At 44.8% G+C, this 60,948-nt stretch overlaps 3 protein-coding genes and 2 pseudogenes across 3 annotated transcripts in view; all 5 read right to left on the bottom strand.

The window, feature by feature from the left end:
* Positions 1–322: 322 nt before the first annotated feature.
* On the bottom strand, positions 323–15,505 carry LOC139262593 (ferritin heavy chain B-like; annotated as a pseudogene).
* A 7,695-nt stretch (positions 15,506–23,200) lies between these two features.
* On the bottom strand, positions 23,201–25,788 carry LOC139262591 (ferritin heavy chain B-like; annotated as a pseudogene).
* A 5,079-nt stretch (positions 25,789–30,867) lies between these two features.
* LOC139262216 (ferritin heavy chain-like) lies at positions 30,868–39,666 on the bottom strand. The gene is made up of 4 exons (XM_070877361.1): positions 39,565–39,666; positions 36,637–36,783; positions 31,333–31,458; positions 30,868–31,023 (listed from the first exon to the last, which is right to left on the bottom strand). Exons 1-4 carry the CDS (start codon positions 39,664–39,666, stop codon positions 30,868–30,870), a joined length of 531 nt encoding a protein of 176 aa, XP_070733462.1.
* Positions 39,667–47,431: 7,765 nt separating this feature from the next.
* Positions 47,432–53,611, bottom strand: LOC139262590 (ferritin, higher subunit-like). Its single transcript, XM_070877751.1, has 4 exons — positions 53,510–53,611; positions 49,639–49,785; positions 49,278–49,403; positions 47,432–47,587 (listed from the first exon to the last, which is right to left on the bottom strand). Exons 1-4 carry the CDS (start codon positions 53,609–53,611, stop codon positions 47,432–47,434), a joined length of 531 nt encoding a protein of 176 aa, XP_070733852.1.
* Positions 53,612–53,843: 232 nt separating this feature from the next.
* The window catches only part of LOC139262589 (ferritin heavy chain, oocyte isoform-like), a 15,591-nt gene continuing 8,486 nt past the window's right edge, over positions 53,844–60,948 (bottom strand). Inside the window, exon 6 of the mRNA XM_070877750.1 lies at positions 53,844–53,984. Coding sequence (XP_070733851.1) covers positions 53,844–53,984 — 141 coding nt within the window. The remainder of the gene's footprint in view (positions 53,985–60,948) is intronic.

Below are 60,948 nucleotides of genomic sequence, written 5' to 3'. Positions count from 1 at the left end.
GGGCTACAGGGAAAATGCAAGGGAGTAGGACGAGCTGAAGTGCTCTTGGAGAGCCAGCAGAGGCTCAACAGGCTGAGTGGTTACAGCACAGGAGGCCAATGTATGATTGTTGCATAACCGAGTGCAATACTTGTGCTGCAAGTTATGGTAAATGGAAAATAAGCAACCAGTAACTTGCAAAGAGATAAAACCCAGCTCAATATTGAACATTTTATTTACAGTTGATTACATTTCACATCAAGAGCCCAGGTCTCAGCCTGTACAAAGCCACCATTCTATGTAGGACAGAGTATCACACACATTGTATAAACACGAGTACTGATCAGAAGCTTAAATCACTCTCCCCTAGGGTGTGCTTGTCAAACAAGTACTCTCCCAGGCCATTCTCAGGGGCTCCCAGTCTCTTCAGGTTGGTGATGTGATCTCCAAGCTTCTTGATCATCTTCACTTGTTCATCCAAGTAGTGGGTCTCCAGGAAGTCACACAACTGAAGGAGAAACAGAAAGGAGTTATGGCCAGTAGCAGATATCAAGGAGCATTGGAGCTTACTGCTTGAGTTTGAATTTTAGTCCTCTTGGACTCGAGGATAGTTAAGTGGTGCAATTACTGCATCATTTAGATGAAAACTTGCTTTACAAAAATGTTCTGGGATCAGACACATTTACAATATCTACCCCAAAATATAGACCAACACAAAGCTATTGGGCAGAGAGATCTTTTTAAATTAAGTTCAAGGACAGCAACTTACCCAAAAGCCCACATTGAAGAATTAGGAACTTACATGAGGGTCAGTGCTCCCAGTGGAGAGTTTGTGCAAATCCAACAGACTCTGGTTCACATTCATCTCCATCTGCAGAGCTCTCTGCATGGCCTCCAGGCCATTGCTCCACTCATCCTGCTCTGCTTTCTGAAGAGGAAAGTCAGATTAAACAAACAAGTATTTTTTGTCTTTAGATGCTCTGATAATGACTCCACGAGGCAATGTATTGTACTTTAACTGTAGTGACCATAGTCTATTTTATGTGTCATGTATCTTACATTATATATAACTATCCTAACATGCTATACATGAATAATAAGATATGACCTGTAACCACCAGCATACCTTAGCACCAGGGGTGCACTTGCAAGAGACAGGTATACAAGGACAGGTCTCAGGCAAGTGCAGCATTCCAGAGCTGTGAAATAAAGGTCCAGGTCCAGAGTGACCTGGACTTCACAACATGCCTTGTGTGAGTCTGTACTGAGGGGACAGGACTTTAGTGGTGATAAGTTACAGGATTACAGAATCCACAGAATGGCAAACAGATCAGATGAAAAGTACAATGCTGGAGACAATTGGGAGGAATTTACAGAAAGGGTCCAGCAATGCCTTGTAACCAAAGACTGGTTAGGAGATGACAAACCAGAAAAGAGCCCATCTCTTGACCAGCTGTGGCTCGAAAACATACGCTTTTATGAAGGATCTGCTAGCACCCGTGAAAGCAGCAAGTCATTTGAAGAATTGAGCACACTGGTAAGAGACCACCTGAAGCCAGCGAGCAGCCTACACATGGCCGGACACAGGTTCTACAACTACAGATGCTATGTGGGCCAGAGCATACCCGACTTCATGGTGGAACTTCAGAGGTTGGCTCATTTATGTGAGTTCTCAGATGAACTGAGGAGAGAAATGCTGAGAGAGAGACTTTCATTGAAGGAATAGGCCATGCAGGCATACTCTGAAAGCTCAGAGACCAAGAACCTGACCTTAGAGGCAGCAGCACTGGTTGCAGACATTCTTGGTAGGGGCAAGAAACGAGGTTGATTTAAAATGCAGGTACGACAACTAACAAAATATCGGAAGGTGGTGGTCACAGCAGTAAACAAGCTGCTACCCCCACACAGACAAAACCGGGAGAACAGGCTCTCGACAGCAGGCAGCGGCGCCAGAAACCATCAAGGGCCACAGGAACAGCCATTCACACCTCATCAACCCACAATGCAAGCAATCAACTACAAACTGAGGAGAAGTTCAAGAGATCAGCCAGACAGCTCATTCTTTGGGAACAATGGAAGCGGTCTGTGCTGGAGGGGAGCACTCGTCAAGGGGTTGTCGATTTCAGCAGGCTGTTTGCAGGAACTGTGAATATATAGGGCATTTGGCCAGCATGTGCAAAAAAAACACCAGCTTGGCCGATATACGAATCGTATGGGTCGGAAAGCGGACCAGAAGAAGGAGGGACAGTACCTGGGACACCGATGTGCAGCGGGTCAACGCGATCAATGGCTGCTGCTCCTACAACAGGATGCCTCCTATAATGATGAGGGTCCTACTCAACAGAATACCTGTCAACATGGAGCTGGATACAGGAGCGAATCAATCTCACGTGTGCTCAACAATTTCAACAACTGTGGCCGCTTAAAAAAAGAGACAGACCAAAACTCAAGGTTTGACACCAAACTAAGGACCTACACCAAAGAAATCATACCAGTCCTTGGCAGCAGCATGCTCTGTCACACACAAAGACAGTGAACAAACTTCCCCTGTGGATTGTCCCCAGAGACTCCCCTGCAATGCTGGGGAGAAGCTGGCTGGCAAAACTAAACTGGAAATGGGATGATGTCCATGCCATATCATTAGAGGGACGGACCTCCTGCTCAACAGTTATAAAGTGATTTGAATATCTTTCAGCCAGGTGTGGGCACTTTCAAAGGGGCCAAAGTCAAAATTTACATTACACAGGATGCTAGACCTGTCCATCACAAGGCCAGAGCTGTACCCTATGTGATGAGGGAAAAGATGGAACACGAACTCGACAGGCTTCTGCAGGAAGGCATTATATCACCTGTGGAATTTAGTGACTGGGCAAGTCCCATTGTCCCAGTCATGAAGCCTGATGGATCCATACGAATCTGTGGGGACTACAAGTCGACCATGAACAGAGTCTCCCAACAGGACCAGTACCTGCTGCCCAGAGCAGAGGACTTATTTGCCACATTGGCTGGAGGTAAACTTCTCAAAACTAGACCTCATCTGCGTATGACAAGAATTGACCGAGGAATCCAAGCTACTCACCACCATCAACACAGAGGCCTTTTCATGTACAATCGATGCCCATTTGGCATCAGGTCAGCAGCTGCCATATTCCAACGCAACAGGGAGAGTCTGCTCAAGTCCATCCCAAGGACGGTTGTATTTCAAGACATACTTATCACTGGCAGGGACACCGACTCCCATCTCCGTAATTTGGAGGAAGTACTAAAGCGGTTGGATCGGGTAGGCAGACGAGTCAAGAAATCAAAGTGCCTGTTTCTCACCCGAGGTTGAATTTTTGGGCAGAAGGATTAGGCCGCTGCTGGAATCCGCCCAACACAGAGTCCAATACAGAAGCAATTCGCCTGGCACCCAGGCCCTGGAATGTCTCAGAACTGCACGCCTTTCTCTGGCTACTCAATTATTTTGGGAACTTTATGCAGAACTTGAGCATGCTGCTGGAGCCTCTCCACATGCTATTCAGGAAGGGGTGCGATAAGTTTTGGGGGGATGCCCAGGAACTTGCCTTCAATAAGGCACACAACCTTCTGTGTTCCAACAGTGTTTTGACTTTCTCTGACGCAAGTAAAAAGTTAGTTCTCACATGCGATGCATCAGCTATTGGGGTTGGGTGCGTTTTGCAACAGGTCAATAGTGCAGGCAAATTACAACCCATAGCTTATGTCTCCAGGTCACTTTTGCGGGTGGAGCACGGGTACGGAATGGTAGAGAAGGAGGTGCTCGCGTGCATGTACGGTGTCAAAAAGATAGACCAATACCTTTTCGGGGCCAAGTTCGCGTTAGGAACCGACCACAAGCCCCTCACGTCCCTCCTATCCAAGAGCAAGGCAATAAACGCCAACACCTCAGCACGAATTCAACAGTGGCCACTCATACTGGCGTCCTACGACTATACCATAAGGCACAGACAACTGTGCCGACGTGCTCAGCAGGCTACCCCTGGTGACCACAGAAGGCTCTCTCGAACAGGACTGAGAGATTGTCAAGGCAATCAATGCCTTTGAGTCCACAGGTTCGCCCATGACAGCTTTCCAAATCAGAGCCTCGACGGACAGCGACCCCACATTATCCTTAGTAAAAAGATATGTCCTAACCGGTGACTGGGCAGAGGCTCGCAATGCCTGCTCCGAGGAATTAAAACCCTTTCACAGGTGCATGCATGAGCTATCACTACAAGCAGACTGCCTGATGTGAGGCAGCTGAGTAGTCATGCCTCTGCGAGGCAGAGAGGCATTTGTCCGGGAGCTCCACCGCGAGCACCCAGGGATCGTTATGAAGGCCACAGCCAGATCCCACGTCTGGTGGGCTGGTATTGATGCAGACTTGGAGCTCTGCATCCGAAGGTGCACCATTTGTTCCCAACTCAGCAATGCCCCCAGGGAGGCTCCCCTGAGCCCCTGGCCTACCAAACCATGGTCACAGGTGTACGTAGACTATGCGGGCCCATTCATGGGCAAAATGTTCCTTGTAGTTGTAGATGCATTTTCAAAGTGGATTGAATGCACCATTTTAAACTCGAGCACAACCTCCACCACTGGAGAGCCTCGCAACCATGTTTGCAATGCACGGAATCCCTGACATATTGGTCAGTGACAATGGTCCGTGCTTCACCAGCGCAGAATTCCAAGGTTTTATAATTGACCACGGCATAAATCACGTCAAGACAGCACCGTTCAAGCCAGCCTCCAAAGGCCAGGTGGAGAGAGCAATGCAAATCATTAAACAAGGCATGCTTAATATCCAAGGTCCCACACTGCAGGGTAGCCTGTTGCGACATCTGCTGCTGGCATACAGATCTTGTCCGCACTCACTGACTGGGATCCCCCATGCAACTGTTGATGAAATGGACTTTTAAAAACAAGGCTCTCATTAATCCTCCCAGACATCACGAAATCCTTGAGGCAAAGCGCTGTAAGCTGACCGAGTACCATGACAGAAATTCGAGGGGGAGATGGAATGAGATAGGGGACAAAGTGATTGTACTAAACTATGGCAGGGGTCCCAAATGGCTTGCAGGGACAGTAATGGGCAAGGAAGGAAACAGGCTACTGGTAGTACAAGTGGACAATGGCAAAACCTGCCAGATGCATGTAGACCAAGTAAAAAGCAGATTTACCAACAACACTGCAGAACCAGAGGCAGACTACAATGTGGAACTTGCATCACATCTGGTGGACAGAGAGGGAACAACCTGAGGAAAGCACAATTGCAACAGACAGCCCTGGTGAAGTACCAGCAACCACACCCAAAGATACAGACACCAAGGCAAACAACTGAACCACAACTCAAACGCTCCACATGAGACTGAACCTATAAAGAAAATAAGACCTTGGGGGAGGGTGATGTCATGTATCTTACATTATATATAACTATCCGAACATACTATACATGACTAAGATATGACCTGTAAGAACCAGCATACCTGACCACCAGGGGTGCACTTGCGAGAGACAGGTTATACAAGGACAGGTCTCAGACAAGTGCAGCATTCCAGAGCTGTGAAATAAAGGTGCAGGTCCAGAGTGACCTTGACTTCACTACTTGCCTTGTGAGAAGCTGTACTGAGGGGACAGGATTTTACATAATGGAACTCCATGGTGAGGATCACACCTGTTGGCCTGCCTTTTATACTGGGCCTGGCACACCTGTACAGGTCAGCTGCAAGTCTGACTGCAGTGCCCTCTGGTGGCACATATGTAATAGTACAAGCAATAACAGGTTTGGAAATAGGACAGTATTGAAGGAAATTAGGGATGGAAAAATTGCAATCAGAAGTCTAGGTTACCATGAACCAATGTGTTAGAATATTGAATTACTGCATTAAGTCAACTACCGGTGTCAAATTTATGAGGTGAATAGCATAAATGTATTTGAGGGGAAACTAAATAAGTACATGAGGGAAAAAGGAATAGAACGATATGTTGCTGGATAAAGCAAGGTGGGAGGACGACATCTGAAGCTGATCACCAGCATGGACCAGTTTGTCCAAATGGCTGCTTCCTGTGCTGTAAATTGGAACCTACTGCTTTACAATGTATTGTGAACAATCAATCTAAGGGGAACCAAACAGAAGGGCCCTCGTTTATGGAGCCAAACCTTGATGTCTGCCTAGATGATTCGGCCTCCACGCCGATTCTGGAATTCCATCAGTTTCTCAGCATGCTCACGTTCCTCATGTGACTGCTCCTTGAAGAACTCAGCAAAGTGACGCAGGGCAACATCATCCCGGTCAAAGTAGAAGGACTGCGAAGGGGTCAGAAGAGAAGTTGATTATTCCATGGCACACCCATCATCATGGGCACTGTACATGAAGTCAAACTCATTTTTCTTGCTTTAAGGGCTCAGTCTCACTGAACTTGAATGTATAGTTATGGAAACTAGCACCTACTCAACTAACCTGGTAAAGACATTGGATAATTTCAGCTCCAGCCATAGGGAAACTTATGAGAAATATGAACAGGAGTAGATCACACAGCTCAGAGCCTGTTCCACCATTTAATATTATGGATGATCTGATCATGGACTTATCCCCTCATAATCCCTTAGCATTTAAGAAACTGTATTACAGTCTTAAATTTATTCAATGTCTCAGCTTTCCACAGCTCAGCAAATTCCACAGATTGACAACCCTTAAGAACTTTCTCAGTTCTATATGGGCAGCCCCTTATTCTAAGATCATGCCTCTAGTTGTAGTCTCCCCCATCAGCGGGAACATCCTCTCTGTATCCACGCAGTCAAGCCCCCTCAATCTTATACATTTCAATAACTCCACTCCACTCCGCTGTACTGTGGCACTTTGCAATCTTGCTTCATTTAAAATAAAAATTTGCTCTGATTTTTTTTTCTGCTAAAGTGCATGACCTCACTTTCCAACAGTCAAATTTTTGCCCACTCACTTAGCCTGCCTATGTCCTTTTGCAGATGTGTGTTCTCACACATTACTGACAAAGTTGGGAGGAACAAACTAGGCTACGTTACAGACTTGGATGGAGGGACAGAGTGTAATATATATATATAGATTGTAAATAGTTGTGGTCCCAGCACTGATCCCTGCAGCACTCTACTAGATACTGGTTGCCAACCAAAGAATGAACCATTTTTCCCGACTCTGTTCTTTAGCCAATCCTCTATCCATGCTAGTATATTACCCCCAAAGCCTGTGAACTTTCATCTTGTGCAGTAATTTTGTGGCACCTTGTCAAATGCATTCTGGAAGTCCAAATACACCACAGCCACTGGTTCACCATCAACCCGTTCGTTACATCCTCAAAGAATGCCAGCAAATATATCAAACACGACTTCCCCTTCATAAATCCATGCAGACTCTACCTGATCAAATTTTGCTTTTCCAAATGTCCCTGCTGCTATGTTAATAATGGACGCCAACATTTTTCCAATCAGATATTAGGCAAACTGGTCTATAGTTTCCGACTTTTCAAAATAAAAAAAATAGGGGCATTACATTTGCATCTTTCCAATCTGCTGGGACCTCCCCAGAATCCAGGGAATTGTGGTAAATTACAACCAATGCATCCACAATCCCTGCCGCTACTTCTCAAGACCCTAGGATGCAAGCCTTCAGGACCATTTATCTGCCTTTAGCCCAATTATCTTAGTGAGTCCTACCTCATCAGGTGATTGTTACTGCATTAAGTACCTCCCCTCTATAGCCCCTTGACTATCCACCATTGGAATGTTGTTCCTGTCCTCTACTGTCAAAACAGATACAAGATATTTGTTCAGATTTTCTGCCATCTCTATGTTGCCCATTACTAATTCCCCAGTCTCATCCTCTTGCGTGATTTAGAAAAATTTGCAGGCTATGGAAACAGTTGTTTCGCTCCACCCAACATTCAGCAAGGCACAATGGGCTGAATGGCCTCCTGTGCTGCATCACTCCATAATCACCAATTCAGCTTTGATTGAACATGCTTAAAACTGGAATCTTAATCTTGGCACCCTATATTCATTTTGGCTCTGGAAATTAGTGAAGGAGTTGCCACAAAATTTATACCCTGGTCACCAGTAGCATGCTCTAATAATACTACTTTATTAACCCAAATACATTTTGTATAGGCTAATTGAGAGGCAGTATTGGCAGTCAAAGCAACTTCCTAAACTAGAGATCGAGTCACAGTGCAGAATTCATATTGTATATATAAAAAAAGAGAAAAGCTAGCTGAGTTTTACTGTGTTGTAGGCATTAGGGACCTGCTGAATATATCCAAACTCATATGGTTAAAGTGGCCACACATAAAATGGCTGCCCAGGCATGATGGGTACTCAATTAGTCAAGTAATGAACTGGGGCTGACCGAGCAATGACCTAGTGAGGCCCACTACCAGGAATGCCTTGGAAACAAGATAATTATAACAAACCATTATAGTACACTGGTATAATCAGTGACTTCACACAGCCGAGCCACGAGGAACAGAGATAAGGAGAGATCCTGCCTCACATAACGAGGTCATTAATCAGCCCGAGCTGACAAAACCAAACATACAGCCCCTGAGGTATATGGGGAATTCTATTGGGTTAAAGAAACCTATATGTAATCTATAATCGTTATGATTGGATTGTGACCAGCCAAAGTGGGCTAACTGTAAAGCACTATTGTAAAACATATAAATATCGATGAGTTTCTTTATTCGTCGGAGAGAAATGCCTGGATCCAGTCGTGAGGCTTCCTCCCAACATGCAAAATAAAGGCCACATTGGCGTTGGAACCGACTCAGTGTTGTGATTCTTGGGAGAACACATTCACGCTAACAGTGGCGCTCTTGGAGAAACCGGGTGTGTATACCTTAAACAAAATTTTATAACTGGTGCGGAAGGTGGATGCTGGAAGATAAACATGAGGAGACAGTCCAATATCTCAAACACCTAGCCTGAGCCTGAATTAAGAGGACTTTAGTCCCACGTGGCAGCCAGGAACTAAGTAGGTGCCGGGAACACACTTGGACCGTGGGATCATGATACTGAAAGACATCTTCCAGACCCATTAGTGTAATTTGAAATATACCCCGGAGTAGAACCAAGCGGTGTACAGCAGCTAACGGAATCCAAACCTGTGAACAGGGTCTGACCAACGGGCAGAGCGGTGGTAGGTAGTCGTTAAGGATACGTAGAGCACTGCGGGAATTGCTTAAACGCGTTTTAAGAATTGAATAAGTTTGTGCAACAGCAGAACTTGTGACCTGAGAGTAGCCAGGAGACGGTCTACTACAAGTTACGCTAGGTAGAAAGCGGACCTCCGAGAGTAGATTCCTAATGGTTCTAGTCCTACCCAGGTATGGCCAATAAAACAAATAACCGAGTGGGGACCAGAAGGGTCCCTTACCCACCACCTGGCGGAAAAACAAAATCGAGAAAATGATTCGAGTAGGGTGGGATCCTCAGGACCTGCCAGCAGACCAGCGGAATGGTGGGAGAAGGAAAAGAAAGACAAAAATGAAAAGGCTGTAGTTTTGATACTGCGAGCCCACGTAAAACAAACAGGAAGTAAATCAACATGTAAGAAATAATCACTATCAGGTTTTTTTTTTTTTTTTTTATTAATCTTAAGTGAAGTATGGATCCAAGAATAGAGCTGGCCAAAAAAAAAAATTAAGCTTGTTGAATGGAGAGACTTGTGAATGTATGTTGTTGCGTCCTTGTGATTTCTTGACTGCCGAATGAATTTTTTTATGTTTTCATGTTTCCAAAAGCCTGGTTGGAAGAGGAATGCAAGTGTCTGTTTATTTTAGCTCCACCCACTTTTCTAAACAGAGTGAAAGTTTTTTTTAAACCCTTTGTAGTGTTATCCTGTATGTGGGAAGTTTTAAGACATTTTAAGTTAGAAACACAGGTGTGGATTTATTTGGATGATAAGTTACAGAGCTAGGAAATGTACAAAGGATAGGTTTGTTGAGCAAAAGATAAAAAATACATGGTCCCGGTGGTTTAAAAAAAAGAATTTATTTGACACGCTCACTTACTTGTCAAAAGAAAACATGCAATGATTGATTACATTGGGTTGAAAGACATAAATTTAGTCTAGGAAGGAGATAAAGAATGCCTTTTAAAAAAAAAATTCTAGCTCAAAAAAGGTTTTAAATAAAGATTTACATTAGGATTTTGAGATATTCAGAGAAGGCACAGCAAAATACTGAGGTGGATTAAAAAAAAAAAAATTGTATTAAATCTGATCTCTTAAAGGAAAAAATGAGATATAAAATTAAAAGGTTTGGAAACAATATAGAAATACCTTCAGGGATCAGGTCAAACTCCTGGGCGAGTGGCGAACTATCTGCGAAGGTGTAAAAGGGACTTTTGAAAAATGTTGAAAACAGCAAGCTTTAGCAGTTTAGAAGAGACATTTTAACGACTTTGAAATTGGAGCATTTTGAGATCACAAAAAGCAGCCCTCGAAACCTAATTGCTGGACTCCATTCTAGTCATGGAGCAAAGAAAAAGATAAAGACGACACTTTGAAAGTAAACAAATGATTTTAAATTAACAAATTTGTGGAGTCACGAGCCCTCCGTGTAGAATACAAAACCTAAATTTGAAGAAAGGAGATCTGAAAAAAAAAGATGTAACGTGCTAAATAAGTGCTGAAAAAAAAAATGTTTGTGATGGAAAAAGACTAAACTTACTAAATGCTGGTTGATGTTTGCTGTGAAAAAGATAATGGTTTAATTAGAAAAAGAAAAAACTGGAAGAGGTAAAAGACACTCTACATCGATAAAGATTTTAAATTATGAGAAAGTTTCAATGCACTTTGAAAAGATTTCCAAAATGGACAGTGTTTATCAAGAAAAGTCCCGAACAGTCTAAACAAGCAGGAGGGTTTTGAAGAGAACGAGGAGAAAAGACCCAAGCTATGCGAACTCAGCACAGAAAGAAAAAAACTGGGAATTAGAGAATCTTACTGAAATTTTAAATTCTTAGAAAATGGAACTGGCACAGATGTTTACATTTTGTGCTGAGAGAAATAAAAAAAATAAAAAAATGAATTTCAGTAAACAAAATAGCTATTAAAAATGTGTGGTCTCGTCTTAAATCAATTTAAAAAAAATTATTTGGCAAGTACTTGAATTAGAAGTTAAGAAAAAATTGGAGTTTAATCTAAAATGCTGTCTTTCCCAATGAGAAGATTTTTTATGATGACCACGTTACTAATGATTTATGCTGTTTAACAGATTCCTAATTTCTAAGCAAGTTTAAGGCACAAAGACTTGAAAAAAAAATTTTTTCGGATGATTACATGAAGTCACGTAATGACATCAGGCTTTCTTACAAACCTGTAAAGCAGTTAACCCTTTCCATTGACAGCTGTTTTATACTGGACATTATTAATTTGGATTTCTTAATAAAATAAAGAAGACTCACCTGACAGAGGAAATGGTGGAATATTCAGAATTAAAATAAAACAGAACTAGCTGGTCAAGAGTTAAAAGCTAAGATAAACAGGCTGGAAGAGATGTTTTAAAAACAGGACTAGATGGATAGTGCAGTGCACAGCCATAGCACCATCACCTATGGCAATAGAGCCAATGTACCCCACGGTGGGTAGGTGTAGTCCACAAACCCAACCCAACGGTAAAGCAGACAGCGATGTTTGGAGGAATAATGGTAGCATTGGTGTTGATTGGAGTTTGGATAATATTTAGATGGGTCATCGCGCAGGCTCGAGCACAGCAGGCTCATACGCAAAACCGACAGCAGCCCAGACAGGGACATGAAGTGATAGAGATGGTACGACTATAAAGAATATGGTTAACCTAATCCTTACCTCCGATTCCAGAGTGACAATGACACAAGTAGACCAGAACCTAACACCTGGTGACAACCATGCTACCGGTTTAAAATTTTCAGATAAAACACTCAAGATGGGACCACAGTGGTGACTTCGACTCTGGGGACTCGTGATACTGGGAACCTCAAGACCCACGCAAACACTGGATGATACCAACAGATTGCAGCGCACTCAGGAAATAAACTACATGAACTATGGAGTCGTTTAATTTAACGGATGGAATGTGCATCCCAGCAGCCAAGGACTGGAGCAAGGACAGGACTTATTTTAATGCATGGTTACAAGTGAATCCTAATAAGAACCGGGTATGTGTACAGTGCTCCACGGGTATAAGGAGCAGCTGCATTAAACGGAGGGATATCAAAGGGCCCGATGAATGTACTTTCGGCATAATTTGCACACCTCCGGGACAGTCCCAGCAATCAGGCATCTGCAAAAAGAGAGTGGGGCTGTGTGGGTACTACGAGGAGGTGGAGTCAGCTGCAATATCATTGTATGTATGCTTCTCAGCCACTCCGACACTGCGCCCCATAAGAACCATTACATTGCCCGAGGAACTGCCTTGTCCCATAACTACTAAGGGATCAGAAAATGGGATTGTAATGTACAACAAAGGGGAATTATTGTATGATAATGTTAAACATGAAATTGTGCCTGTCCTGATCAATATTTCAGGCATACAGATGCCAGAATACTATACAGAAGAGTCAAGGAAAATGTACAATGTACAACCTAGGAAAGGAGGGTGCCAAAATCCAGTTGGATGGCATCTGAGTCCTGGAAGCTCACGCCAAAACCATCAATCACCTCATTGATAGAGAAAAAGAAGATACAGGAAAGCAAAGACTGGGGCAACTCTGTCACGCTTATGGTCTGTGGATGGTGGGACAGATCCGCCACAATCTCAACCAGATCCAACGCGGGGAAGTACCCGATTGGATAGACAGTTCACATTTAGCTCAGTTGACTAAGCAGATGGGGACAAAGGATAATTGTACTCTGAAGGGACTGACCAGAGTACACCCAGCAATTCCAGATTGCCAGATGGGTAGCAATACTGGGATAGGGATAGTTCTGATGATCCCTATCGCCACGCCGGACTCAGGGCCGTTCCCCCTGTACCAACTAGAGAATATCGGAGTAATACGGAAAAATGTCTCCATACGTTACTATCTGACCAGCACATCCGCCGTTCGTCGAAACGACATGCGACATACATAATTCAGCTTAGATACTGGGAGGCTGTTTCCCCTCCGGACTGGGGAGTCTAGAACCAGGAGTCACAGTCTCAGGGTAAGGGGTCGGCCATTTGGGACTGAGATGAGGAGAAACCGGGATCTCCCTAACAGAATGCAAGCAAAGGGGGAGATCGCAGTATGCCCTCACCCGGTCGGCCGAGGTGAGCTAGACGAGTACGGGTTTAACCGAACCGATGGGTGTGTACTAGAAATAGTGCCCGCACACAGGCACTTCGCGAGGGTAGGCTACAGAGGGAAGGGAAGATACTGCGTCTCTACCACAGAGCGTTCATACCGGTATAATGACCTGCAGTGCCCGATACCACAGCCGAACATTTGCTTTGCGCCGCTACAACCTGTCACAATCGGGCAAGCGCATATCACCCAGGTTAGGCACCGGAAGCCTGAAGTTATTGATGTAACCGATCAGCTCCACGATCATTTGCAGGATTATGACGAGCCAGAGCAGGTCCCGATCCCACATCTAACCGAAGTATTACGAGAATTGAGGCTCAGGGTGGGTCAATCCGTAAAGCTCTACCACTAACTGCAAACTAAAATCAAAGTACTGAAAGATGATATCGAAGTAGACTTACAAAGTCAGAGTTGGTGGAGAAAGGTCTGGGAGTGGGGAATAAATGTGAACATCCATCCTTGGATTCGAATAATGTCATATACTGGTCGGGATACAATTGATCTTAGAATTAACATGGGGCAGAATGGCCTGCCAGGCATGCAGGCACCAAGCACGACGAAGAGGGACCCATGTCCGGTCCCCAAATACTAAACAAGCCTGTCTAATAAAGGGGCAGGAGGATTTGGCCTTTGTTAATTTGATTTAAGCAACCGGGACTCCTGAAACCACATGACTCGCCAGCACATTGAGGCAGGGAGTACCAGGCCGTGCACAAAATCTAAAAGTAGGACGGTCAGTTAAGGGGGGGGGGGGGGGGGGGGGGGGGGCGGAGGGAATTGTTGTCGGCATTAGGCACCTGCTGAATATATCTAAACTCAAGTTTAAAGTGGCCACACATAAAATGGCTGCCCAGGCATGATGGGTACTCAATTAGTCAAGTAATGAACTGGGGCTGACCAAGCAATGACCTAGTGAGGCCCACTACCAGGAATGCCTTGGATACAAGATAATTATAATGAACCATTATAGTACACTGGTATAATCAGTGAATTCACACAGCCGAGCCACGAGGAACAGAGATAATGGGAGAACCTGCCTCACAACGAGATCATTAATCAGCCAGAGCTGACAAACCGAACATACAGCCCCTAAGGTATATGGGGAATTCTATTGGGTTAAAGAAACCTATATGTAATCTATAATCGTTATGATTGGATTGTGACCAGCCGAAGTGGGCTGAGTAACTAAAGAACTATTGTAAAACATAAATATCAATGAGTTTCTTTGTTCGTCGGAGAGAAGTGCCTGGATCCAGTTCTGAGGCTTCCTCCCCGCATGCCAAAATAAAGGCCGCATTGGCATTGGAACCGACTGAGTGTTGAGTGATTCTTCTGAGAAAACATTTATGCTAACATACTGGCTACAATCATGCCAAGGAACTAAAACTACCACAAGCAGCATTAATTTGGCACAGTAGCAGAGAAGCAGAGACCACAGAAAAAAAGTGTTATGAAAACCCCTCAGAATTTGAGGTGCTTGGTGAAGATCACAGGGGTTAAGGAAGAGTCCATTGTAGACAAGTGATGAACTTTTTGCTTTATTGGTGCTAAAAGTTAGAGGAAAGAAAGGATACAATCTGGTACTTAAAATTAAGAGGTTAGAAACACTAGGAACAGGAGGAAAGCAGAAACATTTGTAACACTTTCCTCCCATCCTCCCCCTGTGGAGGTGAGGGATGGCTGGGAAAGAAAGTGTTTCAGATTTTCACCACACTGGCAGGAAAGAATACTTCCTGACTTCCCTCCTAAATGGCCTAGATTTATTTTTATGACACCACCCATTGAACCAGCAAGGTAAGGACAATCCATACAGTGATTTAGAATGAGGATACTAATTCTGAACTCCTTGCATTGTGTGCAGAATGTATTCCAAATAAACTTAATCAAGCTCAAGATTCCAGGAAAAAGAAAGAATCAAGATAATCAGATGATACAAGGAACAGAGAGAATTTGTTAACAAATAAAGATAAAGATAAATTGTATCATATTATAGCTTTAAAAGTGAATTCACAGCATAGATTCAGGGCGGGGTGGACAGAAAGAGAGCAAGAGGTGAGCTGTGTCCAGCACAGGATTTCATAAATTCACATTGCATAGTCTCCATTGTAAAGTGGCAAAAAACACAAAACTCACCATAGAGAGATAAACATAGGAGAAAGAAAGCTCCATGTCGATCTGCTTGTTGACAGCATCCTCACAGTCCTGGTGGTAATTCTGACGCACTTGAGAAGCCATCTTAATATTTTATTTTTCCAAAGTAAAAACTTTGTAGAAGTGCAAAGGTAACATTTTGTCAAGCTCAAACACCTATATTTATACTGAGGGATAATCCAGGGTGTGGCATTCTTGATGATGAGTGACAGTCATCAATACCCAATCAGAAGTTGCATCTTCTCAGAGCACCAATCAAGTAAAGGAAGGAGGGAGATGGACTCCCAGAGCCAGTCAGATCTTTGAAGAATGAGCATCATTGGCTGACAACTCAATGAGGGTCTCAATTGTCCTAACTTTCCTCAAACACAGTTCAAATATCCAGAGTCACAGGTTTAATTGGATTCTCTATTCTTTGGGCTAATTAATTGGAATGTTGAATTCAGCTATCGGAAACACTTAAACCATAACTGCTCCCTTTATAAGGGGGAATAAACTAACATAAAAACTTAAAAAAATTTACAATATTTCCCTGTATCCACACTGCGCTCCCCTCCCTCTGGTGCCCTCCGATGACGGAAAGCCTCAAGCATACCGGCAGACACCGCGTGCTCCCAATCCAGGGATACCCGGGCACGGATATAGCTGCAGAAGAGAGGCAGGCAGACGGAGAGAACACCCCATCGACCGTGCTCTGCCTGGACCAGTTAATGGCCACCTTGAATGATTCATTGAATGCTCTGTTGTTTGCGAGTCAGTGTCTTTTAAATAGTTCTGAATTGTTCAGTGGGTTGATCATTTGCAGGTATCTGCGGGTTTGAAGCAACATCCAAACAACTCATTGGATATTTGTCTGATAGACTGAGACGATAGACAGAGAAGTCGAGAAAGGGAAGTGAAGTGACAGAAATGGACCATGTGAAGGTGAGTGAAGGGTGGAAATTGGGAACATAGTGAATTAAATGTTCCAGTTTATTGTGAGAGCAGGAAACAGCACCGATATTATCAATGTGCTGTGAAAAGAGGTGAGGGAAGGGCCATGGTGGGATTTTAATACAAGGATAAGAATCTTGAATTTGAGGCACTGTCAGACCGGGAGCCAATGATGGTCCACAAGCACAGGGGTCATGGGTGAGTGGGACTAGGTGTGTGTTAGGATACGGGCAGCAGAGTTTTGGATAAGCTTAAGTTTATGGAGCATGTAAGGCCAGCAGGAGAGCATTGAAATAGTAAATTCTAGAGATAAAAAGGCACAGATGAGTGTTAACCATTGGCGCAGTTCTGAGCTCAGTGCGAGGAATACCTGCAGCTGAACCCATCATCATAGGCAGTCACTCAGCATCGAGGAAGACTTGCTTTCACTCCTAAAGTGAGTTCGTTGGCGGCTGAACAGTCCAACATGAAAGCCACAGACCCTGTCACAGATGGGACAGATATTCGTCGGAGGAAGGCGGTGGGTGTCACTGATATACCACACCTTCCTTCCACTGCCTGACCTCTTCACGCTCGCAGGGTTGAGATTCGAAGAGCTCAACGCCCTCCCGGATAGACTTTTTCCAACTAGGATGGACTTCGGCCAGGGTCTCCCAGGCATCAGTGGTGCTGTCGCACTTCATCAGAGAGGTTTTGAGGGTGTCCTTGTAACGTTTCCGCTGCTTAACTTTGGCTCGTTTGCCATAAAGGAGTTCCACATAGAGCAGTTGCTTAGAGAGTCTCATGTCTGGCATGTGGACTAAGTGGCCTGTCCAGCAAAGCTGATCGCATGTGGTTAGTGCTTCAATGCTGGGGATGTTAGCCTGCGCGAGGACACTGATGTTGGTGCATCTGTCCTCCCAGGGAATTTACAGGATCTTACGGAGGCATCTTTGGTGATATATCTCCAGCGACGAGATGTGCCTTCTGTAAGTCGTCCATGCCTCTGATCCATACAGTAGGGTGGGTATTACTACAGTCCTGTAGAGCGTGAGCTTGGTGGTAGGTTTGAGGGCCTGGTCTTCGAACACTCCTTTCCTCAGGCAGCCGAAGGCTGCACTGGCGCACTGGAGGCGATATTGAATCTCCGCATCGATGTCTGCCTTTGTTGACAGGAGGCTCCCACGGTATAGGAAGTGGTCCACATTGTCGAGAGCCACGCCGTGAATCTTGATGTCTGGGGGGCCGTGCTGTGCGGCGAAGACAGGCTGATGGAGGCACTTTCCCTTATGGATGTTAAGTGCAAGGCCCATGATTTCATATGCCTCAGTGACTACATCGACTAAATCCAGGAGTTCAGCCTCAGAATGTGCGCAGACGCAGGCGTCGTCCGCATAGTGCAGTTCAACGACAGAGGTTTGGGTGGTCTTGGACCTGGTCTGGAGAGGGCATAGGTTAAACTGCTTCCCACTAATTCTGTAGTTTAGTTCCACTCCAGCAGGAAGCTTGTTGACAGTAAGGTGGAGTTGGCAGCGAGGAAGATTGAGAAAAGCGTTGGAGCGATGAAGCAGCCCTGTTTGACCCCGCATGTCGACGTGGAGCAGGCGAAGGATGTTGATAAACCTTTGGGGGTATCCAAAATGGAGGGAGGACGCTCCATAAGCCCTCACGGTCGACAGTCTCAAAGGCCTTTATAAGATCAAAAAATGCCATGTATAAATGCTCAGCTCCCTGCATTTTTCCTGCAATTGGCGTGCTGCAAAGATCATGTCCGTTGTTACCCGTAGGGGACGAAATACACACTGTGACTCCGGACGGAGCTCCTCGGCCACAGGGAGAACACAGTTGAGGTGAACTGAACCACATCCCTGTGCAGCATGTTAAGTTTATATAGAACCTTGGCTAGACAACACTTGGAGTATGGTGCAAAGTTCTGATCTCCATAGAATTATATAGAAAGTTAGAATCAATAATCTAAGAGAGACTTCAAAGAAACTTCTTTACTCAGAGAGTGTTCAGAATGTTTAACTCGCTATCAAAAGGAATAGTTGAGACAAAAAGCATAGACGCGTTTAAGGTGAAGCTGGATAAACACATGAGGGAGGAAGGATTGGCAGGATATGCTGATAGGGTTAAATGAAGTTGGGAGGAGGCTTAGTGTGTGAAGTCAAGTCCTCTCAGTACTTCGCTCTCCATGCTCATGATTGAAAGACTATTAAATCGATCTTGTCTCATTCGTTTCCTCACCTCATTCTTGATACATTTTACGTTCAAGAAGGACCGCTCACCATTGCAATTTGCCAGGCTGAATGGCCTTTTTCTGTGCTGTAAATTCTATGTAATTCTTAAAACAAGGACATCTGTAAAGTTTTTCACATCGAGTGAGCTGAAAAATTTGTTTTATCTGAAACATGAAGCCATGAAACTCATCAGCACGCAAAACCCAACATGACTTGTAGAATTGTGACTCATCAATGTATGAATTGTGGTGACATCTATACTCCAAAAGTGCCATTGAGAGATGCAAAGAGTGCGGTAACATCGTGGTTATGTTACTGGACGAGTAATTCAGAGGCCTGGACTAATGATCCAAAGTCCCACCACGGCATTTGGGGAATTGAAATTCAGTTAATTAAATTAAAATCTGGAATAAAAAGCTAGTATCAGTAATGTTGCCCAGGGAGCTATTGAATTGTCATAAAAACCAATCTGCTTCAGTAATGTCCTTCAGGAAGGAAATGTGGCTGATATGACTCCAAACCCAAAGCAATGTGGTTGAGTCTTAACTGCCCTCTGAAATGGCCTAGCAAGCCGATCAGTTATAACAAACCGTTCCGAGAAACATTAATTAGAATAAAAGAGGATGGACAACCCGGCATTGACCTCGGTACCGGCTTCTGACATGACAATGGTACACCCAGCCCAGTCGACCCTGCAAAGTCCTCCTCACTAACATCTGGTATCTTGTGCCTAAATGGGGAGAGCTGTCCCACAGGTTAGTCAAGCAACAGCTGACATAGTCATAATCACAGAATCATACCTTTCAGCCAATGTCCCAGATTCCTCCTTCACCATCCCTGCGTATGTCCTGTCCCACCAGAAGGGCAGACACACCAGAAGTGGCGGCTCAGTGGTATACAGTCGGGAGGGAGTAGCGGTAGGAGTCCTGAACATTTAATCTGGACCCTATCAAGTCTCATGGGTTTAGGTCAAGCTTGGACATGGAAACTCCTGCTGATTACCACCTACCACCCGCGCTCAGCTGATGAATCAGTACACCTCCATGTTGAAGGCCACTTGAAAGAAGCACTGATATAGCAATCGGCTTCAATGTCCATCACCAAGAGGGGCTCGGTAGCACTGAGCAAGCGGGCTGAGTCCGGAAGGACATAGCATCCAGATTGGGCTTCCGACAGATGGTGAGAGAATCAACACAAGGGAAAAACCTACTGATCTTGTCCACAGCAATCTACCTGTCACAGATTCATCTGTCCATGATAGCATTGGTAGCAGTGACCACCATACAGTCCTTGTGGAGACAAAGTCTTGTCTTCACACTGAGGACACCCTCCTTTGTGGTGAGTGGTTTGACCAGTGTTAAATGGAATAGATTCAAAACAGATCTCGCAGCTCAAAACTGGGCATCCATGAGGCACTGTGTCATCAGCAACTGCAGAATTGTATTGCACCACAATCTGTAAATTCATGGCCACACCTCGAGCCAAGCTGTTCCAGTACAGAGACACTGGCATCTACCCAACAATGTGAAAAACTGCTCTGGTACGTCCTGTCCAGAAAAAGCAGGACAAATCCATTTAGGCCAATTACCACCCCATCAGTCTACACTCAATCATCAGCAAAGTGAGGGAAGATTTTGTCGACAATAATCTGCTCACCGATGCCCAGTTTGGGTTGTGCCAGGACCACTCAGCTCCTGATCTCGTTGCAGCCTTGGTCCAAACATGTACAAAGGAGCTGAATTACAGGTGAGGTGAGAGTGACTACCTTTCACAGCAAGGCAGCACCTGATGGAGTGCGGCATCAAGTAACCCTTGCAAAATTGAAGTCGATGTGAATATAGAAAACACTCGATGAGCTGGACTCATATCTAGCACTGAGGAAGTGGTTGTTGGAGGTCAATCATCTCAGTCCCAGGACATCTCTGCAGGAATACCTCAGGACAGTGTCCTTGGCCCAGCTATCTTAAGCTGCTTCATCAATGAACTTCCCTCCATCATAAAGGCCAGAAGTGGGAATGTTTGCTGATGATTACACAGTGTTCTGTTCCATTTGCAAGACATCAGAAAATGAAGCAGTCCATGCCCACATGCAGCAAGACCTGGATGACATTCAGTGTGGGGCTGATAATGGGCAAGTAACAATGGCATCACACAAGTGCCAGGCAATGACTATCTGCAAAAAACGAGAGTCTAACCACCTGCCCTTAACATTCACTGCCGCTGAATTCCCCAGCATTCACCCCTGGGGGTCATCGCTGATCAGAAACTGAACTAGCCCGGCTGCATAAATACTGTGGTAATAAGAGCAGGCCAGAGGCTGGGTATTTTGCGGTGAGTGTCTCACCTCCTGACACCTAACGTCTTTCCAGCATCGACAAGGCACAAGTCAGGTGTGTGGTGGAATACTCTCCACTTGACTGGCTGAGTGCAGCTTCAGCAATCATCAAGAAGCTCGACACCATCCAGGACAAAGCAGGCCACTTGATTGGCATCCCATCCACCACCTTCCACATTCACTGCTTCCACCACCGGTGCACCATGGCTGCAGTGTGTACCATCGACAAGATGCACTGCAGCAACTCGCCAAGGCTTTTTCAGCAGCACAAGCCATCCCACGAGCTCTAGCAATTAGAAGGACAAGGGCAGCAGAAGTTTGGGAATACTAATGCCTGCAAGTTCACCTCCACGTTACACACCAACCTGACTTGGAAATATATCACCATTCCTTTTTCGTCACTGCGGCAAAATCCAGGAACTTCCTCCCGAAAAGCACTGTTGGAGTACCTTCACCACAAGACTGCAGCGGTTCCAGAAGATGGCTGACCAGCACCTTCTCAGAGGCAATTAGTGACAGACAATAAATGCTGTCCTTGAGTTCAAACATTGCGGATCTTTATAGCTGTTACTCACTTCTTTACCCACACAGCTTAACAGAAAATCCACAGCAACAGCGCTGCGTTTACTGAGCTACCCGCAGTAATAACTCTGAATGCAAAGAGCATAGATGCATTTAAGGGAAAGCTAGATAAACACAAGGAGAAAGGAATAGAAGGATATGCTAATAGGTCTAGATGAAGTGGGGTGGGACAAGTTTCACATGGAACATAAACCACAGCATGGCCCAGTTGGCCCAAATGGTCTTTTTCCTGTGCTGTAAATTGTAAGTAATTCTTAAAACACAAGCACCTGTAAAGTTTCACATCGAGTGAGCTGGAGATTTGTTGATACATGAAGCTATCAAACCCATCAGCACGCAAACCCAGGCCGACTCGTGGAACTGTGGCTCATCAATATATGACATTTTGTAACATCGATAGCCAAAAGGCGCTTGAGTGTTGCCAAGACATTAACCTGCAACGTCTGTACATGGCTATTTAATTGCACTCAACACAGTTAAATTACTAAAAATAACTAGTAAATACTGGATTATTGGATCTGCAGCAATACCATTTGTATCCACTCATAGCCACGGAGGAGAGAAATGGAGATTGAATCCAGGGTGATAGTACCACTGTGAATTTCATTACTAACAAAAAAAAAAAAATTGATGGGCTTATAAATTGAGTACTTCTGCATTGTGGCCAGAAATGGGTTTAACATCTTGTTCCTTTTGCTTTGTGGAATTAAATACATTTACACCTTCCCCAAGTATTAAATGTTGTTGGAGTATCGTTAGTCTTGCAATACCTTATTCATGTTTGAATGGAGGTTGTGTTGGCAAGTTATTCAACCATTAGGGGAGCAGACGGAAGAGAAGCTGTCCAAGAACGACTAGGGTATCCACACGAAGCACTGAAGCTATGACAGCAAGCTGATGACAGCTGTTGCTTTCCCTCCTCATCCAATTGTAGTGCCCAGAGTTCAGTGTGCTGAGATATTGCTTTTCTGCCGACAAAGCTTAACAGCAAGCCTAAAGCAGCAGTGGTGAGTCCCATTACTGAACGACCTGCATAACTGAAGAGGATCTGTTGAAGCTATTGAATACAAACTGCTGTTCGTTCACAAGGCAGATAGACTAAATAGGAAGCTAATCCAGGACTTTTTCTTCATTGAACTGAAATGGTGCAACAATGAATTACTTGCAAATTGGCCCTGAGGTTAGCAGATGTTACATCTTGTTGGATTGAATTGTCATTTGTACAAAGACAGATCATTGGATACAGCTTATCAGTCCCAAGCTCGAGACATGCCTTCCTAAACATCTCTGTACCTTCTCAATACATACCTCTGACCAGACTTTTGGTCACTGGGCCAATATCCCATGGGACTGTCAGTTGTCCAAACACACCATTGAACATTTTAGATCTTATAACAGGTGCCTGAATGGCCCAGTCAATATATAGACATTACACAAGGGGAAAACACATTTCATAGGACTGAATCCCATATAAATGTTGCACAGGTCAGTGTAATTCTTGTTTGATGGAAATAAAGTTATGTTAAATGAAAAATAAGTAACCACTCAAATTTACAAGGTGACAAAACACAGCCCAATGTTGAACAGTTTATTTACTGTTGTGGGTTTCAGCTCTTTTTGCACAAAGTCACAAGCCTTCATTCCCTACAGTATATGGGCCTGATTATATAAATGCAAGTACTAAACACAATAAGCTTGATCCCAGTCAGTTTAGTCACTCTCCCCCAGAGTGTGCTTGTCAAAAAGGTACACTCCCATGCCATTCTCAGGGGCTCCCAGTCTCTTCAGGTTGGTGATGTGATCTCCAAGCTTCTTGATCATCTTCACTTGTTCATCCAAGTAGTGGGTCTCCAGGAAGTCACACAACTGAAAGAGAAGAGGGAAATGAGTTATGGCCAGTAGCAGATATCAAGGATCAGAGCATCCCCCCCCCCCCAAAGTTAGGATTTTAATTCTCAGAGTGGAGAAGGATCAGGTAGGGCAATTGAAATTGATGTACATTTGCTCTAATGATCCAGTAGCTACTGTACAATGTGAGCTTAGATCCTGGAAACATTGGGACCCATTTATGTCTCAATGTCCACAGCAGGCCAACTTCATGGTCCTCTCCCCCACCCCCTGAAGAACCCAAGAGAGACCACCCCCCCCCCTTAAAAACAAAGCTATTGGGCATGGAGCACTTTTGAAACAGCTCAAGGATAGCAATGTTCCACCATCTCCAAGTTGCCCAGAAACCCACATGAGGAACTTACATGAGGGTCAGTGCTCCCAGTGGAGAGTTTGTGCAGATCCAGCAGACTCTGGTTCACATTCTTCTCCATCTGCAGAGCTCTCTGCATTGCATCCAGACCATTGCTCCACTCATCCTGCTCTGGTTTCTGAAGAGGAAAATCATAGGCAGTTCACTTACAATGGAACAAACAAAATACAAAAGACAATACAAAGGAAAATAGTATTTAAAAAAAGCAACCAGAAGTCCATTTTACCATAAACAATGTCACAGGAATATAGAATTACTGAATTCCACTACCACAACCATGAAATCAATTGCTTTAGGAGGTATTTGAATCAATCAGGTCGAAGGGTATCCAGACAGAAGGCCACTAGATAATTGAACCAAACCTTGATGTCAGACAAGATGATCCGTCCTCCACGGCGATTCTGGAATTGGATCAGTTTCTCAGCATGCTCACGTTCCTCATGTGACTACTCCTTGAAGAACTCAGCAAAGTGACACAGGGCAACATCATCCCGGTCAAAGTAGAATGACTGCAGAGAGAAATTAAGACAGCCTATTTAGACCTTGATCTTCATATACAATGCAAGAGTTATTTTTCCCCCCCGAGTGAATGAATTCTAAAGATAAACACCATTTGCAAACTAGCAAAATGCCATTGACTTCATCAATTGGAGTTGAGCCTCAGCTCCCCATTAGTATGATGAAAGTTTTTCCGTTGCTGGTTGAACATATAAAACTAAAGTTCAGGATTATATTTAATGTCCAGTCAAACTAAATTCTACTCCTGGATAAGCAATACCTCCTCTACTTTGTCATTCACACAAGAGTGTGTCAGTCATCAGGTGCATGTGAAAGATCAAGGAGAGATTGAGCAGACTGAGCCTCTATTCTCAAGGTTCGATGGATGAGAGGTGAGGTCATTAGGAATGTACAAAATTCTTACAGGACTTGAAGGATTGGATGCAGGGAGGATGGTTCCCCTTGCTGGACAGTCGAGAACCAGGGGTCATTGAGGACTGAGATGAGGAGGAATTTCTAAACTCAATGTGATGACTCTTTGAGCCTCCACAACTCCTGGGCTAGAGAATTCCAGTCAGAGTATATTCAAGAGCAATAGACTTTTGGATAGCAAAGGATATGGGGACAGTGCAGGAGGTGGAGTTGAGGTACAAGATTAGCAATGATCTGAGTGAATGACAGGAGTCAGCCATTGGTTCCTCAAGCCTTCACCATGTTCTAAATACTACTGCAGGGAGCTCTCTGCAGTGTCCTGGCTAATATTTATCCCTCAACCAACACCACAAAAACAGATGATCTGATCATTATCTCATTTCAGTTTGTGGGAGCATCCTGTGCACTAATTGGCTGCTGCATTTCCCACATAACAGGTAACTACACTTAACTCCTTCATTGGCTACAAAGCACTTTGGATATTCCAAGGTAGTGAAAGGCATTATAGAAATGATTCTTCTTCCATTCGAATCAAAGTTTGGACATGGAGTGAGAAAAATCCTCCACTCCAGTAGTTTACACAGCAATAGTGCAAGAGATCTCAGCAGTGAGCAGGGCTCCAACAGCAGGATTCTCAGTACATCACCTCCAATTAATGAGAGCACAAGTGAGAACCTACCCACATTTCACTCACTGCAGTCCCCCACCTGAAACTGAACATTGTTTCAGGGCAACAGGCCCCTGACCAGGTTTGTGCTCTTCTGTCACACACTCAGGCAGCAGCTGATCTGGTTTCCGATATTAAACCTCAATAGAGGGCAGCTGCTGTCAGGAGCAGTCCATGAACTCAACAAGAACCCCTGTATTACACACCTGAAGTTCTCACTGCCCAAAGATTCTGCTCCCCCAGGGAAGGAAGTCCAGAGAAATACAACATAAAGCCAATTCATTGAACTGGAGAATTAACAACTTTTCAGAATGCAGCAACAAGGAATACACAACTCACCATGGAGAGATAAACATAGGAGGAACAGAGCTCCATGTTGATCTGCTTGTTGACAGCAGCCTCACAGTCCTTGTGGTAGTTCTGACACACTTGGGAGGCCATCTTCACTATCTATATTTCACTATCCTCTGCACAGTTCTAAAACTCACACTGTCTTGTGCAAGCTCCTGTATTTATACTATTGGAACAGCTGCATTCAAACAGGGTATGACATCACCAATGATGATTGACAATCCCTCAGAGCCAATCAGGAATCTTCCCTGAATTGAGGCACCAATTAACAAAGGAGAGGGGATTTGTAGGAGGGGTCTGGGGGAGATCAGTCTTGGTGATGTCACTGCCTTTGGGTTCCTTGAACGTCTTCAAATCTAAAAGTGTGCCGTTGTTTAACGCTCTCACTTGAATGAAATTATAATTTTCTACTTTCGCCAAAGGGGTTTTTCATAATCTGGCGAAGTTTGTTACTTGCAAGTTTCTGTGGCACTGAGACAATATTCAAAGCAATCAAGTCGTCTTGGTGCATTTACAAACCAAGCATTGGCCAGTGGAATGGGAATTCCATCTTGTGGGTGGTGTGAACTGCCCCCAGTTCGAATACAGAGAATGGGCATGTGTCTGAGGATTGGCTACATGGGGGCATCAACAATCTTTCATTTTTATTCTCATGGAATGATGTCTGGTAAAATTCAATATATTGAGCGAGAATGAGAGGGAGTGAACATTACTGCACACATTGTCACCCACATCTCCATTTGATAGAGGGATTCAAAATCATGAGGTGTCTGGACAGAATCGATAGACAGGAACTGTTCCCGTTGGCAGAAGGGTCGAGAACCAGAGGACACAGATTTAAAGTGACTGGCAAAAGAACCAAATCAACATGTTTCCACAGCGAATGGTTGGGATCTGGAATGCAATGCCCGAGAGGGTGGTGGAGGTAGACTCAATCGTGGCTTTCAAAAGGGAATTGGATAAGTACCTGAAGGAAAAATTAATAGCAGGGTTGCAGGGGAAGGGCGGGGGAGTGGGACTAGCTGAAGTGCTCTCGACTAGAGCCGGCACGGGCTCGACAGGCCGAATGGCCTCCCTCTGTGCTGTACCCATTCTATCATTCTATTATTTGCTCCGGCATGTTTTGGGGCAGGCTTGATGGACCAGCTGGTCTTTTCCTGCCCCTCAATTTGATGTGTTAGACGAGTCCTTTTACAGTCGGTTTTCAGTGACTCGAAAGAATATTTAAATCTGATTGAAATGATGAATATTTAAATCTGATTGAAATGATGAGGCTCAGATATGCTCTAACTGTCTGGCTCATCATAGATTCTATCAGCACAGAAAGAGGCCATTCGGCCCATCGTGCCTGTGCAGGCACTTTGTAAGAGCGATCCAATTCGTCCCACTCGTCAGCTACTTCCCCATAGCCCTGCAACTTTTGTCAAGTGTATATGCAATTCCCTCTTCAAAGTTGCTGTTGAATCTGATTCCACCGCCCTTTCAGGCAGTGCGTTCCGGATCACAACAACTCGCTGCGTTAAAATAATCGTCCTCATCTCTCCCCTCTGGTCATTGACCTTTCATGCTGGTGTATCCCAGAGATCCAAAGCCGTGACGTCTGATTTCAGTGCAGAAGTGGTTCAGTCCTCGATGAGCTGATGAGAGGTGTTCCCTTGGATTAAAACTCTGCTTTAGATGGGGCAGAGAGTGCGGCAGTGATTCAGATCCAGAGCCACCAATCACACCACAGGCACTACCCTTTCGGGGGAGATGCCACCAATGAGCACAGTTGACCAACCTGAATCAAACATGAGTCTGTACAACAATCCCCCAGTACTGCCCTTCAGACAGTGTGGCAATCCCTTAGTGCTGCTCCTCCGACAGTGACGAATCCTGTGAGTATTGTCCCTCTGACAGTGCGGCGCTCCCTCAGTCCTGCCCCTCTGACAGTGCGGCGCTCCCTCAGTCCTGCCCTTCTGACAGTGCGGCACTCCCTCAGTACTGCCCCTCTGACAGTGCGGCACTCCCTCAGTACTGCCCCTCTGACAGTGCGGCATTCACTCAGTACTGTGTGTGTCTGTGTGTGTGTGCGCATGTGTGGAGGCAGCGTCATTGAATACATTTAAGGTGGAGATAGATAGATTTTTGAACAATAGCGGAGTCAAGGGTTATGGGGAACAGGCAGGAAAGTATTGAGACCAAGATCAGACCAGCCATGATTTTACTGAATGGCGGAACAGGCTCGAGGTGCCAAATGGCATAGCATGTTATTATGTAAACCTCTCTGCCTCCTTTAAGACACTAAAATGTACCTGTGGTCTCACTGCCTTATGTGGCTGAACAAACGTGAACATTTTCACTTGTTGTATTACAGCGTTGCAACGCTAGATTGAAATGCATGAATAGAATTTGCAAAATATACTCTTATGTCTTAATGCTTGGGAGTCACAAGATACCAGAGGGCGCCGCGGTTGGAGATCATCGGGCTGGACACACGTGGCATGTGTGCTTGATCACCTGTATATAAGCTGGATGTCTTTGTCACACTGGCACTCTTGGGCTGGAATAAAGATGGATGATGTTGCACCTGAGTGAGTTTACAGGAACCAGATTTTTGAGTCGTTACATATACGTACAATTGAAATTAGATCTTCAACATGTCTGAATACCTATCGTAGATTGGGTATTGTACAATGAGAAGGGGTTAATTAATAGTCTTTTTGTGCGGGGTCCTTTCGGGAAGAATGATCATAACATAATTGAATTCTTTATGAAGATTGAAAGTGAAGTTGTCCAATCCACAACTAGGTCCTAAATCTAAACAGAGGAAACTATGAATGTATGAGGAATGGCTATGATAGATTGGGAAGAGTCATTAAAAGGCATGATGGTGGATAGTCAATGGCTAACATTTAAGTAACGAATACATGAATTGCAACAATTATACATTCCTTTCTGCTGCAAAAACACAAAAGGAAAAGTGGCCCAACCATGGTTTGCACAAGAATATAAGGATAGTATTAGATCCAAAGAGGAGTCATACAAAGTTGCCAGAACAAGTAGCACTCCTGAGGATTGGGAGCAATTTAGTATTCAGCAAAAAAGGACCAAGAGATTGTTTAAGAGGAGGAAAATAGTGTGAGACTAAACTTGCAAGGATCATAAAAACCGACTGTAAAAGTTTCTCCCAGTCTGTAAAAAGAAAAAGATTAGTGAAGACAAATGTAGCTCCTTTTCAGTCACAAATGGGATAATTTATAATGGGGAACAAGGAAATGGCAGAACAATTAAATACTTTGGTTCTGTCTTTACAGAAGAGGACACAAATAACATCACAGAAATGCTAGGGAACTAAGGATCTCGTGAGCAAGAGAAATTAAAGGTAATGATTATTAGTCAGAAAATAGTGCTGGAGAAACTAATGGGACTGAAAGCTGATAAATCCCCAGGGCCTGATAATCTGCATCCCAGAGGAATAAAAGTGGTAGCCATGGAAATAGTGGTTGCATTGGTTATCATCGTCCAAATTTCTACAGATTATGGAACAGTTGCCGCAGAATGGAGGGTGGCAAATGTAACCCCACTATTTTAAAAAGGAAGGAGAAAGAAAACAGGTAACTGCAGCCCGGTTAGCCTAACATTAGTAGAATGTGATAAAGGGACACTTAGAAACTATCAACGGGATTAGACAAAGTCAATATGGATTTATGAAAAGAAAATTGTGTTTGACAAACCTACTGGAGTTTTTTTCGAGGATGTAACTGAGATTAGATAAGGGAGAACCAGTGGATGTCGTGTATTTGGATTTTCAGAAGGCCTTTGATAAAGTCCCACAAGAGGTTAGTGCGCAAAATTAAAGCACATGGGATTGGGGGTAATATACTGTGGATTGAAAATTGGTTAATTGATAGAAAACACAGTCGGAATAAACAGGTCTTTTCCTGGGTGGTGAGTCGTGACTAGTGGGATACCACAGGGATCGGTGCTTGGGCCCCAACTAATCACATTTCTAAATAGATTTGGAGGAGGAAACCAAATTTAATATTGACAATTTTTCCACAGTACAGGAGCAAGAATGTCTTACTACAATTATACATGGCCTTGGTGAAACTACACCTGGTGTATTGTGCACAGGTTTGGGTCTCCTTAAGAGCGCAGCGAAGTTCCACCAGACTGATTCCTTGGATGGAAAGATTGTCGTATGACGAGAGAATAGCTTGACCAGGCCTGTATTCACCAGAAGAGTGAAAGGGGATCTTATTAAATCATAAAATTCAGACTGGTTTGGAGAGATTGGATGTGGGGAGGAAGTAGCCCTTTGCTGGGAAGTTGAGAATAAAAAGTCACAGGCTCAGAATATGCTGTAGGAAATTTAGCACAAAGATAATAAATGTTTTCACTCAGGATGGGGAAACTGGGGAAGTATTGACTGCAGAAGGCAGTGGAGCCCAATTGCTGAATATATTTAAGGATGTGAGATATCTTGATACAAAAGGCATCAAGGGCGATGGGGTAAAAGCATGAACATGGTGGTGGTAAAGGATTAGTTATGATCATATTTAATGGTGGTGCAGTCTTTACAGAACCAAAATGGACAACAACTGCTCTTATTTATGTTTTTATGAATATAACTGTCAATAGATTGAAATTACCCCAGCAACGAGCAAAATTATAGGACTATTAACACTGGTAGAAGGGACGAGAACCAGCAGACACAAATTTAAGACAATTGGCAGAAGAACCACAGCTGACACGAGGATAAACTTTTATGCAATGAGTGGTTAATATCTGGATTGCACTGTCCGAGAGGGTGGTGAAGACATTTTCAATCATAGGATTTAACAAGTACATGAAGGAAAAACATTGCAGGGCAACAGGGAAAATGCAAGGGAGTAGGACGAGCTGAAGTGCTCTTGGAGAGCCAGCTGAGTGGTTACAGCACAGGAGGCCAATGTATGATTGTTGCATAGCCTAGTGCAATACTTGTGCTGCAAACAAGTTACAGTAAATGGAAAATAAGCAACCACTAATTGCAAGGAGACAAAACCCAGTCCAATATTGAACAGTTTATTTACAGTTGATTACATTTCACATCAAGAGCCCAGGTCTCAGCCTGTACAAATCCATCATTTTATGTAGGACAGAGTCTCACACATATTGTATAAACAAGAGTACTGATCAGAAGCATCAGTCACTCTCCCCCAAGGTGTGCTTATCAAACAGGTACTCTCCCAGGCCATTCTCAGGGGCTCCCAGTCTCTTCAGGTTGGTGATGTGATCTCCAAGCTTCTTGATCATCTTCACTTGTTCATCCAAGTAGTGGGTCTCCAGGAAGTCACACAACTGAAGGAGAAACAGAAAGGAGTTATGGCCAGTAGCAGATATCAAGGAACATTGGAGCTTACTGCTTGAGAGTTGGGATTTTAGTCCTCTTGGACTCAAGGATAGTTAAGTGGTGCAATTGAAATTGATGGAATTACTGCATCATTTAGATGAAAACTTGCTTTACAAAAATGTTCTGGGATCAGACACTTACAAAATCTTCCCTGAAATAGACCCAACACAAAGCTATTGGGCACAGAGATCTTTTTAAATTAAGTTCAAGGACAGCAACTTAACCAAAAGCCCACATTGAAGCATTGGGAAACTTACATGAGGGTCAGTGCTCCCAGTGGAGTGTTTGTGCAGATCCAGCAGACTCTGGTTCACATTCTTCTCCATCTGCAGAGCTCTCTGCATGGCCTCCAGACCATTGCTCCACTCATCCTGCTCTGGTTTCTGAAGAGGAAAGTCAGATTAAACTAAGTTTTTTTTTGTCTTTAGATGCTCTGATAATGACTCCACGAGGCAATGTATTGTACTTTAACTGTAGTGACCTTAGTTCATTTAATGTGTCATATATCTTACATTATTATATATAACTGTATCCTAACATACTATACATGACTGATAAGATATGACCTGTAACCACCAGCATACCTTACCACCAGGTGTGCACTTGCAAGAGACAGGTATACAAGGACAGGTCTCAGGCAAGTGCAGCATTCCAGAGCTGTGAAATAAAAAGGTACAGGTCCAGAGTGACCTTGACTTCACTACATGCTTTGTGAGAATCTGTACTGAGGGGACAGGACTTTACAGTGGCGACAAGTTACGGGATTACAGAATGGCAAACAACGGATTAGATGAAAAGTACAATGCTGGAGACAATTGGGAGGGATTTATAGAAAGGCTCCAGCAAAGCTTTGTAACAAAAGACTGGTTAGGAGACGACAAAGCAGACAAGAGAAGAGCTCATCTCTTGACCAGCTGTGGCTTGAAAACATACGCTTTAATGAAGGATCTGCTGGCACCCAAGTCATTTGAAGAATTGAGCACACTGGTAAGAGACGACCTGAAGCTGGCAAGCAGCCGACACATGGCCAAACACAAGTTCTACAACTACAGACGCTGTGTGGGCCAGAGCATACCCAACTTTGTGGCAGAACTTGAGGTTGGCTAGTCTGGGAGTTCTCCGATGAACTGAGGAGAGAAATGCTGAGAGACTTTTCATTGAAGGAATAGGCCAAGCAGGCATATTCCAAAAGCTCAGAGACCAAGAACTTGACCTTAGAGGCAGCAGCACTGGTTGCAGACATTCTTGGTGGGAGAAGAAGAAACAAGGTTGATTTACAATGCAGGTACGACAACTAACAAAATATCAGAACAAGTAGTTCACAGCATTAAACAAGCTGCTCCCCCACAGACCAAACTGTGAGAACAGGCTCTCGACAGCAGGCAGTGGTACAAGAAGCCATCAAGGGCCACAGAAAAGGACATTCACACATCAACCCACAATGCGAGCAATCAACTACAAACTGAGAGAAGCTCAAGAGATCAGCCAGACACAGCTCATTCTTTGGGAACAATGGAAGCGGTCTGTGCTGGAGGTGTGGGGGTGGGCACTCAAGGGGGTGTCAATTTCTGCAGGCTGTTTGCAGGAACTGTGAATATACAGGGCATTTCGCCCACTTATGCAAAAAACAGCTCGGCTGGTATACAAATCGGATGGGTCGGAAAGCGGACCAGAAGACGGTGGGGACAGTATCCGGGACACCGATGTACAGCGGGTCAACATGATCAATGGCCGCTGCTCCTACAACAGGACGCCACCTATAAATGATGAGGATCTGACTCAATGGGATACCCATCAACATGGAGCTGGATACAGGAGCGAGTCAATCTCTCATGGGCCCTCAACAATTTGAACAACTGTGGCCGCATAAAAGACAGACCAAAACTCAAGGGTCGACACCAAACTAAAGACCTATACCAAAGAAATCGTACTAGTCCTCAGCAGCGCCATGCTCTCTGTCACACACAAAGGGACAGTGAACAGACTTCCCCTGTGGATTGTCCCCAGAGACCCCCCAGCACTGCTGGGGAGAAGCTGGCTGGCAAAACTAAGCTGAAAATGGGATGATGTCCATGCTATGTCATTAGAGGGACAGACCTCCTGCTCAACAGTTATAAAGCAATTTGAACATCTTTCAGCCAGGTGTGGGCACTTTCAAAGGGGCCAAAGTCAAAATCTACATCACAGGATGCTCAACCGCTCCATCACAAGGCCAGAGCTGTACCCTGTGTGATGAGGGAAAAGATTGAACACGAACTAGGCAGGCTTCTGCAGGAAGGAATTATATCACCTGTGGAATTTAGCGTCTGGGCAAGTCCCATCGTCCCAGTCATGAAGTCTGATGGATCTGTACGAATCTGTGGGGACTACAAATCTACCATAAACAGAGTCTCCCTACAGGACCAGTACCCACTGCCCAGAGTGGAGGACTTATTTGCCACATTGGCTGCAGGTAAACTTCTCAAAACTAGAGCTCACATCTGTATATATGACGCAAGAATTGACCAAAGAATCCAAGCTACTCACCATCAACTAACAGAGGCCTTTTCATGTACAATCGACGCCCATTCAGTAATCAGGTCGGCAGCTGCCATATTCCAGTGCAACATGGAGTCTAATCAAATCCATCCCGGGGACGGTTGTATTGCAAGACGACATACTCATCACGGGCAGGGACACCGACTCCCATCTCCATAATTTGGAGGAAGTACGAAAGCGGTTGGATCAGGTCTGCCTATGAGTCAAGAAATCAAAGTGCCTGTTTCTCGCACCAGTGGTTGAATTTTTGGGCAGAAGGTTTGCCACTGATGGAATCTGCCCAACAGTGTCCAAAACAGAAGCAATTCGCCTGGCACCCAGGCCCCAGAACTGCACGCCTTTCTCAGGCTACTCAATTATTTTGGGAACTTTATGCAGAACTTGAGCACGCTGCTGGAGCTTCTCCATGTGCTACTCAGGAAGGAGTGTGATTGGTTTTGGGGGTGGCAGGGATGCACCTTCAATAAAGGCACACAACCTTCTGTGTTCCAACAGTGTTTTGAGTCTTTGATCCATTTAAAAAGCTAGTTCTCACATGCGATGAGTCAGCGTATGGGGTCGGGTGCATTTTGCAACATGTCAATAGTGCGGGCAAATTACAACCCATAGCTTATGCCTCCAGGTCACTTTCGCGTGCGGAGCGCGGGTACAGAATGGTAGAGAAGGAGGCGCTCGCGTGCGTGTACAGTGTCAAAAAGATGCACTATACCTTTTCGGAGCCAAGTTCGTGTTAGAAACCGACCACAAGCCCCTCACATCCAAGAGCAAGGCAATAAACGCTAACGCCCCAGTGAGAATTCAACAGTGGGCACTCATGCTGGCGTCCTACGACTATACCATAAGGCACACAGACAACTGTGCCGACGCGATCAGCAGGCTACCCCTGGTGACCACGGAAGGGTCTGATGACGAGGACGAAGATAGTCATGGCAATCAATGCCTTGGAGTCCACAGGTTCGCCAATGACGGCTCGCCAAATCAGAGCCTGGACGGCCAGCGACCCCACGCTATCCTTCGTAAAAAGATGTGTCCTAACTGGTGACTGGCTCGCGATGACTGCCCCGAGAAATTAAACCCTTTCACAGGCGCATGCATGAGCTATCACGACAAGCAGACTGCCTGATGTGGGGCAGCCGAGTAAACATGCCTCTGCGAGGCAGAGAGGCATTTGTCTGGGAGCTCCACTGCGAGCACCCGGGGATCATTATGAAGGCCATAGCCAGATCCCACATCTGGTGGCCTGGTGTTGACGCGGACTTGGAGCTCTGCGTACGAAGGTGCACCATTTGTGCCCAGCTCAGCAATGCTTTTAGGGAGGGTCTCCTGAGCCCCTGGGCACTGGCCTACCAAACTGTGGTCGCGGGTGCACATCGACTATGCAGGCCCATTCATGGCCAAAATGTTCCTCGTAGTTGTAGATGCATTTTCAAAAAGTGGATAGAGTGCACTATTTTTAACACGTGCACAACCTCCACCACTGGAAAACCTTGCAACTACGTTTGCAATGCACGGAATCCCTGACATATTGGTCAGTGACAATGGTCCGTGCTTCACCAGCACAGAATTCCAAGATTTTTTTAATTGACCATGGCATAAATCACATCAAGCCGGCCTCCAACAGACAGGTGGAGAGAGCAGTGCAAATCATTAAACAAGGCATGCTTAAAATACAAGGTCGCATGCTACAGGATCACCTGTCGCGACTGCTGCTGGCATACAGATCTCGTCCGCACTCATTGACTGGGATCCCCCTGTGCAACTGTTGATGTTAAAGACTTTAAAAACAAGGAACTCATTAATCCTCCCAGACATGCATGAAATCGTTGAGGCAAAGCGCCATAAGCTGATTGAGTAGCATGACAGAAATTCGAGGGGGAGATGGAATGAGATAGGGGACAAAGTGTTTGTACTAAACTATGGCAGGGGTCCCAAATGGCTTGCAGGGACAGTAACGGGCAAGGAAGGAAACAGGCTACTGGTAGTACAAATGGACAATGGCAAAACCTGCCAGAGGCATGTAGGCCAAGTCAAAATTAGATTTACCAACAACACTGTGGAACCAGAGGGGCAGACTACAATGTGGAACTCGCATCACAACTGATGGACAGATGGAGAGAACAACCTGAGGAAAGGGCAATCGCAACAGACAGCCCAGGCAAGATACCAGCAACCACACCCAAAGAAAAACAGACACCAAGGCAAACAACTGAACCACAACTCAGACGCTCCATGCTAGAGCACAGACCACCTGAGACTGAACCTATAAAGACAACAAGACCTTGGGGGGAGGGTGAATATATATAACATACTATACATGACGAATAAGATTGACCTGTAACCACCAGCATACCTTACCACCAGTGATGCACTTGCAAGAGACAGGTATACAAGGACAGGTCTCAGGCAAGTGCAGCATTCCAGAGCTTGAAATAAAGGTGTAGGTCCAGAGTGACCTTGACTTCACTACATGCCTCATGTGAATCTGTACTGAGGGGACAGGACTTTATTTAATGGAACTCGAGGTGGTGAGGATCACACCTGGTGACCTGCCTTCTGTACTGCGCCTGGCGCACCTGTACAGGTAACCTGCAAGTCTGACTGCAGTGCCCTCTGGTGGCACATATGTAATAGTACAAACAGTAAAAACACATTTGTAAATAGGACAGTATTGAAGGAAATTAGGGATGAAAAAATGAAATCAGAAGTTTAGGTTACCATGAACCAATATGTTAGAATATTGAATTACTGCATTAAGTCAACTAACGGTGTCAAATTTATGAGGTGAACAGCATAGATGTATTTGAGGGGAAGCTAAATAAGTACATGAGGGAAAAAGGATTAGAACGACATGTTGCTGGATAAAGCAAGGTGGGAGGACGACATCTGGAGCCTGATCACCAGCATGGACCAGTTTGTCCAAATTGCTGGTTCCTGCAGAATTGGAACCAACTCCTTTACAATGTATTGTGAACAATCAGTCTAAGGGAAGCCAAACAGAAGGGCCCTCGTTTATGGAGCCAAACCTTGATGTCTGCCAAGATGATTCGGCCTCCACGCCGATTCTGGAATTCCATCAGTTTCTCAGCATGCTCACGTTCCTCATGTGACTGCTCCTTGAAGAACTCAGCAAAGTGACGCAGGGCAACATCATCCCGGTCAAAGTAGAAGGACTGCAGAGGGATCAGAAGAATAGTTGATTATTGCATAGCAGACCCATCAGCATGGGCACTGTACATGAAGCCAAACTCATTTTTCTTGCTTCAAGAGCTCAGTCTCACTGAACTTGTATGTATATTTATGGAAACTAGAACCTACTCAATTAACCTGGTAAATACATTGGATAATCTCAGCTCCAGCCATAGGGAAACCTAACTTGAGAAATATGAACAGGAGTAGACCACACAGCTCAGAGCCTGTTCGACCATTTAAGATTATGGCTGATCTGATCATGGACTCATCCCCACATAACCCCTTAGCATTTAAGAAACTGTATTACAGTCTTAAATTTATTCAATGTCTCAGCTTTCCACAGCTCAGGCAGTGAATTCCACAGATTGACAACGCTCAAGATATTTCAGTTCTAAATGGGCAGCCCCTTATTTTAAGATCATGCCCTCTAGTTGTAGTTTCCCCATCAGTGGAAACATCCTCTCTATCCACCCAGTCAAGCCCCCTCAATCTTATACACTTAAGAATGTGGTGAACTTATTGAATTCCAAATGAGTAGAGGCACCCACCACACCCCACCCCCCTCCGCTCCGCTCCTGCTGTACTGCGGCACTTGGCAATCTTGCTCTATTTCAATAAACATTTGCTCTTTGATTCTTGTTCTGCTAAAGTGCATGACCTCACTTTCCTACAGTCAAATTTTTGCCCACTCACTTAGCCTGCCTATGTCCTTCTGCAGAAGTGTGTTCTCCTCACACATTACTGATACAAAGTTGGGAGGAACAAACTAGGCAACATAACCGACTTGGAAGGAGGGACAGAATGTAATATAGATTGTAAATAGTTGGGGTCCCAGCACTGATCCTTGCGGCACTCTACTAGATCCTGGTTGCCAACCAGAGAATGAACCATTTATCCTGACTCGGTTCTTTAGCCAATCCTCTATCAATGCTAATATATTACCCCCAAAGCCTGTGAACTTTCATCTTGTGCAGTCATCTTTTGTGGCACCTTCTCAAATACCTTCTGGAGGTCCAAATACAAAACAGCCACTGGTTCACTTTCATCCACCCTGTTCATTACATCCTCAAAGAATTCCAGCAAATTTGTCAAACACGACTTCCCCTCACAAATCCATGCCGACTCTGCCTGATCAAATTTTGCTTTTCCAAATGTCCCTGCGATGTTAATAATGGACTCCAACATTTTCCCTATCAGATATTAGGCTAACTGGTCAAAAGTTTCTTTTATTTAAAAAAAAAAAGGGGCATTACATTTGCAGCTTTCCAATCTGCTGGGACCTCCCCAGAATCCAGGTAATTTTGGTAAATTATAACCAATACATCCACAATCCCTGCTTCTCAAGGCCCAAGGATGCAAGCCATCAGGACATAATTGAGCCCAATTATCTTACTGAGTACTACTTCCTCAGGTGATTGTTATTGCATTAAGTACCTCCCCCCAATAGCCCCTTGACTATCCACCATTGGAATGTTATTGTCTTCCACTGTCAAAACAGACACAAGATATTTGTTCAGATTTTCTGCCATCTCTATGTTGCCCATTACTAATTCCCCAGTCTCATCCTCTTACGTGATTTAGAAAAATTTGCAGGCTATGGAAACAGTTGTATCGCTCCACCCAACATTCAGCAAGGCACAATGGACTGAATGGCCTCCTGTGCTGCATCACTCCATAATCACCAATTCAGCTTTGATTGAACATGCTTAAGACTGGAACCTGAATCTTGGCACCCAATATTCATTGTAGCTCTGGAAATTAGGTGAAGGAATTGCCACAAGATTTATACCCTGGTCACCAGTAGCATGCTCCAATAATAATTGTTTATTAACCCAAATACATTTTGTACAGGCTAGTTGAGAGGCAGTAAAAGCAACTGCCTAAACTAGATCTAGTCCCAATGCAGAATTCATATATAAAAAAAAAAAGAAAAACTAACCGAGTTTTACTGGCTGCATTCATGCCAAGGAATTAAAACTACCACAAGCAGCATTAATTTGACAGTCTACACAAATCAAAGCATTGTAGAGGAGAACCAGGGACCACAGAATAAAAGTTAGGAGAACCCCTCAGAATTTGAGGGTGCTTGGTGAAGGTCACAGGGGTTAAGGGAGAGTCCACTGAGCACAGACAATTGATGATTAACTATCTGCTTTATGATTGCAAAAAGTTAGAGGAAAGACAGAAGGATACAAACTGGTACTTAAAATTAGTGGCAAGAAATACTAGGAACAGGAGGGAAGCAGAAACATTTATAACACTTTCTTCCCATCCTCCCCGTGGAGGTGAGGGATGGCTGAGAAAGAAAGTGTTTCAGATTTCCACCACACTGGTGGGAAAGAATACTTCCTGACATCCCTCCGAAATGGCCTAGATTTATTTTTATGACATCACCCATTGAACCAGCAAGGTAAGGAAAATCCATGCAGTGATTTAGAATGAGGATACAAATTCTGAATTCCTTGCATTGTGTACAGAATGTATTCCAAATAAACTTCATCAAGCTCAAGATCCCAGGAAAAAAAAGAATCAAAATAATCAGATGATACAGCTGCTGCAAGAAACAAAGAGAATTTGTTAATAAATACAAATTAAGATAAATTGGATCATATTATAGCTTTAAAGTGAACTCACTGCATAGATTCAGGGCTGGGGGAAGGTGGGCAGAAAGAGAGAAATAGGTGGGCTGGGTACAGCACAGGATTTCATAAATTCACATTACATAGTCTCCATTGTAAAGTGGCAAAAAATACAAAACTCACCATAGAGAGATAAACATAGGAGGAATAGAGCTCCATGTTGATCTGCTTGTTGACAGCATCCTCAGAGTCCTTGTGGTAATTCTGACACACTTGAGAAGCCATCTTAATATTTTATTTTTCCAAAGTAAAAACTTTTTAGAAGTACAAAGATAACATTTCACTAATATCAAACTCCAATATTTATACTGAGGGATAATCCAGGGTGTGGCACTCTTGATGATGAGTGACAGTCATCAATACCCAATCAGAAGTTGTATCTTCTCAGAGCACCAATCAAGTAAAGGGAGGAGGGAGATGGACTCCCAGAGCCAATCAGATCTTTGAAGAATGAGCATCATTGGCTGACATCTCAATGAGGATCTCAATTGTCCGAACTTTCCTCAAACACAGGTCAAATAACCAGAGTCACAGGTTTAATTGGATTCTCTATTCTTTGGGCATTTTAATTCAGCTATCGGAAACACTTAAACCATAAGTGCTCCCTTTATAAGGGGGAATAAACTGTCAGATCCACATTATGACATAACTAGCATAAAAACTTTAAAAATTTACATTATTTCCTTGTATCCACGCTGCGCTCCCCTCCCTCTGGTGCCCTCCGATGACGGAAAGCCTCAAGCATACCGGCAGACACCGCGTGCTCCCAATCCAGGGATACCCGGGCACGGATATAGCCGCGGAACAAAGGCAGGCAGACAGAGAGAACACCCTATCGACCGTGCTCTGCCTGGACCAGTTAATGGCCACCTGGAAAGGTTCATTGAATCCTCTGTTGTTTGCGATTCAGTGTCTTTTTAAGAGTTCTGGATTGTTCAGTAGGTTGATCATTTGCAGGTATCTGCGGGTTTGAAGCAACATCCAAACAACTCATTGGATATTTGTCTGATAGACTGAGGCGATAGACAGAGAAGTCGAGAAAGGGAAGTGAAGTGACAGAAATGGACCATGTGAAGGTGAGTGAAGGGTGGAAATTGGGAACATAGTGAATTAAATGTTCCAGTTTATTGTGAGAGCAGGAAACAGCACCGATATTATCAATGTGCTGGGAAAAGAGGTGAGGGAGGGGCCATGGTGGGATTTAATACAAGGATAAGAATCTTGAATTTGAGGCGCTGTCAGACCGGGAGCCAATGATGGTCCACAAGCACAGGGGTCATGGGTGAGTGGGACTAGGTGTGTGTTAGGATACGGGCAGCAGAGTTTTGGATAAGCTTAAGTTTATGGAGCATGTAAGGCCAGCAGGAGAGCATTGAAATAGTCAATTCTAGAGATAAAAAGGCACAGATGAGTGTTAACCATTGGCGCAGTTCTGAGCTCAGAGCGAGGAATACCTGCAGCTGAACCCATCATCATAGGCAGTCACTCAGCATCGAGGAAGACTTGCTTTCACTCCTAAAGTGAGTTCGTTGGTGGCTGAACAGTCCAACATGAAAGCCACAGACCCTGTCACAAATGGGACAGATATTCGTCGGGGGAAGTGGGTGGGTGGCACTGATATACCACACGTTCCTTCTGTGCCTGACCTCTTCACGCTCGCAGGGTTGAGATTCGAAGAGCTCAACGCCCTCCCGGATACACTTTTTCCAACTAGGATGGACTTCGGCCAGGGTCTCCCAGGCATCAGTGGTGCTGTCGCACTTCATCAGAGAGGTTTTGAGGGTGTCCTTGTAACGTTTCCACTGCTCAACTTTGGCTCGTTTGCCATAAAGGAGTTCCTCATAGAGCAGTTGCTTAGAGAGTCTCATGTCTGGCATGTGGACTAAGTGGCCTGCCCAGAAAAGCTGATCGCATGTGGTTAGTGCTTCAATGCTGGGGATGTTAGCCTGCGCGAGGACACTGATGTCGGTTCATCTGTCCTCCCAGGGAATTTACAGCATCTTACGGAGGCATCTTTGGTGATATATCTCCAGCGACGAGATGTGCCTTCTGTAAGTCGTCCATGCCTCTGATCCATACAGTAGGGTGGGTATTACTACAGTTCTGTAGAGCGTGAGCTTGGTGGTAGGTTTGAGGGCCTGGTCTTCGAACACTCCTTTCCTCAGGCAGCTGAAGGCTGCACTGGCGCACTGGAGGCGATATTGAATCTCCGCATCGATGTCTGCCTTTGTTGACAGGAGGCTCCCGCGGTATGGGAAGTGGTCCACATTGTCGAGGGCCACGCCGTGAATCTTGATGTCCGGGGGGCCGTGCTGTGCGGCGAAGACAGGCTGATGGAGGCACTTTCCCTTATGGATGTTAAGTGCAAGGCCCATGATTTCATATGCCTCAGTGACGACATCGACTAAATCCTGGAGTTCAGCCTCAGAATGTGCGCAGACGCAGGCGTCGTCCGCATACTGCAGTTCAACGACAGAGGTTTGGGTGGTCTTGGACCTGGTCTGGAGAGGGCATAGGTTAAACTGCTTCCCACTGATTCTGTAGTTTAGTTCCACTCCAGCAGGAAGCTTGTTGACAGTGAGGTGGAGTTGGCAGCGAGGAAGATTGAGAAGAGCTTTGGAGCGATGACGCAACCCTGTTTGACCCCGCTTCGGATGTGGAATGAGTCTGTAACAAATCCGCTGATAAGGATCACAGCATGCATGTCGACGTGGAGCAGGCGAAGGATGTTGACAAACTTTTGTGGGTATCCAAAATGGAGGGAGGACGCTCCATAAACCCTCACGGTCGACAGTCTCAAAGGCCTTTATAAGATCGAAAAATGCCATGTATAAGGGTTGGCGCTGCTCCCTGCATTTTTCCTGCAATTGGCGTGCTGCAAAGATCATGTCCGTTGTTACCCGTAGGGGACGAAATACAGACTGTGACTCCGGACGGAGCTCCTCGGCCACAGGGAGAACACAGTTGAGGTGAACTGAACCACATCCCTGTGCAGCATGTTAAGTTTATACAGAACCTTGGCTAGACAACACTTGGAGTATTGCGCACAGTTCTGATCTCCATAGAATTATATAGAAAGTTAGAATTAATAATCTAAGAGAGACTTCAAAGAAACTTCTTTACTCAGAGAGTGTTCAGAATTTTTAACTCGCTATCAAAAGGAATAGTTGAGACAGTGTTTAAGGTGAAGATGGATAAACACATGAGGGAGGAAGGATTGGCAGGATATGCTGATAGGGTTAAATGAAGTTGGGAGGAGGCTCAGTGTGTGAATCAAGTCCTCTCAGTACTTCGCTCTCCATGCTCATGATTGAAAGACAATTAAATCGATCTTGTCCCATTCGTTTCCTCACCTCATCCTAGATGCGTTTTACGTTCAAGAAGAACCGCTCACCACTGCAATTTGCCAGGCTGAATGGCCTTTTTCTGTGCTGTAAATTCTATGTAATTCTTAAAACAAGGGCATCTGTAAAGTTTTTCACATCGAGTGAGCTGAAGAATTTGTTTTATCTGAAACATGAAGCCGTGAAACTCATCAGCACGCAAAACCCAACATGACTTGTAGAATTGTGACTCATCAATGTATGAATTGTGGTGACATCGATAGTCCAAAAGTGCCATTGAGAGATGCAAAGAGTGCGGTAACATCGTGGTTAAGTTACTGGACAAGTAATTCAGAGGCCTGGACTAATAATCCAAAGTCCCACCATGGCAGCTGGGGAATTGAAATTCAGTTAATTAAATTAAAATCTGGAATAAAAGGCTAGTATCAGTAATGTTGCCCAGGGAGCTGTCGGATTGTCATAAAAACCAATCTGCTTCACTAATGTCCTTCAGGAAGGAAATCTGGCCGATATGACTCCAAACCTAAAAAAATGTGGTTGAGTCTTAACTGCCCTCTGAAATGGCCAAGCAAGCCGATCAGTTATAACAAACCGTTACGAGAAACAATAATTCGAATAAAACAGGATGGACAACCCGGCATTGACCTCGGCACCGGCTTCTGACATGACAATGGGTACACCCAGCCCAGTCGACCCTGCAAAGTCCTCCTCACTAATATCTGGTATCTTGTGCCTAAATGGGGAGAGCTGTCTCACAGGTTAGTCAAGCAACATCCTGACATAGTCATAATCACAGAATCATACCTTTCGGCCAATGTCCCAGATTCCTCCTTCACCATCCCTGCGTATGTCCTGTCCCACCAGAAGGGCAGACACACCAGAAGTGGCGGCTCAGTGGTATACAGTCGGGAGGGAGTAGCGGTAGGAGTCCTGAACATTTAATCTGGACCTATCAAGTCTCATGGGTTTAGGTCAAGCTTGGACATGGAAACCTCCTGCTGATTACCACCTACCGCCCTCCCTCAGCTGATGAATCAGTACACCTCCATGTTGAAGGCCACTTGGAAGAAGCACTGATATAGCAATAGGCTTCAATGTCCATCACCAAGAGGGGCTCGGTAGCACTGAGCAAGCGGGCTGAGTCCTGAAAGACATAGCATCGAGATTGGGCTTCCGACAGATGGTGAGAGAATCAACACAAGGGAAAAACCTACTGATCTTATCCACAGCAATCTACCTGTCACAGATTCATCTGTCCATGACAGCATTGGTAGCAGTGACCACCACACAGTCCTTGTGGAGACAAAGTCTTGTCTTCACACTGAGGACACCCTCCTTTATGGTGAGTGGTTTGACCAGTGTTAAATGGAATAGATTCAAAACAGATCTCGCAGCTCAAAACTGGGCATCCATGAGGCACTGTGTCATCAGCAACTGCAGAATTGTATTGCACCACAATCTGTAAATTCATGGCCACACCTCTAGCCAAGCTGTTCCAGTACAGAGACACTGGCATCTACCCAACAATGTGAAAAACTGCTCTGGTCCGTCCTGTCCAGAAAAAGCCAGACAAATCCATTCAGGCCAATTACCGCCCCATCAGTCTACACTCAATCATCAGCAAAGTGAGGGAAGATTTTGTCGACAATAATCTGCTCACCGATGCCCAGTTTGGGTTGTGTCAGGACCACTCAGCTCCTGATCTCATTGCAGCCTTGGTCCAAACATGTACAAAGGAGCTGAATTACAGGTGAGGTGAGAGTGACTACCTTTCACAGCAAGGCAGCACCTGATGGAGTGCGGCATCAAGTAGCCCTTGCAAAATTGAAGTCGATGCGAATATCGAAAACTCTCGATGAGCTGGACTCATATCTAGCACAAAGGAAGTGGTTGTTGGAGGTCAATCATCTCAGCCCCAGGACATCTCTGCAGGAATACCTCAGGACAGTGTCCTTGGCCCAGCTATCTTAAGCTGCTTCATCAATGAACTTCCCTCCATCATAAAGGCCAGAAGTGGGAATGTTTGCTGATGATTACACAGTGTTCTGTTCCATTTGCAAGACATCAGAAAATGAAGCAGTCCATGCCCACATGCAGCAAGACCTGGATGACATTCAGTGTGGGGCTGATAATGGGCAAGTAACAATGGCACCACACAAGTGCCAGGCAATGACTATCTGCAAAAAGCGAGAGTCTAACCACCTGCCCTTAACATTCACTGCCGCTGAATTCCCCAGCATTCACCCCTGGGGATCATCGCTGATCAGGACCTGAACTCGCCCAGCCACATAAATACTCTGGTAATAAGAGCAGGCCAGAGGCTGGGTATTTTGCGGTGAGTGTCTCACCTCCTGACACCTAACGTCTTTCCAGCATCGACAAGGCACAAGTCAGGAGTGTGGTGGAATACTCTCCACTTGACTGGCTGAGTGCAGTTTCAGCAATCATCAAGAAGCTCGACACCATCCAGGACAAAGCAGGCCGCTTGATTGGCATCCCATCCACCACCTTCCACATTCACTGCTTCCACCACCGGTGCACCATGGCTGCAGTGTGTACCATCGACAAGATGCACTGCAGCAACTCGCCAAGGCTTTTTCAGCAGCACAAGCCATCCCACGAGCTCTAGCAATTAGAAGGACAAGGGCAGCAGAAGTTTGGGAATACTATCGCCTGCAAGTTCACCTCCACATTATATTTCCAAGTCAGGTTGGTTTATATCACCATTCCTTTTTCGTCACTGCGGCAAAATCCAGGAACTCCCTCCCGAAAAGCATTGTGGGAGTACCTTCACCACAAGACTGCAGCGGTTCAAGAAGATGGCTGACCAGCACCTTCTCAAAGGCAATTAGTGACAGACAATAAATGCTGTCCTTGAGCTCAAACATTGCGGATCTTTATAGCTGTTATTCACTTCTTTACCCACACAGCTTAACAGAAAATCCACAGCAGCAGCGGTGTGTTTACTGAGCTACCCGCAGTAATAACTCTGAATGCAAAGAGCATAGATGCATTTAAGGGAAAGCTCGATAAACACAAGGAGAAAGGAATAGAAGGATATGCTAATAGGTCTAGATGAAGTAGGGTGGGATAAGTTTCACATGGAGCATAAACCACAGCATGGCCCAGTTGGCACAAATGGTCTTTTTCCTGAGCTGTAAATTGTAAGTAATTCTTAAAACACGAGCACCTGTAAAGTTTCACATCGAGTGAGCTAGAGATTTGTTGATACATGAAGCCATCAAACCCATCAGCACGCAAGCCCAGGCCGACTCGTGGAACTGTGGCTCATCAATATATGACAGTTTGTAACATCGATAGCAGAAAGGCGCTTGAGTGTTGCCAAGACATTAACCTGGAATGTCTGTGCATGGTTATTTAATTGCACTCAACACAGTTCTGAGTTAAATTCCTAAAAATAACTCGTAAACACTGGATTATTGGAGCAGCAGTACCATTTGTATCCATTCATAGCCATGAAGGAGAGAAATGGAGATCTAATCCAGTGTGATGGTAATGAAATTCACAATGGTACTAACAAAAAAAAAATTGATAGGCTTATAAATTGAGTGCTTAGGCATTGTGGCCAGAAATGGGTTTAACATCTTGTGCCTTTTGCTTTGTGGAATTAAATACATTTACACCTTCCCCAAGTATTAAATGTTGTTGGAATATCGTTAATCTTGCAATACCTTATTCATGTTTGAATGGAGGTTGTGTTGGCAAGTTATTCAACCATTAGGGGAAGCAGACGGAAGAGAAGCTGTCCCAGAACGACTAGGGTATCCACACGAAGCACTGAAGCTATGACAGCAAGCTGATGCCAGCTGTTGCTTTCCCTCCTCACCCAATTGTAGTGCCCAGAGTTCAGTGTGCTGAGATATTGCTTTTCTGCCTACAAAGCTTAACAGCAAGCCGATAGCAGCAGTGGTGAATCCCATTACTGAACGACCTGCATAACTGAAGAGGATCTGTTGCAGCGATTGAATACAAACTGCTGTTCGTTCACGAGGCAGATAGACTAAATAGGAAGCTAATCCAGGACTTTTTCTTCATTGGACTGAAATGGTGCAACAATGAATTACTGGCAAATTGGTCCTGAATTTAGCAGATGTTACATCTTGTTGGATTGAATTCTCCTTTGTAAAAAACAGATCATTAGAACAGGTAATTGTATACAGCTTATCAGTCCCAAGCTCTAGACATGCCTTCCTAAACATCTCTGTACCTTCTCAATACATACCTCTGACCAGACTTTTGGTCACTGGGCCAACATCCCATGGGGCTGTCAGTTGTCCAAACACATTCTTGAACATTTTAGATCTTATAACAGGTGCCTGAATGGCCCAGTCAATACATAGACATTACACAAGGGGGAAAACATATTTCATAAGACTGAATCCCATATAAATGTTGCACAGGTCAGTGTAATTCTTGTTTGATAGAAGCCAAGTTATGTTAAATGAAAAATAAGTAACCACTCAAATTTACAAGGTGACAAAACACAGCCCAATGTTGAACAGTTTATTTACTGTTATGGGTTTCAGCTCTTTTTGTACAAAGTCACAAGCATTCATTCCCTACAGTATAGGGGCCTGATTATATAAATACAAGTACTAAACACAATAAGCTTGATCCCAGTCAGTTTAGTCACTCTCCCCCAGAGTGTGCTTGTCAAAAAGGTACACTCCCATGCCATTCTCAGGGGCTCCCAGTCTCTTCAGGTTGGTGATGTGATCACCAAGCTTCTTGATCATCTTGACTTGTTCATCCAAGTAGTGGGTCTCCAGGAAGTCACACAACTGAAAGAGAAGAGGGAAATGAGTTATGGCCAGTAACAGATATCAAGGATCAGTGCATCCCCCCCAAGTTAGGATTTTAATTCTCTAGGAGTGGAGAAGGATCAGGTAGGGCCATTGAAATTGATGTACATTTGCTCTAATGATCCAGTTGCTACTGTGCAATGTGTAAGGGGTTTTCACAGGGTTGTTGTTGTGCCTTGGGTGTCTCTCTCTGGGCTTCTGCCCTCACAGCTTATGCCTGACCTGTGAGGTACCCTGAGTGCTGCAAGAGCACCCCTGGAGAGACTGTATCCACAGCTTATGAAGGGGGTTTTGAGACTCGTGCGTCCCCACAGCTTTTGCCGAGCCTGTGAGGCACCTGTGAGTGTCAATCACTCCTAACACCTTCTTCCCTAGCCTGTGATACACAGTTGAGCGTTTTCAAGGCACTCCTAGCTTCCCTTACACGGTTCTGACATAAGACTCACCATCAGGAGATGTAATACAATAGAACTGAGACAAGGTGATTCCAAGAGGAACTTTAGGCTTCCAATTTATTTGACAAGGTGTAATTCAACAAACAGCAATACACCAACAAAACAATCCCCCTAAATCCCACAAAAACAGACCCAACAAAAATCTTTACACCAGTTTAGCAGTACAATGCCCAACCTCCCACCTTTCCTGGCCTAACTGAGTTGGGAGTTCTGGGGACCGGAGGTTATACTCACTACTGTGCCTTCCGCAGTCTGGTGGTTTGTTTCTTCTATCTTCGGACACTGGTTTTCCTTCAGTGTCGAGAGGCTTGTGGTTGTGGTTGTGGTTGTTGAATCATGAGGGCAGGGAAAATCATCATTTCTTTTTTCACTACGTCAGAAACCCCTTGTTGATAGCCAGATTATCCAGTCCGCCTCTCCTGCTGAAGTCGATTCTTCTCATTGGTGGACTTTTGATTTTGAAAAATGCAGCAGTTTGATGTTTGTAGGTTTTTTTTCCCCCACTGATCTTAACCTACTCAAGGTTTGAGTGGGTGTTGATTGCATTGGCCTCCTGTAGCCATTGTGCTAGTCTGGCCTGAGCCAGATATTTCTATGCCTGATGAAAAAGGTGTTGGAATATGTATGTGGCATTGTTTAAATGCTAATGTTTTCAAGGGGCAAGTTTCGAGGGTATACAGTTCCCAGACAATTTGATTAGTTCCAATGTCCAAACTGGCCCTTTTGATATTGACTCCACCCCTTTTCTTGCAGACCTTTTAAAAAATCCCAAATTCGATGAAAGTTCATAGTTTCTTCCATGTGTACTTGAGGATTTCAAACTTTTTGGTAGATAGTTCCAAATTAAATTCCCTTTCCTTTGAGTCCAAACACTGGGGGGGGGGTCTCCATTTGTGTCCCAAAGTTTTCCTTCCATCGGTTTCAATTCACAGCACAGACTGATCCCACAGCCCTTTTCCTTCTGGGTAAAATGAGGGGGTTTTCATCCTCCCCTACAAATGAGAGCTCAGATCCTGGAAACATTGGGACCCATTTATGTCTCAATGTCCACAGTTGGCCAACTTCATGGTCCTCTCCCCCACCCCCTGAAGAACCCAAGAGAGACCACCCCCCTAAAAACAAAGCTATTGGACATGGAGCACTTTTGAAACAGCTCAAGGATAGCAATGTTCCACCACCTCCAAGTTGCCCAGAAACCCACATGAGGAACTTACATGAGGGTCAGTGCTCCCAGTGGAGATTGTGTGCAGATCCAGCAGACTCTGGTTCACATTCTTCTCCATCTGCAGAGCTCTCTGCATTGCATCCAGACCATTGCTCCACTCATCCTGCTCTGGTTTCTGAAGAGGAAAATCACAGGTAGTTCACTTACAATGGAACAAACAAAATACAAAAGACAGTACAAAGAAAAATAGGATAAAAAAGCAACCAGAAGTCCATTTTACCATAAACAATGTCACAGGAATATAGAATTACTGAATTCCACTACCACGGAATCAATTGCTTTAGGAGGTATTTGAAACAATCAGGTCTAAGGGTATCCAGACAGAAGGCCACTAAAGATTTGAACCAAACCTTGATGTCAGACAAGATGATCCGTCCTCCACGGCGATTCTGGAATTGCATCAGTTTCTCAGCATGCTCACGTTCCTCATGTGACTGCTCCTTGAAGAACTCAGCAAAGTGACGCAGGGCAACATCATCCCGGTCAAAGTAGAAGGACTGCAGAGAGAAATTAAGACAGCCTATTTAGACCTTGATCTTCATATACAATGCAAGAGTTATTTTTCCCCAGAATGAATGAATTCTTAATAAGATAGACACCATTTGTAAACTAGCAAAATGCCATTGACTTCATCAATTGGAGTTGAGCCTCACCTCCCCATAGCATGATGAAAGTTTTTCCTTTGCTGGTTGAACATATAAAACTAAAGTTCAGGATTATATTTCATGTCCAGTCAAACTAAATTCTACTCCTGGATAAGCAATACCTCCTCTACTTTCTGCCATTCACACAAGAGTGTGTCAGTCATGAGGTGGATGTGAAAGATCAAGGAGGAGAGATTGAGCAGACTGAGCCTCTATTCAAGGTTCAAAGGATGAGAGGTGATGTCATTAGGAATGTACAAAATTCTTACAGGACTTGAAGGATTGGATGCAGGGAGGATGGTTCCCCTTGCTGGAGAGAGACTAGAACCAGGGGTCATTGAGGACTGAGATGAGGAGAAATTTCTTCACTCCATGATGACTCTTTGAGCCTCCACAGCTCCTGGGTTAGAGAATTCCAGTCATTGAGTCTATTCAAGAGCAATAGATTTTTGGATAGCAAAGGATATGGGGACAGTGCAGGAGGTGGAGTTGAGGTACAAGATTAGCAATGATCTTAGTGAATGACAGGAGTCAGCCATTGGTCCCTCAAGCCTTCTCCATGTTCTAGATACTACTGCAAGGAGCTCTCTGCAGTGTCCTACATAGAAACATAGAAACATAGAAAATAGGTGCAGGAGTAGGCCATTCGGCCCTTCTAGCCTGCACCGCCATTCAATGAGTTCATGGCTGAACATTCAACTTCAGTACCCCATTCCTGCTTTCTCGCCATACCCCTTGATCCCCCTAGCAGTAAGGACCTCATCTAACTCCTTTTTGAATATATTTACTGAATTGGCCTCAACAACTTTCTGTGGTAGAGAATTCCACAGGTTCACCACTCTCTGGGTGAAGAAGTTCCTCCGCATCTCGGTCCTAAATGGCTTACCCCTTATCCTTAGACTGTGACCCCTGGTTCTGGACTTCCCCAACATTGGGAACATTCTTCCTGCATCTAACCTGTCTAACCCCGTCAGAATTTTATATGTTTCTATGAGGTCCCCTCTCATTCTTCTGAACTCCAGTGAATACAAGCCCAGTTGATCCAGTCTTTCTTGATAGGTCAGTCCCGCCATCCCGGGAATCAGTCTGGTGAACCTTCGCTGCACTCCCTCAATAGCAAGAATGTCCTTCCTCAGGTTAGGAGACCAAAACTGTACACAATACTCCAGGTGTGGCCTCACCAATGCCCTGTACAACTGTAGCAACACCTCCCTGCCCCTGTACTCAAATCCCCTTGCTATGAAGGCCAACATGCCATTTGCTTTCTTAACCGCCTGCTGCACCTGCATGCCAACCTTCAATGACTGATGTACCATGACACCCAGGTCTCTTTGCACCTCCCCTTTTCCTAATCTGTCACCATTCAGATAATAGTCTGTCTCTCTGTTTTTACCACCAAAGTGGATAACCTCACATTTATCCACATTATACTTCATCTGCCATGCATTTGCCCACTCACCTAACCTATCCAAGTCGCTCTGCAGCCTCACAGCATCCTCCTCGCAGCTCACACTGCCACCCAACTTAGTGTCATCCGCAAATTTGGAGATACTACATTTAATCCCCTCATCTAAATCATTAATGTACAGTGTAAACAGCTGGGGCCCCAGCACAGAACCTTGCGGTACCCCACTAGTCACTGCCTGCCATTCTGAAAAGTACCCATTTACTCCTACTCTTTGCTTCCTGTCTGACAACCAGTTCTCAATCCATGTCAGTACACTACCCCCAATCCCATGTGCTCTAACTTTGCACATCAATCTCTTGTGTGGGACCTTGTCGAACGCCTTCTGAAAGTCCAAATATACCACATCAACTGGTTCTCCCTTATCCACTCTACTGGAAACATCCTCAAAAAATTCCAGAAGATTTGTCAAGCATGATTTCCCTTTCACAAATCCATGCTGACTTGGACCTATCATGTCACCTCTTTCCAAATGCACTGCTATGACATCCTTAATAATTGATTCCATCATTTTACCCACTACCGATGTCAGGCTGACCGGTCTATAATTCCCTGTTTTCTCTCTCCCTCCTTTTTTAAAAAGTGGGGTTACATTGGCTACCCTCCACTCCATAGGAACTGATCCAGAGTCAATGGAATGTTGGAAAATGACTGTCAACGCATCCATTATTTCCAAGGCCACCTCCTTAAGTACTCTGGGATGCAGTCCATCAGGCCCTGGGGATTTATCGGCCTTCAATCCCATCAATTTCCCCAACACAATTTCCCAGCTAATAAGGATTTCCCTCAGTTCCTCCTCCTTACTAGACCCCCCGACCCCTTTTATAACCGGAAGGTTGTTCGTGTCCTCCTTCGTGAATACCGAACCAAAGTACTTGTTCAATTGGTCCGCCATTTCTTTGTTCCCCGTTATGACTTCCCTTGATTCTGACTGCAGGGGACCTACATTTGTCTTTACTAATCTTTTTCTCTTTACATATCTATAGAAACTTTTGCAATCCGTCTTAATGTTCCCTGCAAGCTTCTTCTCATACTCCATTTTCCCTGCCCTAATCAAACCCTTTGTCCTCCTCTGCTGAGTTCTAAATTTCTCCCAGTCCCCAGGTTCGCTGCTATTTCTGGCCAATTTGTATGCCACTTCCTTGGCTTTAATACTATCCCTGATTTCCCTTGATAGCCACGGTTGAGCCACCTTCCCTTTTTTATTTCTATGCCAGACAGGAATGTACAATTGTTGTAGTTCATCCATGCGGTCTCTAAATGTCTGCCATTGCCCATCCACAGTCAACCCCTTAAGTATCATTCGCCAATCCATCTCAGCCAATTCACGCCTCATACCTTCAAAGTTAGCCTTCTTTAAGTTCTGGACCATGGTCTCTGAATTAACTGTTTCATTCTCCATCCTAATGCAGAATTCCACCATATTCCTGGCTAATATTTATCCCTCAACCAACACCACTAAAACAGATGATCTGATCATTATCTAATTTCAGTTTGTGGGAGCATCCTGTGCACTAATTGGCTGCTGCATTTCCCACATAACAGGTAATTACACTTAACTCCTTCATTGGCTACAAAGCACTTGGGATATTCCAAGGTAGTGAAAGGCATTATAGAAATGATTCTTCTTCCATTCTAAATCAAAGTGTGGACATGGAGTGAGAAAAATCCTCCACTCCAGTAGTTTACACAACAATAGTGCAAGAGATCTCAGCAGTGAGCAGGGCTCCAACAGCAGGATTCTCAGTACATCACCTCCAATTAATGAGAGCACTAATGAGAACCTACCCACATTTCACTCACTGCAGTCCCCCACTGAAACTGAACATTGTCTCAGGTCAACAGGCCCCTGACCAGGTTTGTGCTCTTCTGTCACACTCAGGCAGCAGCTGAGCTGATTTCCGATATTAAACTTCAATAGAGAGCAGCTGCTGTAGGGAGCAGTCCATGAACTCAACAAGATCCCCTGTATTACACAGTTGAAGTTCTCACTGCCCAAAGACTCTGCTCCCCCAGGGAAGGAAGTCAAGAGAAATACAACTTAAAGCCAATTCATTGAACTGGAGAATTAACAACTTTTCAGAATGCAGCAACAAGGAATACACAACTCACCATGGAGAGGTAAACATAGGAGGAACAGAGCTCCATGTTGATCTGCTTGTTGACAGCAGCCTCACAGTCCTTGTGGTAGTTCTGACACACTTGGGAGGCCATCTTCTCTATCTATATTTCACTATCACCTGCACAGTTCTAGAAATCACTCTATCTTGCACAAGCTCCTGTATTTATACTATTGGAACAGCTGCATTCAAACAGGGTATGACATCACCAATGATGATTGACAATCCCTCAGAGCCAATCAGGAATCTTCCCTGAATTGAGGCACCAATTAACAAAGGAGAGGGGGTTCGGCGGAGGGGGCTGGGGAAGATCAGTCTTGATGATGTCACTGCCTTTGGGTTCCTTGAACGTCTTCAAATCTGAAAGTGTGCCGTTGTTTCAAGCTCTCACTTGAATGAAATGATAATTTTCTACTTTCGCCAAAGGAGTTTTTCACAATCTGGCGAAGTTTGTTACTTGCAAGTTTCTGTGGCACTGAGACAATATTCAAAGCAATCAAGTCGTCTTGGTGCATTTACAAACCAAGCATTGGCCAGTGGAATGGGAATTCCATCTTGTGGGTGGTGTGAACTGCCCCCAGTTCGAATATAGAGAATGGGCATGTGTCTGAGGATTGGCTACATGGGGGCATCAACGATCTGTCATTTTCATTCTCATGGAATGATGCCTGGTAAAATTCAATATAGTGAGTGAGAATGAGAGGGAATGAACATGACTGAACACATTGTCACCCACATCTCCATTTGATAGAGGGATTCCAAATCATGAGGTGTCTGGACAGAGTCGATAGACAGGAACAGTTCCCATTGGCAGAAGGGTCGAGAACCAGAAGACACAGATTTAATGTGACTGGCAAAAGAACCAAAGGCGACATGTTTACACAGCGAGTGGTTGGGATCTGGAATGCAATGCCCGAGAGGGTGGTGGAGGTAGACTCAATCGTGGCTTTCAAAAGGGAATTGGATAAGTACCTGAAGGAAAAATTAATAGCAGGGTTGCAGGGGAAGGGCGGGGGAGTGGGACTAGCTGAAGTGCTCTTGAAGAGAGCCGGCACGGGCTCGACGGGCCGAATGGCCTCCCTCTGTGCTGTAACCATTCTATGATTCTATGATTTGCTCCGGCATGTTTTGGGGCAGGCTTGATGGACCAGCTGGTCTTTTCCTGCCCCTCAATTTGATGTGTTAGACGTGTCCTTTTACAGTCGGTTTTCAGTGACTCGAAAGAATATTTAAATCTGATTGAAATGATGAATATTTAAATCTGATTGAAATGATGAGGCTCAGATATGCTCTAACTATCTGGCTCATCATAGATTCTATCAGCACAGAAAGAGGCCATTCGGCCCATCGTGCCTGTGCAGGCACTTTGAAAGAGCGATCCAATTCGTCCCACTCCTCAGCTCCTTCCCCATAGCCCTGCAACTTTTGTCAAGTATATTTGCAATTCCCTCTTCAAAGTTACTGTTGAATCTGATTCCACCGCCCTTTCAGGCAGTGCGTTCCGGATCACAACGACTCCCTGCGTTAAAATAATCGTCCTCATCTCTCCCCTCTGGTCATTGACCTTTCATGCTGGTGTATCCCGGAGATCCAAAGCCGTGACGTCTGATTTCAGTGCAGAAGTGGTTCAGTCCTGGATGAGCTGATGAGAGGTGTTCCCTTGGATTAAAACTCTGCTTTAGATGGGGCAGAGAGTGCGGCAGTGATTCAGATCCGGAGCCACCAATCACACCACAGGCACTACCCTTTCAGGGGAGATGCCACCAATGAGCACAGTTGACCCACCTGAATCAAACATGAGTCTGTGCAACAATGCCTCAGTACTGCTCTTCAGACAATGTGGCAATCCCTTAGTGCTGCCGCTCCGACAGTGCAAAATCCTGTGAGTACTGCCCCTCTAACAGTGCTGCACTCCCTCAGTACTGCCCCTCTGACAGTGCGGCACTCCCTCAGTACTGTGTGTCTGTGTGCGTGTGTGGAGGCAGGGTCATTGAATACATTTAAGGTGGAGATGGATAGATTTTTTAACAATAGCGGAGTCAAGGGTTATGGGGAACAGGCAGGAAAGTGTTGAGACCAAGATCAGACCAGTCACGATTTTACTGATTGGCGTAACAGGCTCGAGGTGCCAAATGGCATACGAATGTTATGTAAACCTCTCTGCCTCTTTTAAGACACTAAAATGTACCTGTGGTCCCACTGCCTTATGTGGCTGAACAAACGTGATCATTTTCAATTGTTGGATTACAGCATTGCAATGCTCGATTGAAATGCATGAATAGAATTTGCAAGATATACTCTTATGGATTAATGCTTGGTAGTCACAAGACACCAGAGGGCGCTGCGGTCAGAGATCATCGGGCTGTTTTCACGTGGCATGTGTGCTTGATCACCTGTATATAAGCTGGGTGTCTTTGTCACACTGGCACTGGAAACTCTTTTTGGAGTTCACCTGCAAAACATAAAACATTAAACGGTGCCACCCGACCTGGGTGACACAGCAGACATTTTCAAGGCCCCTTTTTTTTTTTTGGTTTTTGTTTTTTTTTGGGGCGCTAAAATCAAATTTTCTGGCACTGGAATAAAGATGGATGATGTTGCACCTGAGTGAGTTTACAGTAACCAGATTTTTGAGTCATTACATATACATGCAAGTGAAATTAGGTCTTCAACATGTCAGAATAGCTATCGTAGATTGGGTATTGTACAATGAGAAGGGGTTAATTAATAGTCTTTTTGTGCGGGATCCTTTAGGGAAGAATGTTCATAACATGATTTTCAATCTTCGTGAAGACTGAAAGTGAAGTTGTCCAATCCAAAACTAGGTCCTAAATCTAAACAAAGGAAACTACAAAGGTATGAGGAATAGCTATGACAGATTGGGAAGATTCATTAAAAGGCATGATAGTGGTTTGTCAATGGCTAACATTTAAGGAACGCATGCATAAATTGCAACAATTATACATTCCTTTATGCTGCAAAGACACAAAAGGAAAAGTAGCCCAACCATGGTTTACACAAGAAATTAAGGTTAGTATTAGATCCAAAGAGGAGTCATACAAAGTTGCCAGAACAAGTAGCAATCCTGAGGATTGGGAGCAGCTTAGTATTCAGCAAAAAATGACCAAGAGATTGTTTAAGAGGGGGAAAATAGTGTATGAGATTAAACTTCCAAGGATCATATAAACCGGCTGTAAAAGTTTCTCCCAGTAAGTAAAAAGAAAATGAGACACAAATGTAGTTTCTTTTCAGTCACAAAAGGGATAAATTATAATGGGGAACAAGGAAATGGCAGAACAATTAAATACTTTGGTTCTGTCTTCACAGAAGAGGACACAAATAACATCCCAGAAATGCAAGGAACTAAGGGTCGAGTGAGCAAGAGAAATTAAAGGGAATGATTATTAGTAAGAAAATAGTGCTGGAGAAACTAATGGGACTGAAAGCTGATAAATTCCCAGGGCCTGATAATCTGCATCCCAGAGTACTAAAAGTGGTAGCCATGGAAATAGTGGATGCATTGGTTATCATCTTCCAAATTTCTACAGATTATGGTACTGTTGCCGCAGAATGGAGTGTGGCAAATGTAACCCCACTATTTTAAAAAGGGAGGAGAAAGAAACAGGTAACTGCAGCCCGGTTAGCCTAACATTAGTAGAATGTGATAAAGGGACACTGAGACAATATCAACACGATTAGACAAAGTCAATATGGATTTATGAAATGAAAATGGTGTTTGACAAACCTACTGGAGTTTTTTTGGAGGATGTAACTGAGATTAGATAAGGGAGAACGAGTGGATGTAGTGTATTTGGATTGTCAGAAGGCCTTTGATAAAGTCCCACAAGAGGTTAGTGAGCAAAATTAAAGCACATGGGATTGGGGGTAATATACTGCCATGGATTGAAAATTGGTTAATTGATAGAAAACAGTCAGAATAAACAGGTCTTTTCCTGGGTGGTGGGCAGTGACGAGTGGGATACCACAGGGATCGGTACTTGGGCTCCAGCTCATCACATAAATCGATTTGGAGGAGGAAACCTTAGTTCATTTTATGTGTCATGTATCTTACATTATAAATAACTGTATCCTAACATGCTATACATGAATAATAAGATATGACCTGTAACCACCAGCATACCTTAGCACCAGGGGTGCACTTGCAAGAGACAGGTATACAAGGACAGGTCTCAGGCAAGTGCAGCATTCCAGAGCTGTGAAATAAAGGTCCAGGTCCAGAGTGACCTGGACTTCACGACATGCCTCGTGTGAGTCTGTACTGAGGGGACAGGACTTTACAGTGGTGATAAGTTATGGGATTACAGAATCCACAGAATGGCAAACAGATCAGATGAAAAGTACAATGCTGGAGACAATTGGGAGGAATTTACAGAAAGGCTCCAGCAATGCCTTGTAACCAAAGACTGGTTAGGAGATAACAAAGCAGACAAGAGCCCATCTCTTGACCAGCTGTGGCTCGAAAACATACGCTTTTATGAAGGATCTGCTAGCACCCGTGAAAGCAGCAAGTCGTTTGAAGAATTGAGCATACTGGTAAGAGACCACCTGAAGCAAGCGAGCAGCCTACACATGGCCAGACACGGGTTCTACAACTACAGATGCTATGTGGGCCAGAGCATACCCGACTTCGTGGCGGAACTTCAGAGGTTGGCTCATTTATGCGAGTTCTCAGATGAACTGAGGAGAGAAATGCTGAGAGAGACTTTCATTGAAGGAATAGGCCATGCAGGCATACTCTGAAAGCTCAGAGACCAAGAACCTGACCTTAGAGGCAGCAGCACTGGTTGCAGACATTCTTGGTAGGGGGAAGAAAGTAGGTTGATTTAAAATGCAGGGACAACAACTAACAAAATATCAGAAGGTGGTGGTCACAGCAGTAAACAAGCTGCTACCCCCACACAGACAAAACCGGGAGAACAGGCTCTCGACAGCAGGCAGCGGCGCCAGAAACCATCAAGGGCCACAGGAACAGCCATTCACACCTCATCAACCCACAATGCAAGCAATCAACTACAAACTGAGGAGAAGTTCAAGAGATCAGCCAGACACAGCTCATTCTTTGGGAACAATGGAAGTGGTCTGTGCTGGAGGGGAGCACTCGTCAAGGGGTTGTCGATTTCAGCAGGCTGTTTGCAGGAACTGTGAATATATAGGGCATTTGGCCAGCATGTGCAAAAAAAAAACAGCTTGGCTGATATACGAATCGTATGGGTCGGAAAGCGGACCAGAAGGAGGGACAGTACCTGGGACACCGATGTGCAACGGGTCAACACGATCAATGGCCGCTGCTCCAACAACATGACACCTCCTATAATGATGAGGGTCCTACTCAACAGAATACCTGTCAACATGGAGCTGGATATGGGAGCGAATCAATCTCACGGGCGCTCAACAATTTCAACAACTGTGGCCGCTTAAAAAAGAGACAGACCAAAACTCAAGGTTCAACACCAAACTAAGGACCTATACCAAAGAAATCATACCAGTCCTTGGCAGTGGCATGCTCTGTCACACACAAAGGGACAGTGAACAAACTTCCCCTGTGGATTGTCCCCGGAGACTCCCCTGCAATGCTGGGGAGAAGCTGGCTGGCAAAACTAAACTGGAAATGGGATGATGTCCATGCCATATCATTAGAGGGACGGACCTCCTGCTCAACAGTTATAAAGTGATTTGAATATCTCTTTCAGCCAGGTGTGGGCACTTTCAAAGGGGCCAAAGTCAAAATCTACATTACACAGGATGCTAGACCTGTCCATCACAAGGCCAGAGCTGTACCCTATGTGATGAGGGAAAAGATGGAACACGAACTCGACAGGCTTCTGCGGGAAGGCATTATATCACCTGTGGAATTTAGCGACTGGGCAAGTCCCATTGTCCCAGTCATGAAGCCTGATGGATCCATACGAATCTGTGGGGACTACAAATCTACCATGAACAGAGTCTCCCAACAGGACCAGTACCTGCTGCCCAGAGCAGAGGACTTATTTGCCACATTGGCTGGAGGTAAACTTCTCAAAACTAGACCTCATCTGCGTATGACACAAGAATTGACCGAGGAATCCAAGCTACTCACCACCATCAACACAGAGGCCTTTTCATGTACAATCGATGCCCATTTGGCATCAGGTCAGCAGCTGCCATATTCCAGCGCAACATGGAGAGTCTGCTCAAGTCCATCCCAAGGACAGTTGTATTTCAAGACATACTTATCACTGGCAGGGACACTGACTCCCATCCCCGTAATTTGGAGGAAGTACTAAAGCGGTTGGATCGGGTCAGCAGACGAGTCAAGAAATCAAAGTGCCTGTTTCTCACACCCGAGGTTGAATTTTTGGGCAGAAGGATTAGGCCGCTGCTTGAATCCGCCCAACAGAGTCCAATACAGAAGCAATTCGCCTGGCACCCAGGCCCCGGAATGTCTCAGAACTGCACGCCTTTCTCGGGCTACTCAATTATTTTGGGAACTTTATGCAGAACGTGAGCATGCTGCTGGAGCCTCTCCACATGCTACTCAGGAAGGGGTGCGATAAGTTTTGGGGGGGATGCCCAGGAACTTGCCTTCAATAAGGCACACAACCTTCTGTGTTCCAACAGTGTTTTGACTTTCTCTGACGCAAGTAAAAAGTTAGTTCTCACATGCGATGCATCAGCTATTGGGGTTGGGTGCGTTTTGCAACATGTCAATAGTGCAGGCAAATTACAACCCATAGCTTATGTCTCCAGGTCACTTTTGCGGGTGGAGCACGGGTACGGAATGGTAGAGAAGGAGGTGCTCGCGTGCATGTACGGTGTCAAAAAGATAGACCAATACCTTTTCGGGGCCAAGTTCGTGTTAGGAACCGACCACAAGCCCCTCACGTCCCTCCTATCCAAGAGCAAGGCAATAAACGCCAACGCCTCAGCACGAATTCAACAGTGGCCACTCATACTGGCGTCCTACGACTATACCATAAGGCACAGACAACTGTGCCGACGTGATTAGTAGGCTACCCCTGGTGACCACAGAAGGGTCTCACGAACAGGACTGAGAGATTGTCAAGGCAATCAATGCCTTTGAGTCCACAGTTTCGCCCATGACAGCTTTCCGAATCAGAGCCTCGACGAACAGCGACCCCACGTTATCCTTAGTAAAAAGATATGTCCTCACCGGTGACTGGGCAGAGGCTCGCAATGCCTGCCCCGAGGAATTAAAACCCTTTCACAGGTGCATGCATGAGCTATCACTACAAGCAGACTGCCTGATGTGAGGCAGCCGAGTAGTCATGCCTCTGCGAGGCAGAGAGGCATTTGTCCGGGAGCTCCACCGCGAGCACCCAGGGATTGTTATGAAGGCCACAGCCAGATCCCATGTCTGGTGGGCTGGTATTGACGCAGACTTGGAGCTCTGCATCCGAAGGTGCACCATTT

The sequence above is a fragment of the Pristiophorus japonicus genome, chromosome 4 (assembly GCF_044704955.1).
Source record: "Pristiophorus japonicus isolate sPriJap1 chromosome 4, sPriJap1.hap1, whole genome shotgun sequence".
NCBI classification, from domain to species: Eukaryota; Metazoa; Chordata; class Chondrichthyes; family Pristiophoridae; genus Pristiophorus; species Pristiophorus japonicus.
Note: the sequence above shows the minus strand (reverse complement) of the source record. Positions and strands in the feature narration are given on the sequence as shown.

What these genes read in the sequence shown, in the direction of transcription:
- LOC139262590 (XM_070877751.1), bottom strand. Translation starts at nt 53,611, where the DNA reads ATGGCCTCCCAAGTGTGTCAGAACTACCACAAGGACTGTGAGGCTGCT. An exon ending in CCTATGTTTACCTCTCCATG is followed by an intron (nt 49,786 to 53,509) that starts GTGAGTTGTGTA and finishes TTCTCTCTGCAG; the next exon opens with TCCTTCTACTTTGACCGGGA. An exon ending in TCATCTTGTCTGACATCAAG is followed by an intron (nt 49,404 to 49,638) that starts GTTTGGTTCAAA and finishes TTTCCTCTTCAG; the next exon opens with AAACCAGAGCAGGATGAGTG.
- LOC139262216 (XM_070877361.1), bottom strand. Translation starts at nt 39,666, where the DNA reads ATGGCTTCTCAAGTGTGTCAGAATTACCACAAGGACTCTGAGGATGCT. An exon ending in CCTATGTTTATCTCTCTATG is followed by an intron (nt 36,784 to 39,564) that starts GTGAGTTTTGTA and finishes ATCCCTCTGCAG; the next exon opens with TCCTTCTACTTTGACCGGGA. An exon ending in TCATCTTGGCAGACATCAAG is followed by an intron (nt 31,459 to 36,636) that starts GTTTGGCTCCAT and finishes TTTCCTCTTCAG; the next exon opens with AAACCAGAGCAGGATGAGTG.